This window comes from Lygodium microphyllum, chromosome 9, assembly GCF_053477565.2.
Source record: "Lygodium microphyllum isolate KBCC chromosome 9, Lygodium_microphyllum_v1.1.10, whole genome shotgun sequence".
NCBI lineage: Eukaryota > Viridiplantae > Streptophyta > Polypodiopsida > Schizaeales > Lygodiaceae > Lygodium > Lygodium microphyllum.
In genome coordinates this window covers 54,550,261-54,622,349 of record NC_141143.1, presented here as the reverse complement: position 1 = coordinate 54,622,349, position 72,089 = coordinate 54,550,261, and positions in this window count along the sequence as shown.

Below are 72,089 nucleotides of genomic sequence, written 5' to 3'. Positions count from 1 at the left end.
GAGGTGAGTAAGACACACATAAAATCTTCTTCTCTTTCTCACATCCAACAATGAAAAACACAGTCAATTGAGCATAAACTAAGCTCAAATCAGTTCAAAACATTCTATGGTAGTGTAATATTTCTGCACAAAATATAAATGATCTTGGACCCAAAATCCCACGCAAGAGCAACTTAAAGTAATCTCCCGCAACCATAAAATTATGGGTTAAGTGCTCCCTCTGCATCCATCATCAAATTCCAACCTGCATTGTGCATAAAAGTTAGTGGCTCAAAAGCCATAGTTCCACGTGGGAACACCCTTCACGGGAAAAGCAAATGGATAATGGATAAATTTTTGGCAAATTTTTTTATAATAACCCCCTCCCCTTCAGTCGTTGCATGGCGGGAGAGAGGGAATGTGAGAGGAGTGGGTGTGGAGTAGGAGAGCACGGGGGGGAGGAGGAGGCATGCAACTAGCCACATGTGTGGCTATTCCCTCCCCCCTCTACCTATATGAACCCCCCCTCTCCCAAGCTTGGGGGAGGGACTTTTCTATGAGGCAGGTACTAGTGCACAGATCGAATGCTGTATGCTCGCGTAGTGAACGCCGGAAGGTCCCCAAGAACAAAAGAACTCTACCTTTTGCACAAAACTCAAGGTAGAAAGCATGCAGAACATGAACAAGAGACCAATTGGGTGCAATCTCCCCCCGTGCCTTGTGTGAGCGCTCCACAAAGCATGCATTTTATGTATTAATCATCTTCAAGCTCAAATAATAGCCCAAATTACAAAATAGCATGCTTTTGTCTTTTGAGTTTGCTTTAGCACAAAATAGAAATAAAGCTAATGGACGGGCGCCCAAAGAGTTAGGCATACCCAATACAATGTCCAAATACAAATAACATAATCGTGCGCCCATATTGGAGACACTACTTGCTGGGTAACAAATTTACCTTGGTGATGGACCACAAGAGTCTTAAATGGATTTTCAACCAGAATGAGCTCAATATGAGGCAACGTTGATGGATTGAAGTGCTGGAGGAATATGACTTTGAAATCAAATACCAATCTGGAAAGGAGAATGTAGTTGCTGATGCACTCAGTCTCGCAAGGCATTTCTGAATTCTCTAATTTTGCAAGATCCATCAACAACAAGATCTCTAGCCACAAAGGTATCCATGCCAAACAACCCAATTCTTGAGCTAGCTAAAGAAGAGGCATGCCATGACCCAACCTATCAGAAATTGCTAAGGGAGATCCCCATCAAGGATCAAACCCCGAAGCTACAAACAAAGTATCAAGAATTATCTATCAATAGTGGACTTGTCTACTATAGGACGAGATTATGTATACTGGCAAGTCAATCACTCAAGAAGAAGATACTTTGGGAAGCCCATGACTCCCCTTTTTCAGGACATTCTGGCTATGCCAAGACCCTCAATGCGATCAGAAAGAGCTATTATTGGGAGAGGCTTAAAGGTGACGTTCTCAAATATGTCACGGAATGTTTGTCTTGTCAACGCATTAAGGCCGAACGTGTCAAAATTCCAAGGAAATTGCAACCACTCGACATTCCCCAAATGAAATGGGAATTCATTAGTATGGATTTTGTTGTTGGCCTGCCCCAAGTTCACGGAGGATACAACTCCATTATGATTATGGTGGATATGCTCACCAAGGTTGCACATCTTATTCCTGTTAAGGCAAACTATAAAGCCTCAGACATCGCAAGGTTATTCATCAAGGAGATATTCAAACTACATGGATTACCCAGAAGAATCATTAGTGATCGTGACTCTCTCTTCACATCACATTTCTGGAGGGCTATCTTCGAGGCCATTGGGACTCAACTCTGTTTCAAAATAGCTTATCATTCCCAAACTAATGGTCAAACAGAACAAGTCAACCAAGTCATTGAGGATATACTTAGGGCACACTGCTGTCGTGAACCCAAAAAGTGGATTCAATATTTGCCACTGGTTGAGTTTGCCTACAATGCCTCCTACCAACAAAGCATTCAGATGAACCCTTTTCAAGCATTGTATGGGCACGACTGTCGTAGTCCTTTAAACTTTTTGGATCCAACCTTGAGGGTTAAAGCTTCAAGGAAGATGCTGGAAGACATGGATGACCAAATTAAGTCAATAAGATAGGACATCCAAGCCGCCAAGGACAGGCAAAAGGCTTACGTGGACCTAAAACGTCAAGACAGATCCTTCGTTGAAGGTGATATGGTCTTCATTCGCGTACATCCAAAGAAGAGTTCCCTATCCTTGGGGGAATGTAAAAAGCTAAGTCCAAGGTATTATAGACCCTACAAGATTCTCAAGTGCCTAGGGCCTAATGCTTACAGATTACAACTCCCTGAAAACCTAAAAGTCCATAATGTATTCCATATCAGCTGACTGAAAAAGTATGTACCTAACCCTAGTCACATGCTTGATGATCAACAAGTTGTAATGCCTAGCCAAGGAGTCCTTGAGCTACGGCATGACAGAATCTTAGATGTTAGGGAGAGGCATTTGAGATCCAGGACCTTGAGACAATACCTCATATAGTGGAAAGATTACCCCGAAGAGGATGCCACCTGGATGGATGAAAGTACTCTCAACTAACAATACCCCCAGTTCTTCTCGAGATGAGGACATCTTGATTCCTCTAAGGGGGAGAGAATGTAATATTTTTGCACAAAATATAAATGATCATGGACCCAAAATCCCATGCAAGAGCAACTTAAAGTAATCTCCCGCAACCATAAAATTATGGGCTAAGTGCTCCCTCCGTGTGCATCATCAAATTCCAGCCCGCATTGTGCATAAAAGTTAGTGGCTCAAAAGCTGTAGTTTCACGTGGGAACACCATTCACGGGAAAAGAAAATGGATAATTGATAAATTTTTGGCAATTTTTTTAATAATAACCCCCTCCCCTTCAGCCGTTGCATGGTAGAAGAGAGTGAATGTGAGAGGAGTGGGTGTGGACTAGGAGAGCACAGGGGGAGGAGGAGGCATGCAACTAGCCACATTTATGGCTATTCCCTCCCCCCTCTACCTATATGAGCCCCCCCTCTCCCAAGCTTGGTAGGAGGGAGGAAGGATCGTGCAGGCCGCTACCGCCATTATCGCCAGGACCGCCACGTCACGGGCTGCTGCCCTGCTGGGCTGCTGTGCCCCCTGCCATCGTCATCATCATCATTACCACCATCAATCATCATCTTCGTCCTCATCATCATTATCTCCCAATCATCTCCCCTCCTCCACGTCATTCAACCTATTAAGAGAAGCTTAGAAGCTTCTTTGGAAACTTCCACTAAAAAGGCTTCCATAAGCCTTGTTTACACGTGCCTTCCCTAGATTCTAAAACCGGTCTCGTAAGCCCCTGCCATTGTCAGAGGGGAAAGAAATATCAGCCTGATAGGTAGTTTTGGAGATCGAGAAAAAGGGCAAGGAGAATTCACAGAGTCCAAGTCCACTACGACATTGATGGCCCCAAAGCAAAAGTCATGAGGCGCACACGTGGGAGCTTCCACCCCGAGTACATGAGTGGACAGCGCCACGAATCTTAATGCCCAGGTTTCGATTATATTCTCGCATGAAAGGGATGCGCTAAGCATGTTGGTTTTTAGGGAAAATTAAATGCATTTACTCAGTCGATTTACAAAGCTTAGTGGCATGTCGAGCACTTGTATTTGCATGCACCTCCGTGGTCAATAGTAGTTGCAAATTTCAACGCATGATGTATAAGTTATAAGAAGAAATTGTGTGAAGGCGTCCTTGTGGCATCTTGAAGGATAGGGAATATAACACATAACGCATTTAGGCAAAAAATTCTTAGTTGTATCTCATGATTAAGGTAATCCTAGACGGACATTAAGTGATGTCCGAATAGTTGCAATGCACGGAAAGGATTTATGTACCTTGCAAATTTCATGCGATGGTAGTTCATTTTGAGTCGGGTTAAGTGCTAAATGAAGGATTAATTTAATGATGAACTCATGATATTCGCCCATGCATGGAGTTCTTTTTATCAAAGTTTGAATGCATCTTCATTAAGAATATTAAAGCTTTGATTTCATTGCATCAACATAGTATAGGGCAAGGAAAAGAATGATCTCTAAGTTGCATAAAAGCCGAAGGTCTATGGGTTGAAGTTGCATACTCGCATGGAATGATGCATCTCACCTAGTTTATCTACATACTTTAGGGGAAAGTACTTGCAAGTTTGGAATGAAGTATTTGCATCTTTAAAAGTAAAAATCATCTTAAATCGTGGTGGGTTGGATCTACTAAGTAATTCACGTATAGTTGAATAGCTTACATGAGAATCATAAAGGTATGATTAGTTAGTGTATGATGATCACCTCTAAGTGCTAGGTAGGGTTAAGTTACGCTAAAATTCTACCTAGTATCGCACTTGGTTTGCCGACCTAATATTTCCGATTCCAAAGACCCTACCCACATTCATGGAATGTTAGGGTTAGCTAAACGCTCGTGCAAAATTGATCTAGGGTTCTTACCCTAATGATCGGATGACCAAATGCTAGATTTCTGCAAGGAAATTAGGAACCCTAGAGCCAAAGCATTTTCGACCTAGTAAGGTTAGGGTTGGATTGGATCAAGAGGACTTCCAAACCATATATCTTGGTCAAAGGTATTCTTGGCCAAGGAATACCGTGTGATGGGAGAATTAATCCCACAAGTTAGATGCGGCACCTATCTCCTGCAACAAGTTGCAACGTCGCATGATTTGCATCTAAATCACAAAGTAGTATTGCCAATCCTCAGAACAAGGTTGGCAAGTTCTAGTACAAGTCTAAATTTCTAGAGGATGAGTAGTCATCTTGCTACATCACCCTTCCTTGGGGCTAATTTGCCAAGTTAGGGAAATTACAAATTTCCTAGCAAGCAATTGATCAATCAAGTGAGGACAACGGGGTTGTCCAGGATGTGTTGACCTTAATATAAGGAAACCTAAGGTCTTGACAATTTGGGTTAACAGGGTATAAACCCTAACCCAAGGATAAATGGTAAACAAGCAACTTAGCTTACGAGACCCTTGGGATCTTGCCAAGTTGCAATTCATCCCGGATCGAATGCTGTATGTATTCGAAGAGAAGGATTCACACCTTAGCAGTTAGCCGTATAAAGGACCACTGGAGTGCTTGTGTTTGTACACTTAGGAGCACTGTTTGTTCTTCTTTGCTCAAGGAACTAATGTTGGAAAATAACTAATGCTTCAGGTTGAAGGCTTGGAGGGAGAGGCAGCATCAGTTACCCCCAACTGTTTGCCTGACCCTATCCAAGGGGGTTGTTAGCCGCGCCGGGTACGTGGACCGAACCCGCCGCGAGAGGTCTCTCCGTGGGTGCTACTTGGAGTAGGAGGACGCTTGGGTGCCAGGGGGCTCTAGCCGTAAATCCCTTGCCTTCGGGTCCTGCACAAGTGGCCACACAAGAGGCCGATGTGACTCGAGATGGGATCTCGAGGCTCGCATACTAGTCTACGGGCAGAAACTTGGAATAGTGATCCCTGAGGATTGTTCGAATTGCCTTCGGGCGGATTATGGAATTGCCTTCGGGCGGATTATGGAATAGCCTTCAGGCTGGATTATATGATGTATTCTAAAGACTGATAAATAGGATCAATTATTGAAAAGAAACTTTCTTGACATTATTTTTCTATATTAGTGCTTAAGTTACGTGAAGGAACCGATGATTAATTGGCTAATTAAGGAAGCTATTTTTGCTTGTCAAACTAAATGTGGCAGGTAATTAGATAACTAAAGCAACCCGAGGAAAGTGCGGTGGATGTGACCATGGGTCCGTCCTACGAAAGGGTGATCCCAGTTGGGTGGGAACTTTTCTCAACGGAATTGACAGCAAGTTAACGATGACCTAGAATCTAGGAAGTTAGAGTCCTGATTTATGATGTTTTAGGGAAACGGAATGGGACTATGCCTTACGGGCATAGAGATGGAGCTTCACAACCCTCTCGTTTTCCATTCTCCTTGAACTAAGTGCAGTATAAATCCGCTTTGACCCTGACTTTTCTGCGTAAAATAGTTTGCCTGGGGCTCGACGCTAGCTACCATTCTAGTAATTTGACCACTAGGAAGACCCTGATTCAAGTCCGTCCTAAGTGGGAACGGCCGGAATGCTTCTGCTTCGTGGCAGACTCGAAAAGACCTAGATCACAAACCCGGTGACATTCCGTGGGAGTGCCGGGTGGCACTTTCTGGACTCTCTTCCTGATGGGCTGCTAAGACGCGTCCTACAAGTGGACAGGTGGACACGTTACATGTAGTGGCAAAACATCCCAGCAACAAAATATGTCCATGCAAGTGTTTGTAATGTATGCAAGTAGCAATACCAAATACAGCCAACCCACTACTATAACCAGTAGTGTTTTCTCTGTTAAAACAAGAAAATTCAGACCTCAAAACAATCCCAAAACATCTCATTCAGTTGCCACTCTCTATGTAGGAGTTGATACATGTCTAGCCGATTAGAATATATTTCATGTATGTCAAGTGAAGATGATAGGTATCCTTCTTGCAGACAATAACCAGACAATACCCTAGTATAACCAACAACAAATCAGTCCAAACTTTGGACTTTTAGCACTCACAATATCCCAAAAAGAATTTACCACTCAAGTGGTATGATCCAAGCATTTGTTAGTAGCAAATAAGCATCATAGATACTTCAACCCTATAGATATATTGTTTCCAAATTCAGGACAATAACCAACTCACTATTTCCAGCCTGTAAATAAGCTCTAAAACTGAGCATTTAACACTCCAATATCATGCACAAATGCATGATACTAAGGGCATACACATTTTTAGGATGAAAGCCACCAGTGCCTTGGAATCACCTACTATTTACTGTAGTAAACAGCCATCTCGCACAGGTCTGTGTTGAATATCTCAAAATTTGTGAGGAATTTGAAAAAAATTATTCTGCAAAGTTGTAGACCACGTTGAAATGGTCAGCCTAAAGAGGGTTGTTTCTCCAAAAACCATTTTTTTAGCAAGACATAGCTTTTGCAAAAAAAGGGCTGCAAGCACAGTCTCCTTTGATGACATTTTCTTCAGGTCTGATGTCTTGATGTCATGGCCACTACCAAGCCTTTAGGCTTTAGGCATTCAAGCTCTAATACCATGTTGGAAGAGAGGGAGAGAGACAGAGTGCAACAGAAGATGAGCCTTAGCTCATTGTTCTTCTTCTTTTATTATTCTTCCATCATACTAACTAAAAGAGACTTACATACATAGGTATGACTAACCAAGACTAACTATGGTTAAGTCACTAGCTACACTGACTTATTGAATTTCACACATGTGTATAGCTATATCCAGCTAATGTTAGTCACACACATAAAGATAGACTGACTGAAAAGTAAGGGGAGCTTGATATTCTAACACTATGGTCCCATGCCAATCCCTGACATAACTCTGCATACACTAGAAGGTCGATAGACAGGTCACCACAAAAGGATGAATCGACCTCATTCTCAAAGAATTCCTAGACTCATGTATTTCCATTGTTATTACCTAATTCTAGCTCATCTACATGCTCCAAGCTTTCAGTAGCCGCCACCCCTTACAATATCGACCCCTCTATTTACATATTGTCCTCATCTACGCTTGGAACATTGCTTTGATCATATACTCTTGCACTTCAAGGAGCTGAAGGTACAACATACCACCATTGAGGTTGTTGGGGATTTGGATAGAAAATTACATGTTCAAAATCACGTACAAGAGAGATTTAACTTTTTTGACATGTACCATGTCATAATAAAATTTAAAAAAACATGAGTTCATGCACCTATTCACAATGGGCTGGTAATACAAATGTGTCACACAAATCCGTCCATCTTTTTTAGAAATCTATTTTGAGAAATCTAGATGGACCTCGTCGAACTCTTACCCTGAGGGGAGGAGGGCGATGGCTCGTATGAGAGTGTTGTGCCAACAAGTTTTTCAGCACAATGTCTTGTATCATTGGAAAAACATACCAGAGGGGAGCAAGGACTACATAGTAGCATCCTTGCATGAGGAGTTTCCGGTACCCGTCGCATTAGATAGGTTTTCCACAAAATGGATGATGGAGTGTATGCGCACGTATATGTCACACAGACGATTAGATGCACACAAGGCACTTAAGAGTGGGGCCTCCAAGCCGGAGTGGCTAGACGCAGATGACTGGCACTGACTCAAGGAGGAGGCTACAAATTCTCCAAGATGTTGGAGACATTAGCACGAGGCAGCGAGGGCACGACTTGAGGCAAGAGTGGTCCATCATCTTGGAAGTGGCAGCCACAGGACTTATCTAGAGGACTTTGTAAGTTTTTATTTTGTTCTGCTTCCTTATTTTTTTGCAATATCCCTTGTACTGAGAATTGTGTTTCTAACAGTTATATTTTGTTTTCTTTGCACCACTCCATTACAAACCACGGTCCCACTGGCCTAGAGACTCGATATGCAGAGAGACACGGTCTCACTGCATTGATCGACCAATTGTATGGACGCGGAGGCCCAGTAAGTCACTCATCTTTCTTGTTCGTAGTTACTAATTTTAATTAAAATGCAGCTCACCCTTGGAACTGTGGAGCACATATCATCTTCTATTTTGGTCATGTGATTTATGTAGTAATTTTTTATGCACTATCTTATTATCATCCTTTGTATCTTGCCATGATTGTACCATCACTTTCATTACACGATCTTGTATTTCATTTATGTATCAGTCTTATGGATTCAAGTACACTTTTCCTTCATGGATACGAGCATTGTACACTTTACTATAACTCTTTTGTATGGCCCAAATAAAGCACATATTGCTATTTCTCCCCTGCCACAAATTTTTTTCCCCCTGTAACCGTCACTATTAGCATCGCAAATTTACTACATGCATCACTATTAGTGTCATAGTTAGTGTCGCAAATCATCGCTATATGCATCGCTATTTGCATCTCTATCAGCGTCGCATATGCGATGCTAATAGCGACACACATAGTGAAGCTAATAGCGACTGTTCTATGGCATTGGTAATACCAATGTGATTTGCGACGATGGGGGCAAATCCTTTTATGAACATTTTTGTCGGTTTGAACATTGGTATGAGGCCTGTATCTTGTAGTGTCATATTGTTCCAGTGTGTGAGGAAACTTATTGAAGGCAGTGATAGTTAGTGGTCTTTAAAGCTAGGAGGTGCCAATGGCATATTAAGGAGGCAACATGTGTAGAAGCAGTAAAGACTATCTAGCATGGCACATGGGTGGAGATAATGTCTATAGGCAACGAGATATATAAATGAAGAGAGCGAATCATTATTTTTGTTGTTGTTTGAGCATACATATAGCTCTCCCTAGAGGTCAATTATCAAATGGTTGTCTTGCTTTATGCCATAACCTTTTCAAGTCTTTCTTGATTGGCATCCTAAGTACTCTCTGATAGTAGTAGAGATTATATTGTACTATCCACATCTAGTGCATTCGAGAGTAGTACTGCCTTGTTCTTATATCCTTGTATTGGTTTAGTACCTTTTGTTGATCTATGTTGTGATTGTTCCATTCCCTAACTGTTATAGTGATTCTTACTTTAGCAATATATTTTGGATTGAGTCTTGGGTACATTTGGTAATTTATCTTTCTGCTGTGAATATGTATCACTCAATAACCAAAGCACTATAGGTCGAAAGTGATGTCAGTATCCATCTATGTTGGTTCTATTGAGTATACCCATTGCTAGTCCTATGGAAGTTGTGCTTGCACATCAATTATACATGGTGACCACAATTACCATTCCTCTGTGCACTAAACTAAATGCATACATGTTCACACAATCTGCCTAAGGCAGTTTCAACTTTAGGCCACACACAATGGTCCTTCTGTTCCTCATGGTTCAACAATCTTAGGCATGTCTCAGAAGGCAAAATGCAGCCTGAACCAAAGATAGTGTAAGATTTGTAATATGTCTAAGCACAACATTGAGTACTATCCATACAATGGTAGGTACTAGATGGCTTGTCTAGAGAATGGCAAGGTACTAAAGAAAACACTTCTAGCCAATGGACCAACCTTTTGGCTGATCTAGTTTCTATCTTGGTTGCAACTTACACCAATCAACAGGACTATCAACAACCTTGCAATGTCTATTGTAGGTGTAGTAGAGGTTAAGGGAATTTTTGGCCCTTTTCTCATCATTGCTTCTTTGTATGTAGGAAGGACACTAGTGGTCCAATTGTCTAGATGCCCAATCCTATGATGCATAGAAAAGACAAGGACAAGGCCCGATTGGTGCATATGCCTAGTGCCAATACATTGGAGATCAAGGAACTTCCGAAACTGAAGGTGCATATGATTACCTAGTCTAGCAAAGTCTACAAGGATGCCATCTTAGAACCTAGAGGCACTTCATAGAACGAGCAAGAGAAAGTCTACTACTACTAAGTGGTAGGAGATCCTAGGCCATGCCGACAATGATGAAACATTTGGCCTTGAGCTTTAATCTAGAGGTTTAACCGAAAAATTGGCCCAGTAACTCAAAGCAACCATAAACACAATATTAGTGAATTTGGGAATCTCCCAATTCCCATTTTCTTAATACCAAAAAGGTGGCACCCGGATAACATGCCCATAAATTCCTCAAAACCATATGATATGACCTATCATTAGAAAGTGCTTGAAAAATGGAATCTATTGAGCTATAGAACGCTTGATTTGGAGTTATAGTGTTCAAGTTATGACAAATCCAAAGATTTGACCACGTGTCCCAAACTTATGGGAAATTCCCATATTCCCCAATATGGTGTTCATAGTCTACTACCTAACATATCCCACCCACCTAGGAAATGCAGTAGTCTATGGAGACTCATTTCCATCTAGCATGGAAAAACACAAATCCCAACTTGATTATAAGTCAGGAGCCTGTAAAGTTTAAACCATGGACTTAGCACAATGAACAACACACTTGGCACAAGGGAAAAACAAACAAGTTGGCGAGATGATCCCCAACTAAGTGGAGAGAAGAGTCTGGGCAATGGCCCTAGAATTCAGAAAGGGAAGCAACCAAAAGCTCATATTAGCAAGCAAAAAAGTCAAGTTTCAAAGGCCTACTCTAGAAAAGATTACAAGAAGAATCTAGAATATCATCCCTAGATAGAGGCAAAGAAAAAACCTCATATTCTAAACCCCGGTAGTGAAATCAGCAAAAGGAGATTACACCCACAGTAGTGGAAGGGAACACACCAAGCACTTTGGCTGTTCTGGATTCATTTGAAGTATCAACCAAATGGGGACCTATCAATATGATAGATGATTTTTGATGTTAAGAAGTGCTTAAAAATAGCCAAAAATTTGAAATTTCAGGGGAAAAATAGACTTCATCGAAGGCGGCGATGGCAATCAGTACGATTTTAAGCGGAAATGCCCGAAAAAGGCTTAAAAGACCCACTTGACGACAGTTGATGAATTTTCATAATTATTTGGCATGTCAGATGGGACCCTGGGAGATGCCTAGTAGTGGAGGACTTCAAGACGGATGCCCAAGATTTTTTGGACTTCAATTCGGGTATCGAATGTGGAAATGGGAGTGCTAGGGAGGCCAAAGACCAAAGACAAGTGTGAATGGGACTTAATATGTCCAAAGGGCATGCCTCTTGGGGGCTCCCTTTAGGGAGCCCAATCAAAAAAACAATTTTGAGGGGGGGAGAGGGGGGGAGGGCCGTTTTTTTCGCACCGTGCAAGTGAAGGCACCATCTTCTTGATGATTGAGGGAGGTTATGGTGGTTGTAAACAACCCCCTAGACTGATTGCATACATGATCTACACTTAATCTTCACTTGTAATCATCGATCTCTACTCCTCCATTGGCTGCCTAGTTGTGAAGATCAGATTTCAATCTTTCTCTCTCCTCCAAGGGGAAGTTCTTGCATGTGAAGAAGAATGAAGCCCGGTTGATGAATGCCCGAATTGCTTCTAAACCAAAGTTGGGCTAAAGATGGCCATGTGGAGGCGGGCTGAGCATCAAACGGGGCCTGGTTTGTAGACCCATAACAAGTTTCAAAACCCGAAATAATTAAAAAATACACGATAATGGCATTTTTACAAAGAAAATGGCTCTTTTTCCACATTTGATGGGGTTAACAATGTTCTTATGGGCTGAAAATTGATGGAGATGTTGTTTGCTATTGGTTTTAGTCTTTCATAATAAAAAATTCAGAAAACATACACTTAAAGTGTGGAAAATAAATGGAAAAAACCCGAAAAGCATGGTTTTTAGAGGAAAAATGGGGTTTTTGTGCTTAAAATGGGAAAAGCATGAAACAAAATACCAATAAAATCTACATGTTTGCTGTTCAAGGAATCAAGAGCCACATCTCTAAAATAATGATAATTTTCTTCCATTTTTATTGATAATAAATAAGAAAAAATAAGAAAAATGGAGAAAAAAAAATTAAAGGAGAAAAAATAGGGAATGGACGAGAAAAATTATGGAAAATTATGGATGTGTCTGTGAGTGTGTAATGAGGATAAAGCATGAGGGTTTGCCTTAGGTTTTTCCCATTTATATATTTTTGTGAGTATGTACTGCTTATTTCGTGCGAAATAAGCATGAGATCACCCATTTACCTATGCAACAAGGCAAAACCTTAAATGGTAGGGGAGGAGGGAAGTTTGAGTGCTGAAATATAATATAAAATCTGATGTATTTGCTGCATTATTCATATAGGATGACGTTAAGTTAAATAAAGGGAAGTATGGCACAAGTGTAAGGCTTGGTGTCTTCTCTCATTATAGTAATTACGCGTTAGTGTATGGAAACATGAAAAGAATGGATTTGCACAATGCACGAGGCTATTTTTTCAAGTGTTTGAGCACTTAATCATATACACATTTGCATCAAGCATCGTTAAATAGTATCAATTACAAGCTCCTACATGCATAGCACTTGGTTTCTTTAGGACTTGACCCATGTAGAGAGAGTGAGAAACCCGGTTGTAGGTCTAGATGGTGGGTCCAAGGGGACGGATAAGTGAGGACTAGTGCATTCCTGGAATGATAAATATATTGGCACTAAGAGGGGAGTTTGTTTTGAATGTGTCTATATGTGGAAGCAGCGCATCGAGGGGCTAATGCCCAAGATGTAGGAGAGGTGCAGTAGGGCCACGGCAATCAACCGATGGGATGCCTTGTGTCTGTGATATGTGGCATTTATTGCTTATATATGTATAATCTCCCTCGGAGGAGACGGGAAAAGGGAACATTCGTTGGATTACAGACTATAAACGCGCAGTGATTAGTATTTAGAATAGTGTATCCCTTGACCGACGCTCCTTGCCTGCGAGGCCATGTGGTGGGGTTGTCTGCTGAGGGCATGAGGTCCGGCTAGTGTCTTAGCCAGTGTCGAACCATTTTAGGTCCCATCAGTGGTGGGTCTGTCGTCGGGAGCCATCAACAAGTGGTGGTTCTCGAATCTAGGGTTTCTAAGGACCAAATAGTTCCCTTATGTCCTCTGATAAGGACCGTTAAGCCAAAATACAAAAAGCAAAACGTGCTGAGAGGGCTAGAGGGTGTCAAGATTGTGGGAGAGAAGGAAGGAGTCTCACTTGTGGCTTTCTTGCTTGCACAATGGGGGAATACACACAGAGGTGGAGGTTGAAAACAGTTTCTCCTCTTCTTAGTTGTGTAAGCCAAAAAGAACTCTTATACAAAGAAATAGAAGAACCCTATATATGGGTCTCAAACCAAACTCAACTAACTAAGGTGGCATACTAACTGAGCCACGAACTAGAGTAGATAAGGATAGATGTCATCTAGCTATTATTCATGGGCGGTGTACCAACCGCATCTACAACTAACAAGTCGGTGACATAAATGCACAACGGCCACCCTGGCATATCACGAGTGGAGCTCGATATCTCAACACTCCCCCTCAAGCTCAATCCCAATTCCTGCACACCAAGCAGGTCTCTGAACTTGTGCAGCTTCTCTGCACCCAATGCCTTCGTAAATATGTCAGCTACCTGATCCTCTGTGTGCTGACATTAACTAGATCAATAAGACCTAGTAAAACCGGCTCCCACACATAGTGATAATGCACCTCAATGTGCTTTGTTCTAGCATGATAGACTGGGTTATTTGCCAAGTGTATACTACTCATATTGTCACAATAAATGACAACTGGCCCATCTGTAGGCTGATGCATATCATAAAGTAGCTTATGCAACCAAGCTACCTCACATGCAGCCATTGCTGCACCCCTGTACTCAGCCTCTGTGCTCGACAAGGCAACTGTAGGCTGTTTCTTGTTGCTCCAAGTGACTGCAGCACTCCCAAAAGAGAACACATATCCACTAGTAGATCGTCTATCAGAAATACTACCAGCCCAATCAGCATCAGTGTATCCATGCAACTGTATTTGAACCCCTGTCTCATAAAATAGTCCATACTGCAATGTGGACTTCACATATCTGAGTATGCGTCTAGTCGCATCCAAATGTGGTTTCCTTGGAGCCTGCATAAACTGACTTACCAATCCAATAGCATAGCTCAAATCTGGCCTGGTAATAGTCATATAAATCAAACTTCCTACTATGCGTCTGTACATAGTAGGGTCTTCCAGAAACTCACCTGCATCTGCGCTCAGCTTCACATTCTGCTCCAAAGGAATTGAAATAGTCTTACAGCCTGTCATCCCATATTTGGACAGCATGTCCAATTCATACTGCCTCTGCAAGAGCTGTATCCCACTTGGTGATCTAATCACCTCAATGCCCAAGAAATAACGCATCTCTCCCAAATCCTTCATCTCAAACTTCTGCTTCAATAGCATTTTCACATGAAGGATATCTTCATCACTGTCACCTGTCATAATCAAATCATCAACATAAATGACAAGTAGCATAATACCTTTCTCTAATTTTCTCACATAAAGTGAGAAATCTGCCTTGGAAATCTGAAAGCCAATAGTGACAAGATACTGTCCTATCTTATCAGACCATGCTCTAGGTACTTGCTTCAAGCCATACAAGGCTTTCTTCAACATGCAAACAAACTCAGGATGAACAGCATGCACATAACCTGGTGGCTGCTCCATATAGACCTCTTCTTGCAAATCACCATGCAAGAAGGCATTCTTTACATCCATATGATGTAAAGACCATCCCTTTGATGCAGCCATAGCAATGACTACTCTTATGGTTGCCATCCTTGCAACGGGACTGAATGTTTCTTCATAATCAATGCCATATTTTTGTGCATACCCCTTGACTACTAATCTTGCCTTGTATCTGTTCACAGAACCATCTGCATTGTGCTTCACCTTATAAACCCACTTACAGCCAATTGCATTCTTACCTTTAGGCAAAGGTACCAATTCCCATGTAGCATTTGCTTCCAAGGCATCCATTTCTTCATCCATGGCTTTCTCCCATTTTTCTTTTCCCATGGCTTACTCAAAAGAAGTGGGTTCTGATTCCTATATCACTTTGACCATATAGGCATAGTGAATGGTTGTAAATCCATCATATTTCAGCCTATCCACAGGATACCTAGCTCTGGTAGACCTGTGCAAAGTAGGTTCACTCCCAGGTGCTCTCAAAACATCCCTGGTCTTCCTTACTCTAGGTGTAACAATAGAAGGAATACCCAACTCATCATCAATGCTCTGTTCTGAGCCACTGGATTCACCATCCACATAAGAGTGACCTACATTCACATCAAACATGGGCTGATCTACCTTCTCTTTTCCTTTTCGTGATACCTGCATACCATTATCTACATTGCTTTGAGAAGATTCTCCTGATCTCAATCCGCCTGTCCATGGCAAAGAATGTGAACCACTGCTAGAGGACGCTCCAGGTCCACTAATATTTTGTGACTGCTGCTGTGAATTCTATGCAGCATTACCATTTTGTGCATCTACATCATCAATCACATTTACTGGTTTATACCAGCTACTCATCTCATCAAAAACAATATCTCAGCTCACTGTAAACTTATGAGTAGAAGGGTTATAGCACCTATACCCTTTCTGCTCTGCAGAGAGTAGCCAATAAAGATGTACTTCTCAGCTTTTGGATCCAACTTGGATCTCAACTCATCTGGCACATGAACATAGGCAATGCAACCAAAAATTTTCAAATGAGAAATATCTGGTTTCCTACCAGTATACCTCTCCTCTAGAGTCATCCCATGTATTGCAGCAGTGGGAGTCTTGTTCATTATGTAGACTGCTGTAGCAACTGCTTCAACCCAGTAAAATAGTCTTTTTCGTTGAGCATAGCACGAGATACCTCTCGAATATGCCTATTTTTCCTTTCTGCAATTTCATTTTGTTGTGGGGTATGACTGCATGAATATTGCTGCTTTATACCATGCTCGTGCAGGAACCTTGCAAACTCATTTGAGAGGTACTCTCCCCCTCCATCTGACCTTAGGCATTTTATTTGCAGGCTTGTTTCTTTTTCAACCATACCTTTAAGAGTTTTGAAATGCCCAAAAACTTCACTTTTCTTTTTCATATAATACACCCAAACTTTTCTGCTATAGTCATCAATAAAAGTGACAAAATAATGACAGCTTTCAAGAGATGCACCTTTAGTAGTCCACACATCAGAGTGGATTAATTCCAATGGCTTCTTACTCTCTTGAACATGTCTAGGAAATGGTTTCCTTGCCTGTTTTCCAAATTGGCAGGCTTCACATACCTTATGCATTTCTGTAACCTTGAATTTAGGCAATCCTGCAACAATATTTTTGGCCTGCATTGATTTAAGTCGCTGTACATTAACATGACCAATGCGTTTATGCCAGATATCAATATCTGCAACAACACCGGTCCCATGTGCAAACATTGATGCACTCAATTCAGGCATGTCTGCATCCAACATAAACATTCTGCCCTTCTTCTTTCCTTTTTCTATCAAGCGACCTTTATTTTTCATATTCTCAACAAAGCATCCATGAGGATTAAATCTGACCTGCAAGCCCTGCTCAACCATTTGACCAACAGAAACCAGATTCTTGGTGATATTCGGGACATGAAATACATCGGACAGGTATTTCTTTTTCCCATCCTGTAGACAAAGGAATTTTTCCAATCTGCACAATAGGATGTGCAGTATCATCACCAGTCTCCACAAATCCTGGTTTTTCCATTTTCCCTGCATCCTCCATCCATTCTGCATGACCTGTCATGTGGTTTGATGCACCTGAGTCAACATACCATACTTCATTGCTTTCTTTTGCACTTGTCACAGAATTTTTCATGTGTTGCACCATAAACAAATGCTCATTTCTGTCATCACCCTGTCTACTAGAAGATGCATAATTTTCTTGTTGCAGTTTTCCATTCATGATGTCATTTTGCTTTTTATAGCAGTCTTTAGCCATATGACCCATTTTACCACAGTAGTAGCATTCAATATTACTGTTTGCATTTTGACCTCTTTGCCATCCACCACGACCTCTTTGGCTCCCCCTGCCTTTAGAGTTACCACGTCCTCCTCCATAGGACTGGTTTTCTTGAGTTTGCTGCATATTCTGATTTCTACCACGGCCTCCAAATCGGCCTCCTCTATGTCTACCTCTACCCCTTCCACCATTTGAGTAGAAGATAGCTTCTTTTGAAGTTCCTCCTGAAGAAGATGCACCACCATTTCTCTGCTCCTCAGAAATTAGAAGAGCAATCAACTCCTCAAAATCAGGAAATCTTTCACGGATGGAAATGGATGTTCGGAACTGTGCATAATCCTTTCCTAGACCATTCAAGGTCACTAAGACTAAATCATCATCTTCCACTGGCGACCCAATGGAAGCAAGTGCATCTACAATCTTCTTCACCTTCATGCGGTAGTTATTGATGCTCATACTTTCTCTTTGCACATTGTGCAACTCTTGCTTGAGCTGCATTTTCCTGGCTTGCATATTTGTGCTATACATTTTTGACAAAGTATCCCATGCCTCATTTGGCGTACTTGCATCCTGAATATGCACAATCATAGAGTCTGAAATGCTGATAGACAGCCAATACATTACTTTCCTGGATCTCTCATGCCATGCTTTAAATGCGTGCATTTGCTGTTGATTGGGAACATCAAGAAGAACTGGTTCTTCTTCATTTCCTGCAACAAATTCCCAATATCCTTTTTCCATAAGAAAATTCGTCATTCTAAACTTCCATGCTTGGAAGTTGTTCTTGTCAAGCTTTTCAGTGACAATCTGTGAAAGAGAATTAGACGTCATTACAGAACACTGCAAAAAATTCTGTCACTGCAAAAAACACAGCTTCACCCTCACAAGGGCAAATCTGCAAAACTGGCGAAAGTGATATTTGACCACACAGTCACTTCCTAGTGACGATTTTTCATAAACAAGAACCAAGGATGATTTTGTAACTCCCAATGTCTATGCTTACAAGCATATGATGCAATTTCTGTGGTAACTTTTCACCGACCTGTAGAACAGTGGTCGCACAGCATAAAACAGGGCCTTTTCCTGAGTGCGTGCAGAAAACTTCCGCCTCCAAAACAGGCCCCGAAATGGCCTCAAATCAAAAAAGCAAGGTCACCAAGGGCTAAAGCCCTGTCCCGCAGCATACATTACCCTCTTGCTTCACTGCGAAGGGTGTCTCAACCTGAGACAATGCACTCCTGCACTTTCCGGCTGTGCTACCTGCAGAGACTTGCTCCCACACCAGAAAAATGAAAGCAACACTGATCTTCTTACCAGAACACCGCGAACTTGGCTTGCTTTCTTGAGCTCCTTACCACGAACAAGGCTTTGATACCATGTCAAGATTGTGGGAGAGAAGGAAGGAGTCTCACTTGTAGCTTTCTTGCTTGCACAATGGGGGAATACACACAGAGGTGGAGGCTGAAAACAGTTTTTCCTCTTCTTAGTTTTGTAAGCCAAAAAGAACTCTTATACAAATAAATAGAAGAACCCTATATACGGGTCTCAAACCAAACTCAACTAACTAAGGTGGCATACTAACTGAGCCACGAACTAGAGTAGATAAGGATAGCTGTCATCTAGCTATTTTTCATGGGCGGTGTACCAACCGCATCTGCAACTAACAAGTCGGTGACATAAATGCACAACGGTCACCCTGGCATATCACGAGTGGAGCTCGATATCTCAACAGAGGGTGGTTGGAGATCGTAAGTCATTATTCTCCTCAAAGGAATAGCCCATTGTGCATAAGTGGCAGTGGTTCTAGTAACCTAAGTGTTACGAGTAGCTCTTCGAGTGCAAGTGGAAGTCTTAGTACTTCCCTACTTCCTGTTAATCAACCCACAACAAGTGGGGGTGTAGTTTTACCTCCACAAACTTCTGCTGCCAATCTGGTTGTAGCCCTGGCATAACCTATCACAATTCGAGCAGGGACATTGGATTTTGCGTGCATTAGGAGCATCGTTTCCTATTTTCCATGGGTTAGCAGAAGAAGATGGATAACTCCACATTAAGGAGTTTCAAACACTCATGTTCAATTATCGAATCCAAGACGAAGGACACATAATGATGTTCTTCAACATGACATTAAAAGGAAGAGCAGTAGTATGGTACCACGGTCTCAAAGCCGGAACCATAACTAGCAGTGCCATATTCTTTACGCATTTCTGTAGAGAGTTTGCCCTTGAGAAGGGTGGACAATATTGGTTGTGTGTCTTGAATGTAACACGCCAAGAGCTAAATGAGAATGTCTAGGCCTATGCCAAGAAATTAAAGTAAGTTCTTCGTAAACTAAATACTTATATCCCCATTCTACCAGTTACAATATTTCTTACATGGATTGGATTTTAATATCCAAGTGCAACTGAGTAGTGTTGCTTTGGCTGACATTGACACTACTATTACCCAAGCCAAAGAAGTAGAGTCGCGCTTGAAATCCTTGCGGCTTATGTAGCAAGGATAAATTGGAATGGTAATAACTTGGCCTTGACCAATGGGAGTCAAGGGGATCCCATGTCAAACACGAATGGGAGAGGAGGGATCATGCTGAATTTGCCTATGTTACCAGCTCCTCCTAGCATGACTATGCCCATGGCTAGTCAGGCAGCCTCACTAAATAGTGGGGGCCAAACAATGAATCCTAATGTTGTCCCAGTAGGTCAACGGCCAATCCCTAATCAAGTGGTTAGGCCCATGGGACGACAAACTGACGATTGCGGCTATGAGTCGAATGCCTCTAGTATCCTTGGTGAAGTCAAGGACATGATGAATCACTACACCTTTATGATCTCTGAACAGTATCGACAAATAGCTGTGGATGTCAATTTCCTCAAGAAGCAACATAATTTTATAGGGAGTCGATGCCCTGAAGAGGGTGGCCCCTCAAGATTCAGCTGTAAGTGATGCGATGGCCAACATTTCCCTAGGAATTGCTCGAATGTCAAATGTGATATTTGTGGAAAGTCTGGCCACTTCGCTGCTACCTGTTGGAGTAAGATCACTTCTCTCCAACAAGGAAGTAAACAACCTGGTCTAGTTAATCATCGCACACAAGGGAATAATCTCCAGCAAGATGAGGGACCAAGACAAATACTGCAATGAGGAAAGGCTGTTGTAGAGGAGTTGCCTCACGGTAGTGGAGTCAGCCTTATTGATGCTGTACGTGTCAATGATGCTAAAACTTCTAATCTATGAGCCATAACAAGAGGGAAAAAGATTAAAGAGGGGGATAAAGGAACTGTAAAACATGTTGAGGGAAACCCTAAGCAGGATGTTAGGAAAAAGCAAGTCCTAAATCCGGATATGGAAGGTGGACCTCTGAGACCTGTTGACGGTAAAGTGGATCCTGAGAAGGATAGAGAGGTGCCAAGAAAGAAGACAAAAGTCCAAAAAGAGGCACTAAAGCCGACGGTCCAACGACCAAAGGAAAGAATGGTTTGGCGTGAGAAGAGAAGAACTTTGGCTAACTACCATGACTTTGAGCTAGCAAGTTCTCTTTGCAAAGTCAAACCAGATGTGAATCTCCTATAATTGATTAAACTTTCTCCAGGAGTACTCAAGGAATTCAAGAAAATCCTATGTATTGGGTATATAGTAGAACCTTTGAGCATAGCTAGAGTGGGAGAAGATTGGTTTGATCATGCTGAAAAGCATTGTCCTAGGGTCCCAACATATGTGGATGGAATATTAGTGGAGCACGCTATCATGGACACGGGATCCTCCGTTAATATCATAAGTTCAGACTTGATGGAGCGACTAGGTCTCGAAATTGAAAAAGACAGCTCCACAATTCTTAGGATGGCGGATGATAGTCTAAGACAACTGAAAGGTTGCATCACTAAAGTCCACGTTACTATTGCAAGCGTGGAATGCTATCTGGACTTTAGGGTGATAAGGTTTGCAGGACGTCCTAGCTATCGAGTTTTGCTAGGAAGGCCCTGGATTTTACAAACAGACTGTCAAGTCGATATACCCCCACTGGTCGAGTGATTTTAGGTCGAGGTGCCCATCGTGTAATAGTGGATGCTTACCCTGAGTCTCCTCAGAGTGAGAGAGCTCCTTTAACCCCCACTGAACTAGAAACAGTAGATGATCCATCTAATAGTGAGACGTCATTGAGTGATGGATCTAAGGAAGGGTCCACTACAGAGGATATTTATCAGATAACCTTGAATGAGCCGATAGAGCCTCATGATCAAATAAGAGATGCGGATGTTATTGAGCTAGACCTTGGTATGCCTAATTATTCGTGGCCAATCAAATTGGGTTCTATGCTCAGTTCGGAAGAGAGAGAGAGGACTATGTGTCCCTTATTCAAGAGTTCCGTGACATCTTTGCTTGGAGCTATGGCAAACTTCGAGGTGCTCCTCCCAGTCTAGCTGTGCATACTATTCCTCTAAAGGAAGGTACCCACCCTGTATGTCAGAAAGTAAGGCGTACACCTTTTGAATTAAGGGAGGGGTTATTCAAGGAAGTACAGAAGTTGCGAAAAGCGGGTTTGATCTCCCCTATTCAGCATACTGAATGGTGCTCACCAATTGTGATCAAGAATAATAATAATAATCAGATCCGGCTTTGCGTAGATTTTAGAGAGTTGAATAAGCAAGATGTTAAAGATTACTACCCATTGCCGTTTATTGACCAAATTTTGGATCAACTAGCAATTAGGGAAATCTATTCATTTATGGAATGCTTTGTAGGGTATAACCAAATGGCGATTGCTAAGCAAGACAAGCTAAAGACGACGTTTATTACTGTCTTCGGTACCTTTGCGTACCATGTGATGGCATTTGGGTTATGTAATGCACCAGGTTCGTGGTAGAGAACAGCAGACAAGATCTTTGGTGACATTTCCCTCGAGGAATTGAAGGTATTCATTGACGATCTGGGGGCAACCACAGTAAGGGATGTCAAGATTGTGGGAGAGAAGGAAGGAGTCTCACTTGTAGCTTTCTTGCTTGCATAATGGGGGAATACACACACAGGTGGAGGCTGAAAATAGTTTTCCTCTTCTTAGTTGTGTAAGCCAAAAGAACTCTAGTACATAGAAATAGAAGAACCCTATAAATGGGTCTCAAACCAAACTCAACTTACTAAGGTGGCATACTAACTGAGCCACGAACTAGAGTAGATAATGATAGGTGTCATCTAGCTATTATTCATGGGCGGTGTACCAACCGCATCTGCAACTAACAAGTCAGTTACATAAATGCACAACGGTCACCCTTGCATATCACGAGTGGAGCTCGATATCTTAACACTCCCCCTCAAGCTCAATCCCAATTCTTGCACACAAGTAGGTCTCTGAACTTGCGCAGCTTCTCTACGCCCAATGCCTTCGTAAATATGTCAGCTACCTGATCCTCTGTGCCGACATAAACTAGATCAATAAGACCTAGTAAAACTCTCTCTCGCACATAGTGATAATGCACCTCAATGTGCTTTGTTCTAGCATGATAGACTGGGTTATTTGCCAAGTGTATGCTACTCATGTTGTCACAATAAATGAGAACTGGCCCATCTGTAGACTGATGCATATCATAAAGTAGCTTATGCAACCAAGTTACCTCACATGCAGCCATTGCTGCACCCCTGTACTCAGCCTCTATGCTCGACAAGGCAACTGTAGGTTGTTTCTTGCTGCTCCAAGTGACTGCAGCACTCCCAAAAGAGAACACATATCCACTGGTAGATCGTTTATTAGAAATACTACCAGCCCAATCAGCATCAGTGTATCCATGCAACTGTATCTGAACCCCAGTCTCATAAAATAGTCCATACTGCAATGTGGACTTCACATACCTGAGTATGCATCTAGCCGCATCCAAATGTGGTTTCCTTGGAGCCTGCATAAACTGACTTACCAATCCAACAGCATAGCTCAAATCTGGCCTGGTAATAGTCATATAAATCAAACTTCCTACTATGCGCCTATACATAGTAGGGTCTTCCAGAAGCTCACCTGCATCTGCGCTCAGCTTCACATTCTACTCCAAAGGAACTGAAATAGGCTTACAGCCTGTCATCCCATATTTGGACAGCATGTCCAATCCGTACTGCCTCTGCATGAGCCATATCCCACTTGGTGATCTTATCACCTCAATGCCCAAGAAATAACGTAGCTCTCCCAAATCCTTCATCTCAAACTTCTGCTTCAATAGCATTTTCACATGAAGGATATCTTCATCACTATCACATGTGATAATCAAATCATCAACATAAATGACAAGTAGCATAATACCTTTCTCTGTTTTTCTCACATAAAGTGAGAAATCTGCCTTGGAAATCTGAAAGCCAATAGTGACAAGATACTATCCTATCTTGTTAGACCATGCTCTAGTTGCTTGCTTTAAGCTATACAAGGCTTTCTTCAACTTGGAAACAAACTTAGGATGAACAGCATGCACATAACCTGGTGGCTACTCCATATAGACCTCTTCTTGCAAATCACCATGCAAGAAGGCATTCTTTACATCCATCTGATGTAAAGACCATCTCTTTGATGCAGCCACAGCAATGACTGCTCTTACGGTTGCCATCCTTGCAACCAGACTGAATGTCTCTTCATAATCAATGCCATATGTTTGTGCATACCCCTTGACTACTAATCTTGCCTTGTATCTGTTCACAGAACCATCTGCATTGTGCTTCACCTTATAAACCCACTGACAACCAATTGCATTCTTATCTTTAGGCAAAGGTACCAATTCCCATGTAGCATTTTCTTCCAAAGCATTCATTTCTTCATCCATGGCTTTCTCCCATTTTTCTTTTCCCATGGCTTGCTCAAAAGAAGTGGGTTCTGGTTCCTATATCACTTTGACTATATAGCATAGTGAATGGCTGTAAATCCATCATATTTCAGCCTATCCACAGGAGACCTAGCTCTGGTAGACCTACGCAAAGTAGACTCACTTCCAGGTTCTCTCAAAACATCCCTGGTCTTCCTTACTCCAGGTGTAACAATAGAAGAAATACCCAACTCATCAACAATGCTTTGTTCTAAGCCACTGGATTCACCATCCACATAAGAGTGACCTGCATTCACATCAAACATGGGCTGATCTACCTTCTCTTTTTCTTTTCGAGAAACCTGCATACCACTATCTGCATTGTTTTGAAAAGATTCTCCTAATCTCAATCTGCTTGTCCATGGTGAAGAATGTGAACCACTGCTAGAGGACACTCCAAGTCCACTAATATTTTGTGACTGCTGCTAAGAAATCTGTGCAGCATTACCATTTTGTGCATCTACATCATCAATCACATTTATTGGTTTATACCAGCTACTCATCTCATAAAAAACAATATCTCAGCTCACTGTAAACTTACGAATAGAAGGGTTATAGCACCTATACCCTTTCTGTTCTGCAGAGAGTAGCCAATAAAGATTTACTTCTCAGCTTTTGGATCCAACTTGGATCTCAACTCATCTGGCACATGAACATAGGCAATGCAACCAAAAATTTTCAAATGAGAAATATCTGGTTTCCTACCAGTATACCTCTCCTCTGGAGTCATCCCATGTATTGCAGCAGTGGGAGTCTTGTTCATTATGTAGACTGCTGTAGCAACTGCTTCAACCCAGTAAAAATCTGGCAAGTCTTTTTCGTTGAGCATGGCACGAGATACCTCTCCAATATGCCTATCTTTCCTTTCTGCAATTCCATTTTGTTGTGGGGTATGACTGCATGAATATTGCTGCTTTATGCCATGCTCGTGCAGGAACCTTGCAAACTCATTTGAGAGGTACTCTCCCCCTCCATTTGACCTTAGGCATTTTATTTGCAGGCCTGTTTCTTTTTCAACCATAGCTTTAAGAATTTTAAAATGCCCAAACACTTCACTTTTCTTTTTCATAAAATACACCCAAACTTTTCTGCTATAGTCATCAATTAAAGTGACAAAATAATGACAGCCTCTAATAGATGCAGCTTTAGTAGTCCACACATCAGAGTGGATTAATTCCAATGGCTTCTTACTCTCTTGAACATGTCTAGGAAATGGTTTCTATGCCTGTTTTCCAAATTGACAGGCTTCACATACCTTATGCATTTCCGCAACCTTGAATTTAGGCAATCCTGCAATAATATTTTGGGCCTGCATTGATTTAAGTCGTTGTACATTAACATGACCAATGCGTTTATGCCAGATATCAATATCTGCAACAACACCGGTCCCATGTGCAAACATTGATGCACTCAATTCAGGCATGTCTGCATCCAACATAAACATTCTGCCCTTCTTCTTTCCTTTTTCTATCAAGCGACCTTTATTTTTCATATTCTCAACAAAGCATCCATGAGGATTAAATCTGACCTGCAAGCCCTGCTCAACCATTTGACCAACAGAAACCAGATTCTTGGTGATATTCGGGACATGAAATACATCGGACAGGTATTTCTTTTTCCCATCCTGCATAGACAAAGGAATTTTTCCAATCTGCACAATAGGATGTGCAGTATCATCACCAGTCTCCACAAATCCTGGTTTTTCCATTTTCCCTGCATCCTCCATCCATTCTGCATGACCTGTCATGTGGTTTGATGCACCTGAGTCAACATACCATACTTCATTGCTTTCTTTTGCACTTGTCACAGAATTTTTCATGTGTTGCACCATAAACAAATGCTCATTTCTGTCATCACCCTGTCTACTAGAAGATGCATAATTTTCTTGTTGCAGTTTTCCATTCATGATGTCATTCTGCTTTTTATAGCAGTCTTTAGCCATATGACCCATTTTACCACAGTAGTAGCATTCAATATTACTGTTTGCATTTTGACCTCTTTGCCATCCACCACGACCTCTTTGGCTCCCCCTGCCTTTAGAGTTACCACGTCCTCCTCCATAGGACTGGTTTTCTTGAGTTTGCTGCATATTCTGATTTCTACCACGGCCTCCAGATCGGCCTCCTCTACCTCCGCCTCTACCTCTTCCAGCATTTGAGTAGAAGACAGCTTCTTTTGAAGTTCCTCCTGAAGAAGATGCACCACCATTTCTCTGCTTCTCAGAAATTAGAAGAGCAATCAACTCCTCAAAATCAGGAAATCTTTCACGGACGGAAATGGATGTTCGGAACTGTGCATAATCCTTTCCTAGACCATTCAAGGTCACTAAGACCAAATCATCATCTTCCACTGGCGACCCAATGGAAGCAAGTGCATCTACAATCTTCTTCACCTTCATGCGGTAGTGATTGATGCTCATACTTTCTCTTTGCACATTGTGCAACTCTTGCTTGAGCTGCATTTTCCTGGCTTGCATATTTGTGCTATACATTTTTGACAAAGTATCCCATGCCTCATTTGGCGTACTTGCATCTTGAATATGCACAATCATAGAGTCTGAAATACTGATAGACAGCCAGTACATAACTTTTCTGGATCTCTCATGCCATCCTTTAAATGCCTGCATTTGCTGTTGGTTGGGAACACCAGGAAGAACTGGTTCTTCTTCATTTTGTGCAACAAATTCCCAATATCCTTTTCCCATAAGGAAATTCGTCATTCTAAACTTCCATGCTTGGAAGCTGTTCTTGTCAAGCTTTTCAGTGACAATCTGTGAAAGAGAATCAGATGCCATTACAGAACACTGCAAAAAATTATGTCACTATAAAAAACACAGCTTCAGCCTCAGAAGGGCAAATCTGCAAAACTGACGAAAGTGGTATTTGACCACACAGTCACTTCCTAGTGACGACTTTGCATCAAAAAGCAACAAGGATGATTCTGTAACTCCCAATGTCTCTGCGCACAGGCATACGATGCAATTTCTACGGTAACTTTTCACTGACCTGTAGAGCAGTGGTCGCATAGCATAAAACAAGGCCTTTTCCTGAGTGCGTGCAGAAAACTTCTACCTCCAAAACAAGCCCCGAAATGGCCTCAAATCAAAAAAACAGAGTAACCCTCTTGCTACTGCGAAGGGCGTCTCAATCTGAGACAATGCACTCTTGCACTTTCCGGCTGTGCTATCTCTGCAGAGACTTGCTCCCAAAACAGAAAAATGAAAGCAAAACTTGTCCTCTTACCAGAACACCGCGAACTTGGTTTGCTTTCTTGAGCTCCTTACCACGAACAAGGCTCTGATACCATGTCAATATTATGGGAGAGAAGGAAGGAGTCTCACTTGTAGCTTTCTCACTTACACAATGGGGGAATACACACAAAGGTGGAGGCTGAAAACAGTGTTTCTCTTCTTAGTTGTGTAAGCCAAAAGAACTCTCATACAAAGAAATAGAAGAACCCTATATATGGGTCTCAAACCAAACTCAACTAACTAAGGTGGCATACTAACTGAACCACGAACTAGAGTAGATAATGATAGCTATCATCTAGCTATTATTCATGGGCGGTGTACCAACTGCATCTGCAACTAACAAGTCGGTGACATAAATGCACAACGATCACCCTTGCATATCACGAGTGGAGCTCGATATCTCAACAAGAATTTCAAGCACTACATTCTTTATGAGAGGGTGGTTTTTTATACGAAGATAGAAGGGCTTAGATTGTTGTTGAATAAGTTACAGCCGCCCGATTGTTTAGCAAAGTGGTTAATCACTTTGCAGGAGTTTGATTACGAGATTAAGAGCAAGCTGCCAAAGTTTCAGGGCATTATCGAGTGTCTTATGGATTTTGGAGAGCCAAAAGAGGTCGTGGCTAAAGGAAGTAACATGGAAACATTGTTCAAGATTGATACGACGTTTATTCCATCCTGGTATGTTGCTATAATGCACTATCTTTCTACGGGAGAGACTGGAGCTACTCTATCAAAACCCGAGAAGAGGAAGATTAAACAACAGCCATTGAAATTTTCCTTGATCACAGGGACATTATATTGGCAAGGTGTTGATGATATCTATCGCCCATGTGTGATGCCTGATGAGGTTCCCTTTATTTTGGAAGAGTTTCGTGACTCCGCTTGTGGAGGGCACTTTGTTGGGCGATTGAAGGCACAGAAGGCTTTATGAGCTTGTTATTGGTGGCCGTCCATCTTCCAAGATTCATTTGACTATGTTAAGAGATGTGATACATGTCAAAGACATGACAGTCGAGAGAATAGGAAGCGTCCACTTATGCCTATTATGGCTATCCTTCCATTTGAGAAGTGGGGCATCGATTTTGTGGGACCTATTACCTCGTCGTCTACTACTCAGAAAAGATACATTATAGTAGCAAGTGATTACTTTACAAAGTGGTCAGAAGCATGGGCAACGAGGCAGGACAATGCAAAAGAGACTCCTAGCTTCCTAATTGAGCAGATCATCTGCCGTTTTGGTCTCCCAAAGGAAGTAATATCGAACCGTGGAACTCACTTTTTGAATAAGGTAATTAGAAGCCTGACTGAAGCATGGACCATTAAGCATAACAAGACGACCCCCTATAATCCGCAAAAGCCAATGCAGTTTGAAAGTACCAATAAGCAGCTTGTGGGTATCCTATCCAAGATAGTCTAAATGGGATTGGGATACAAAAGTATATGTGGCGGCTTGGGCATATAATATGACGTTTAAACGAGCCATTTGACACACCCCATTCAAATTATTTTACAAAGAGGAGTGTGTCTTTCCCTTAGAAATCGAGTTGCCGACCATATGATTTGCAATCGATCATTCTTTGGGTGATAAAGTTGCCTTATTTGAGCAGTTTACGACTATAGCCCACTTGGACAAGCTCAAATTGCAGAGTTTGTTGCACCAAGAGGTAGCTAAACGTCCGATGAAGCGGTTGCATGATCTAAAGGTGAAGAATTATACCTTAAGAAAAGGGCAATTAGTTCTATATTACGATGTGTGTAGAGAGCGATTTCTAGGAAAGCTAGAACCTAGATAGGATGGCCCTTACAAGATAGTTCAGATAGGTAAAAATAAGTCCACGGTTTTATTAGCTGATCTACAAGGAGTGGAATTTAAGAATAAGGTTAATCTTAATAAGATTAAACCTTATTATTTCTAAATATGCTAACGCGCTAAATGCATTGCAGGTCCATGCTAGGGCTGATTTGAGACCTGCAGGAGCGTTTAAACTGGTCGATGGGGTGGTTAATCCCTTATTTGGAGCACCCATATCTAGAGCAAAGATATCATCAGGAGAGGCTTATCCGGTGGAGCAAGGGATACAAAGTGGTTGAGCAAAAATACGGTACCTTTGTGTGGGAGATTAAAGTTTTCTGCCATCATTGTTTACAAATCTTGACAAGCATCCCTATTGAGTTTAATGAAGAAGGTGGGATGGAGCCGTCAGTTCATCCTCTAAATATGTTGAATTTTGATTATTATAAGTATGAATAGGGGAGTTCCTAATGGCTGGCTGTGTAAACCCATTGTGGACGTACACATTATACTTTGATGGAGCGTCCAAGGGGCCTCATAGAAAAGGGAGTGTTGGAGTAGTTATCCGATATCGCTGACATAGAGGTACAATTAAATTAGCTCCTTATCTCATGGTGGGATTCACTAACAACATGGCAGAGTATAAAGCCATGATTATGGGATTGAATATTGCCAAGAAAGGTGGCATTAGGTGGTTGTTAGTAAAAGGGGATTCCTAGCTGATCTTAAATAAACTTAATGGGACATATATAGTTCGAAATCCTATCCTTCATATGTATCATCGAACTGCTATAACCCTACTTGATGAATTTGAGAGCATATCTCTTCTGCTCATTCCACGTTATTGGAATCATTTTGCGGATTCATTAGCCAATTTTTCTTATAAGGAGGACCTCTTTTTCAACTGTGGTCCTAGTCTAGATGTTCTTATTGATAATGAGACAGGACCTGGTTCCTTGTGGGGAATATTATCAGACCATGCGTTATATGGCACGTGATGGTTGATATGGGTAATGAGAAGAGTAGTTGAGACCCATCTACCACTATTATCTTGGACTCATAGGTTGATTCGATGACATGTTATGTGTATGCCTCTTGCGGTATATGCAGGAGGTATGGGTCATAACTTGATGCATTTAGTTTAGGGCTGAGCGCCCTGTCTTCCCCCTTGGAGTGGAGCATGTGTTTGTATATCTGCCTTCTTCCAAGGAGGGATCTATATGAGCAGGTTTGCTTGATTTCTTTAGGCCAAGAGGGCCGGTTGTTTTCAGGGTTTAATGATCTATTTCCTTAGGTTAGGAGGGATAGATGCTTTAAAGTTGGTAATGTCTGCTTTTCTTAGGCCAAGAGGGCCAGCTAGTTTGCAGTGCAATGTGCTATTTCTTTAGGCCAGGAGGGCCATTTGTATGTTTGGTGCATGTACAGTTAATGGTTTTTTATTGTAGTGATTGCATCATATAGGTTAACGAAGTCGCTGGAGGGAGCCTTTGCTGCGAAGGAGGTTCTTGTGGCCATTCCAGGTGGTTTCGTTCCCTTTTCGAGTCTTTTTCCTTAAGCAATTAATGATATATGTGTGTGTAAGGGTTACTTTCTTTTGTTTGGTAGGGACCGGCACTCGAGGCATGAAGTCCCAGGATTAGGCTTTGTATGTCTTGGGGAGGTCTGAGTAGTCATTGCCTCCTGCAAGGCATTTTCAAGCATTGTAAGACCTATTTTAGATGGGAATTCTAGTAACCCTATTCTACTGACCTGCTAGGCGACCATTCTAGGCATTCTTGTTTGTTGTGAGGCAGTTAGAGAAGCCTACTAAAATAATAATGGAAAGAGACAAAACCCTAAATATTTGAAAGACAATATATGAATATATGGAGGTGTATAAAAAGGGGTTCTAACCCCTATAAAAATAGAAATGGAAAGAAAGAAAAATCCTTGAGCTATTGTTTATCGCCTTATGAAGGCCTGGTAGGTTCCTGGGGATGAGTCAGACCTAGGGTCAATGCCTTGTCTTCCTAGGGGTGGCTTCTAGCTGGAAAAATAAGAATAAAAGAAGGTTGTAGCGAAAATAAAAGTGAGTGTTAGAAAAGGATTAAGTGTCACCCTGCGTGGGCTTGGTAGGTTCTTGGGTACCGAGACAAGACCTAAGGCCAATGCCTTGCTCTCCTTGGGTCACTACGCTCAGCTCCCTCCTTTTTACATGCCCAAGTATGGAAAATAAGAGGCTAAAGCCTCAATGTGCTAAAAGATAATATTTGTTAATCAGGCTATAAGAGTCCTCGCCTAGTAGGAGCTCCTAGTTGCATTGTCCTTAGTTAGGTAGGTAGTTTAGATCACTACTAAGGATGACCTCTTTGATAGATCTTTTTAGTGTGGTTGTGTTGGAGCAGTTGGTTAATGACTAGCTTTCGACTTTCTGTCAGATTATGCTAGACCTACTCCTCGTGGATTTCATGCCTTGGTTTTGACAAGGGGGTCGGGTGAGAGCTATGATGTGTTTTGTTGTGTATCTATTCTATATCAGCGTGATGCTCTTTATGATTGTGTTTACGTGCAGAATTGTTCATGGGATTCGATGGGTTGAGTCGCCCTATCTCATGGTCACCAATGAAAGATGATTTTTGCCGAGAAGTGCTTAAAAATAGCAAAAAAATTCAAATTTCAGGGGAAAAATAGACTTTGTCTAAGGCGGCAGTGGCAATCAGTATGATTTTAAGCGCCAATGCCCGGAAAAGGCTTAAAAGATCCATTTGACAACAATTGATAAATTTGCATAATTCTTTGGCGTGTCAAACGGGACCCTAGGAGATGTCTTGCAATGGAGGACTTCAAGACGAACGCCTAGGATTTTTTGGACTTCAATTCGGGTACCGGACGCGGAAATGGGAGTGCTAGGGAGGCCAAAGACCAAAGGCAAGTGTGAATGGGACTTAATAAGTCCAAAGGGCATGCCTCTTGGGGGCTCCCTTTAGGGATCCCAATCAAAAAAGGATTTTGGGGGGGGGGGGGCTTTTTTTTTCGTGCCGTGCAGATGAAGGCTCCATCTTCTTGATGATTGAGAGAGGCTATGGTGGCTGTAAGCAACCCCCCAGACCGATTGCATACATGATCTACACTTAATCTTTGCTTCTAATTGTCGGTCTCCACTCCTCCATTGGTTGCCTGGGTGAAGAGATCATATTTCAGTCTTTCACTCTCCTCCCTCTCTCTCCTACAAGGGGCAGTTCCTGCGTGTGAAGAAGAATGAAGCCTAGTTGGTGAATGCTCGTCCGGCGCAGTACTGGATTGCTTCTAAAACAAAGGTGGGCTGAAGATGGCAGTGTGGAGGTAGTCTAAGCATCAAATCGGGCCTAGTTTGTAGACCTGCAACAAGTTTCAAAACCCAAAATAATAAAAAAATACACGATAATGGCATTTTTACAAAGAAAATGGCTATTTTTTCACATTTGATGGGGTTAACAATGTTCTTATGGACTGAAAATTGATGGACATGTTTTTTTCTACTGGCTTTAGTTTTTCATAATAAAAAACTCAGAAAACATACACTTAAAGTGTGGAAAATAATGGACGTTTCCCACAATTCATGAGGATGCATCATATTTCTTCCAAGTTTCTACCCTTGCACTAGTAAAGAGCCTCGAGAATCCATCTCGAGTCACAATGATCATTTGAGTAGGATCGGGAGCAGGGAATTTATAGCCGAAGTCCCCTTTGGCATCCAAGCATCCTCCTACGTACAAACTAATCCACAGAGAGACCTCCTCTTGTGGTGGGTTCGGTCCACGTCCCCATCACGATAATTTGGAACTCCATTGGCTAGGGTTGGCGGCCAATTGGGAGTAGCTTGGCACGCCCTCCATGAATTTAACCAAATTCATTAAATTTCTTTTGTGAGCTTGGGTCATACATTCCTTTCACAAACAATGATTCTAGATTTACAAGCATAAACAACAATGAAGGCGAGTGCTTAAGACATCTGCTAAGGTGGAGTTCCTATCTTTGAATGCTTAGTGTTGCCCTTCTTAGGTCTTCCTTGCCTTGGCATCAATTCCCATTATCTTCTGAGGGATAGAGATTACCCTCTTCCCGGCCTCACTCCTATGTACTAAGAGTGAGCAATTACACTATTGGATTTATATCCGATAGTTTTCGGATGGTAGCTTCCCTAAGTTGCTAACCTTTGGTTCTTATTTTAAGGTTGTGCTCTTAGATGATTCAAACTAGGATTTCAATTGGTCAGTTGGTAACCATTTTTCCACCTTAGAATTTTATCGGGGTTCTAAGTTTACCTTAAGGTTTCCTTCCCTCAAGATAGAAGGAAATTTTGTTCATTACTCTCACCAATCAAGCATAACTAAGCCCATTTACAATCCATAAATAGTTGCAAGCATCGAATGTAACATGGTGAATGGTTGTTCTTCTTTTGGATACTACTTTCGAGTTTTCTTGTGTTAGCTTTGAGATGTATCATCTTTTGAAAAGGATATCTCCAAGAGTGTTTTTGACTCATCCCGGTTGGTTATTGGGATAGAGACCAAAGAGCATATTTACTTGACTCTGAGTCAAAATATAGTTGTAATAACAATTTGACCTATTTATGATTAAATCCTAGCCGAGTCGAATTAAATCCTAGCCTCACTTATCATGTAGGGTTTCATTTACCAAATTGGCCCTTGCAATTAATCTTAACAATTCACATGTGCATCTTAAGTCTACCTTTTAAGATGCATCCCTGTTATGTGGTGCAACTAAGGCTGTCCATGATGCCATGAAAATCTAGATGCAAGTCTTATCTTGAGTTGATGATATGATGGGGCACTCCCATTCATGAAAATTATGTAACGCGTCCACTTGTACCTTCAGGACACGTCTTAGCAGTCCATCGGAAAGGCTGTCTAGAAAGCTCCGCCCGGCACTCCCATGGAATGTTACGGGTTTTGCGATCTAGGGCTTTCCGCGTTTGCCATGTAGAGGAAGTATTCCGACCGTTCCCACTTAGGATCAACCTGAATTAGGGTTTTTCTTATTGGTCATTTCCTAACGGCAACTAGCATCCGACCCAAGCGAACTACTTTACGCAGAAACGCCAGGTCCGAAGCGGATTCATGCTTGCACTTGGTTCAAGGAGAATGGGAAATGAGAGGGATGCAAAACTCAACCTCTTTGCCATAAGGCATAGTCCCATTCTGTTCCCCTAAAACAACGTAAATCCGGTTCAATCATAACTCTAGGTCAACGCTTTTGATGTTTGTATTCTTTGACGTCTTCCTACTGTCCCTCGTGATTTGAGAAAAGTTCCCAGCCAACTAGGACCACCCATCCGTAGGACGGACCTATTGGCCCATCCTCCGCACTTTCCTCGGATTGTTTTAGTTATTTAATTACCTAACACATTAGTTGGACATGTAACAATCAGCTTCTTTAATTAACCCGTTAGGCACTGATTCTTTCACGTAATCATATCACTTGACATAGAAAAACAATATCAGACAAGTTCCTTATTAACAGGTTACCATATTTATCTTTGAAATACAAAAAGTCCAGCCCGTAGGCTTATCCACAATCCGCCCGAAGGCTATCCAGCAATCCACAGGGATCACTAATCCAAGTTTCCACCCGTAGACTAGTATGCGGGCCTCGAGATCCAATCCCAAGTCACGTTAGCCTCTTGTGCAGGGCCCGGAAGGCGAGGGATTTACGGCCAGAGACCCCTTTGACACCCAAGCGTCCTCTTGTTCCAAGTAGCCCTCAACGAAGAGACCTCTCGCGGCGGGTTCAGTCCACTTTCCCGGCGCGGTCAACAACCCCCTTGGTTAGGGTCAGGCAAGCACTCAGGGGTAACTGAAGCTGCCTCTCCCTTCAGGCCTCAACCTGAAGTATAGATATCCCTTTATCTTTTAATTCATTGATCAAACAAAGCCAAACAGTGCTTTAAAATCTGTAGCAAGCACAAACATTTCCATTGATCATTTTTGTTGGTAAATTGCTAAGGAATGAATCCTTCCTTTCGAATGCGTCCAACACTCAATCCGGGATGACTTGCAACCTGGCAAGATCCCCTATATCCTGGGTTAGGGCATACCCTATTAATCCGACTTGGTTTTAAGTTCATCGGTTATTTCAATTTATTGGCTGGTCTATTGCTTCCAAGCAATCTTCTTTACTCAAGAAATATACTAAATTAGGATGATTTTTCATCCTCTTGCAAGATAACTTGCGTAAGGACTTGCCAACCTCGTTGCGAGAATTTGGCCATTCCCCTATGATCCAATCACAAGATCATATGACTCCATACTTGCAGCGCAAGTGTCGCATCGAGCTATGAGACTTATTCTACTCATTAAACGGAATCACGAAATAACCTATTCCTGATTACGTTAGGCTGACGTCATCAGTCCTAGAGTTCCAAGTTCCATCTCATAAGATTATTAGGGACAAACCCTAGTTCACTTTCCAATTACATTTCACTGTTCCTACATTTTCGTAAAAGTGGGCAAGTATTTAGGATATAGGAGTTTCAGTTTTAGCAATACGTAACGATTAGGTTACGTATTAATTCCTACTGAATTTACTTGGAATTTAACTCATTCTAAATGAGTACTTCGGGTTTTAGGTTTTAGGTTTGTGTCAATTTGTTTATCTCTTGGAGATAGTTACGTTAACATTTCATAAACACATGACTCGTTGTCTACGCGTAAATTGATTTTTCAACCTTAACTTATCGATTAAGGTTAGGCATAGGTTAGGTTAATTCCAACTAATCTTCCTATAACTTTGCGAAAAAAATTCATGCTAAACAAGCAACCTTTTTCTTGATCATTTATGCAGTTGACAAACGATAATTTCCTAGGGTTATGCATCGTAAGAATCCTTTCATGCCTTGCACTTTCCACGATGATTCATTGTGAAGAGGATATGGGTTAATAGTGCGATATGCAGTTTATACTTCCAGGCTTAAACGAAGTATACTATTTTAATGGATAATAATCTAATTTTTAATTCATTTCAATGCATAAAGCTATTTGCTAGAAATGCATTTATGCTTTCTTTATTTTGCATGTTTTATTGAAAGTATTAATGTCTAAGTTCCTCCGTCATGAGCATTTAGGACAAAAATATATCCTATTTCCAACAATTAACCTTGCATGACTGAATTACAACAATACCAAATAAAAATTAGGAAGGAAAACCTGGGCTTGGGGTGAGATGTCCACGTGGATGCCAGGAGACGACCCTCTTCCGACTACGCCTTGGGCTTTCTTAGGAGGCATTGCGAGTGTAGCCTTTCCGGTCGTCGTCGATGCTGCTTTGCGAATTTCCTTCTTAAGTTCCACCGTCCTTTACAAGTTTCTTTTACTTCCCTTCGTGGAGACTCTTTGAAGGGATGTGTGTGTGGAGGAGGGAAGAACCACGGAAAGGGGTCTAAAATCCGGGAAGGGGGTATTGTGAAAATCCTCTGCGCGAGTAGGGCTAGTTTTTACACGGAAAAAAGGCTAAGGGGGGGCCCTTAGGAGGGATTTACAGAAAAAAAAACTATAAGATAAAAGCTTTTGAGGGGGTGGGAAAAGGGCCTAAGGGGGGTTCAAGGGGGAAATTCGAGGAGGGGAAAGAAAAAGGCTAAGGGGGGGGCCCTTAGGAGGAATTCCAGGGGGTGGACTTAAGGCTATAAGAAAAGAGCCTAAGGGGGGGAATTTAAAACACGGGAGGGGAATTAGGACCTTTAAGGTCAACTTTTATTAGGGGAGAAAGGGGGGCTTGTGAAGCCTAGGGTGAAATTTTAGGGGGGTACTTTCAAGATGCCACAAAGGAAGGGGGCTAAAGGAAATTTAAAACACGGGGGGGTAAAATAAGACTTTTATGGTCAGATTCCTTTTGGGGGGGCAAGGGGGCTTATAGAGCCCCCTCCCTTAGAAGCTTTAGAAGCTTCTGAAGACATGTGGGGCAGGGGGGGCCTTAGCTACGAAACGGCGGCAATGACATGACAATGGCAATGCTGAGTGGCGGCAGATGGCATCTGATTGATATGGCGTCTCCTCCTTCAGCATCTCCACGGCGGTCCTCCCCTCTCTCAAGGCCTTCTCTCTCTCACTTACAGCCTCAGGATGGCGTCATGGCGGCCCTCTCTCCCTTCTCTTCTGCAAGGCGGTAGCAGCCCCCATGGTTTAAATAGGGGAGGGGAGGGGGATCCTCCCTCTCCTACGTGGCAGCACGCATGGCCTCGGCTCCTTCATGAGCTCCAGCATGCCGCATTCCTTGTGGCTTCCCTCTGTCCCCTCCAGTGCGACGTCGGCTGGGGAAGAAGGAGGGGATAAAAACAAATTCACATTTATTTAATTGAAAGGAATTATCCCTATGACTTATCCTACCCTTAAGAGGGGTTTCATATGCGAATTGCATATTTATCCTTTTGGAGTTGTTACATTCTCTCCCCCTTGGAGGAATCGAGATGTCCTCATCTCGAGATAAACTGGGGATATTGATAGGTGAGAGTGCCTTGATCTATCCAAGTGGCATCCTCTTCGGGATAATCTTTCCACTGGATGAGGCATTCTCTCAAGGTTCTGGATCTCAATTGTCTCTCCTTAACATCTAAGATCCTATCAGGCCTTAGTTCAAGGACTCCTTGACTAGGCATTACAATTTGTTGGTCATCAAGTACGTGGTTAGGATTAGGTACATACCACTTCAAAAGGCTAATATGGAATACATTGTGAACCTTTAGGTTCTCAGGGAGTTGCAGTTTATAAGCATTAGGTCCTAGGAATTTGAGGATCTTGTACGGTCCACAATACCTTGGACTTAGCTTCTTGCAATCTCCTAAGGATAGGGAACTCTTCTTAGGGTGTACGTGAATGAAGACCATGTCTCCTTCTTCGAAGACTCTATCTTGATGTTTCAAATCCGTGTATGCCTTTTGTCTATCCTTGGTAGCTTGGATGTCCTATCTTATTGACTTTATTTGGTCATCCATCTCTTCCAACATCTGCCTTGAAGCTTCAACCCTCAAGGTTGGATCTGAGAAGTTTAGGGGACTTCTGCAATCATGACCATACAATGCTTGGAAAGGGGTCGTCTGAATGCTTTGTTGGTAAGAAGCATTGTAGGCAAATTCAACCAAAGGCAAGTATTGAATCCTCCTCTTCGGCTCATGATAGCAGTATGCCCTAAGCATTGCTCATGTTGAGCTCGTTCTGGGTAAATATCCACTTGAGACTCTTATGGTCAGTTACTAGAGTAAACTTGTTACCCAACAGGTAGTGTCTCCAAAGCTTTAGAGAGTGGATAACAGCTAGCAATTCCAGATCATGTGTAGCATAATTCTTCTCATGACTCTTCAATTTCCTTGAAGAGTATGCTACAAGATGACCTTCCTGCATGAGTACACACCCCAAGGCAAGTATGCTAGCATCAGTTACTACCTCAAACTCTTTATTGAGGTCTGGAAGTTTTAGAATAGGTGTTGATACCAAACTTTTCTTCAATCTGTTGAAGCTATTTTGTTCGGGAGTTGACCATGCAATGGTTGTTTGCTTCTTCAGTAAGTCTGTCAGAGGTGCTGCAATCAAAGCATAGTTTTTGATGAAGACCCTATACCATCCTGTCAATCCAAGAAAGCTGTGTATTTCTTTGATAGATGTTGGTATTGGCCATTCTAGCACATCTCTAACCTTGTTTGGGTCCATTGAGATTCCATCTGTTGATACTATGAATCCCAGATATTCAATCTGACGCTTGAAGAATGCACACTTCATCTTAGCATACAGCTTATGCGCCCTCATTGTCTCAAGGACAATCCGAAGTTGGGATTCATGATCTTCTTCCTGTTTGGAATAGACTAAAGTGTCGTCGAAGAAGAAAAGCATGAAATCATCAAGATATGGCCTAAAGATATCCTGCATTAACCTGTTGAAGGTGGCAGGTGCATTCGTAAGTCCGAATGACATAACTAAGAACTCAAAGTGCCCATATCTTGTATTGAAGGCCGTCTTGGGGATATCTTCTTCCTTGATCCTTATCTGATAGTAACCCGACCTGAGATCAATCTTGAAAAAGATCTTTGCACCCTGAAGATGATCAAGAAGCTCATCTATTCTAGAAATAGGATACTTGTTCTTGACCGTTGTCGTACTGCTGCGTATCCGAGGTGTGAAATCTACCCAAAACTTGTGTGTGTGGGATTTGTTACTTTGTAAATACTTAGTCATTATGTTTGCTCTTTTATTCTACGTGGGTAATATAGTGAAGAGGGGTTTGGTGCAAGAGGAACTTATCCGTAATGCTCTGGTTGACATGTACGCTAAATGTGACATGCTTGTAGAAGAACAGGGAGTTTTTGATAGATTGGTAATTCGAGATGCAGTCTCATGGGCTACACTTATTTCAGGATATGCCGATTATGGGCTTTTTGAGGAAGTACTAAACTATTTTAAAGAGATGCAGATTGAAGTACACTAGTGGATATGTATGCCAAATGTAGGAGCTTGCTTGATGTTAAGCACACGTTTGACTGCCTGTCACAATGTAATGAATATTCTTGGAGTTCCCTTTATCCTTGGCTATGTTGACATGGGGAATATGATAGTATTTTGGGCTAGCAGATATGGATGCAGTCAATTATTTGATGCTTGCCAATGACATGATTCATGCCCTTTATCCTAATGCTATAATAGTTGGAGAAGATGTGAGTGGAATGTCCGTTTATAGATTCATATCCCTATTTGGCTCTGGCTTGCTACTTTCTTCACAGGTAGGACATTTTAATGCATTGGTGCAGCTCAGATGGATTGGAGTTGTGTATAGAATGGCTCCTTTCAAGGAAGGGACAGTTTTGTGCATATTTCACAAGCTGGTGGATAATTTGAATCCATTGGGGAGCGCTGGGCTTCCTGGAGTAAATCACCAAGATGACGTATGCATGCAGTATTTACATGCAATGTATGTGAAGTTCGGACAACTTGTGTAAGGAATCCTTATGCTTTTCTGAAGGAAATTGTATTTCTAGAGGAAGAATGCAAAAGCATTGGGGAATGTTGGAAAAAGTAAGGAGGCACGGAGGGCTATTTTTGAAAAGAGGCTTTTGTGGGGAAAGAGAGAAAAAAGCTTGCGTGGGAAAGAGGGAGCGGCTCAGGGACCCAGAGAGAGGGAGAGAAGGAAAGGGTTACAGAACAGGGGAGTCTTCACAGCGAAGGTTTCGGTGTGGGTAAGAAAGGAGGAAGGAGATCATCATGCTGGTAGATGTGATGAAGAGGAGCCGAGAAGAAGATGAAGAAGACTACAGAAACGAAAGAGCTGGGAGAGGGAAAAAGCTCCAAAGCCATATGGTATGAAAGAGGAATGACTCAGAGGTCTCCAGGCAGGTTTTGTAGATGGTCCAGTTCATCCAACAGGAAATTAAATGATGACAAAGGAGCTCTGTGACATGAAGATATCAAAGATTAGCAGTCGAAGAGCTCTGTGACATGAAGACGATCGAAGTTTAGCAGTCAAGAAGTTCAAGGCGACGAAGCGGAAGAAAAGGCCGGAGATGAAGAGTGATCATTGGCAAAGTTTGCATTGAAACATCGACGCGACAAAGGAGGAAGTATCGAAGAAGTTCTATGAAGACAAAAGGACAACACTACTACGACAAAAGGTGATCAGAAAACTGCACCAAAGAAGGTGCTAAATACAATGGCATTAGTGGCGAAGAAGAAAGGACGAGATCGTGGCCACGAAAAAGAATGTCGAAGTAGCTCTGTGACTTGCTAAAAGGAAAGTAAGACGAAGCTGAAAGGAGACGACGGCATAAATCTTGCAAGGATATCCATTCTGTGAAAATATGGCGCTTCGACTGGAAGAACCGAATACCTTCTGCGAGGACCTTCATTCAAATCTATCAACTGTTCACAAGGCCACAAGTCAATCTACATTATCATCAACTAAGAAACTGCTTTGTAAAGTGACAAACTCTTGAGGTTGAATTGCAGTACCAAGTCTATTGTGATTTTGGTTCTGTCCGCCATCTTCTATCAGTTCCATAGCACCGACTTCCACCAATTCCACACCACTGTCTTTTACTAATTTTGCAGCATAGCCAACTACTATGATTGGATTATGTTTTCAAAGTTGTCCTCATTGGCGATTCTGCATCTGGTGGAAATTTGGATTAAGTCTTCAAAACCAGGATCGCAAGTGGCAATAGTCTGAGTTAAGGGATCAAGTCAACTTATTTGAAGCTGAACATGCAGTTTCTTGGCCCTCTATCAGTCAAGAAATTGTGGAAGATTAATAAGAATGGATTATTGCATTCTTTGTGCTGAGAATACTCCTAAAACAGAGGTGTCTTAAGGAAGGTTGACATGAGAACTGCTCTTTTATAGGCTTGGATTGTATCTTCTGTATTGTTTCATTGTTTTATGGACGAGAACGATCTACAGCCAGATGTTTTTGCAGAGATTTTTTTTTGAATTCAGTAGCCACAATGCAGTCTGAACTTGCTTGATTGATCTTCTATCTTGAAATTAGTCAAGGTCCTCTGTGGTCGCGACTTTGCTTTCGAAAATCCTTCGACATCTTTGGTGAACCCGACGTGAAAGTGTCGCATAAATTTCAGGATGGGAGATACTTCAGCATCCATTTTAGCCTCTTCTATGATTCCTGCTTTGTCCTCTACTTCAACTCCATCATTGACTGCTGCTTCAAGTACCTCAATAGATGATTTAAAGTAGATTTTACAGAATATGTCTATGTATATGCAGCTTCAAAATCAGCAGACACAATTGTATATGCAGCAGCAGCAGCAATTGCATCAACAACAGTTGTCTCAGCAAAGGCAACTATATTCGGAGCAGGAGAATGCAATCAGCGTGACTAAGGCAATTGAAGCAGTTGAGAATGAGAAGAAGCTATTTGATGGCCGTAATGTTTCAGCTTACTTGAAGACGTATGAGATCAAGATGGGATTTTTTGGAGTACCAGCTGGACTTATGAGTAAGTATTTCCTTCGTCTTGTCACACCCGCCTTGAGGGCAAAAGTGACTGATCTTTTTATTCAAAATTCGCATTGGCAAGATTTTAAGAAGGCCCTGAAAGAAGAGTATTTCCTTGAGGACTTTGGGATGGCTACACGGCGGTCATTCCGAGAGTAGGTCTATGCCAAACAAAGGTCTAGCTGCTTCAGAGTTGATACGAGAATTTGAAGAGAGGTATAGTCAGCTTGATGCCATTGAACAAAGAGCATTGGATGTTGAGAAAGTTGAGTTTTCTTGCAAGCTGCAGATCCTGCTCTTCAGGAAGAATTAGGAGAGCTTCTTGAGGATCGCATGAAGCCTATGGGTCTTAAAACGGATTGGAAGATGCCCAGGATGCAGTCTCGACTTTGACCAAGAGGAGGATATGGAAGACCCGCCTATAGAATGGATCTATGACACTGACGCCGTCTTCTGATCCTATGCCTACTTCTATCCCTGTTATTTCTTCTCTTCCTCAACCAGTTTCTTGGCCTATGCCAGTGCCTACTATTTCTACTCCTCCTATTCCTCCTGCTCCAAGACCGATGCCAGCTCCTTCTGCTCCAAAACCATCCACTCCATCGGTGCCTTCCTCTCTTGATGATATAATCAAAGGCATAACGGATTTGACACTGGAGTCAGTTAAAGCAGAATTGGTGGGAAAATTGAAAGAGCAGTTTGCTTCGACTGCGCCTACTATTTCTTCTAGTGCTCCTACTGCACCTAGGAGTGCTTCTAATGCACCTAGGAGAGATCGAAGATGTATTTGGTGTGATAGTACGGACCATCAGCATGCAGGGATTGTGAACCTTTTCAGGATGCAAAGAGGAAGAATTTGGTATTTTGGGGACAAGATGGTAAGATTTGGTTGACTGAAACAGGAGCTCCGCTTGCTACGAACTTTGGGAAAGGCGGAATGAAGAAGTTAGTGGATGACATGGCTGCGCGTACTTCTTGTGTGGCAGCTAGAGAAGATGCTTCTGCATATGGAGTCTAGATTGAGAAAGGATCAGAGAATCAGTCAGCATTATGGACTTATGCTATGGAGATGGCAAACAAGGGAAAAATTCAGCAAACTGTTTTGACTAGTGCAGGCTCTAGCATCAGATCTGAGACAGGTTGGGATTCGCCTGTTGACAGGTACACTATTTATGCCTACTTGGCTAAGTCTCAGGGAGCAGATGTACTTGTTGAGGAGAAGCGTAAGAGGGATGAAGAAAATCCAAGTGCAGGTAAAAAGACTAGAGGGGGTGATTTTGTTACTCCACCTACTGCAGGACCGTCTTTGAGACCAGGGCCAGAACGACAGATGGAAGATGCTCAAAAGAAAGAAAAGATGCAAGAGTCTAGAGAGAGAAAGCAGCCAGGGCTTAGATTGATGTCTGATATTGAGACATCTACGGATATGAAGAAAATCTTTAATGACAAGATACTTGGCAGTGAGGTGACTTTTACTATTTCTGAGGTTTTGGGCATCTCGAAAAGAGAGTTTCAAGATCAGTTCCAAGAGGTCTTGAAGAGGAAAAGATATGCATTGCCTACTACTGATACATAGGGAGTTTTGATTGGGGAGTTGGATGAGGATGAGGATGAGGTTATGGTTGAGAATGCTTTTGTTTTTCCACAGATAGAGAAGAGGGTTCAGCCTATGCATTATGCTGAAATTGATGAGCCTGTCTTGATACCGCGTAGTCACTTTTCACGGAGTCATTGGGCTAGGGCAACTACAGAAATGATGGTAAAAATTGGAGAGAAACAGGTGCCTTATGTTGCTTTGGTGGATCATGGTTCAGAGATTAATCTCATAGTTCGTGGAGTTTATGAAAGTAACAGATGGCCTATGGATGTAGAGCATGGGTGGTGTATGAGAGATGCCAACAACACTGCAGGTGATTTGTATGCTGCATGTCCCAGTGTCAGGGTTTCTATTGGAGATGTAGAGGAGGATTTCCATTTCTTTGTGCAGGATTCATGCTCTTATCCCATAATTCTTGGACAGCCATTCATCACAGAGATGCGCATGGAAACAAAGGTAATGGATGATGGATCTGCTTATGCACGGATTCGCAGTAAAGATGGCATGAGAGCAGTTCAGTTTATGACTGTGTGTGTGAACCATGTAAGAAACAGGGATACTCTTAGAGATGCACCTTTGCCCACTGTGAGGGATTCGGGTTTTCATTAGGTACCGCTGTTTCGCGAGACAACGGTGGTACAGAGCAAAGGAGATTGGAGTTCTCGCCTCCTGGGCAGCAGTGTTTTCTCCTCCAGTTTTGTTGGAATTTCAGCAAACAGTTCGATGAGTTATCATAAGACTTCTAAGTTGCCTAGAGCTGCCAGGCAGTACATATGCAGGAAGGAGAAAATTTTAAAAAATGCAGGAATTTTAGAGGATGATGAGCACATAGATGGGATGTATGATAGTATGATTTGTGCAGATACGATGATAGAGATGGAAAATATGCTGAAAACTGATATGCAGAGTTGTCACAGTAATGTATTAGTGCAATCCCTGGACATGTTTCATGAAATTGCAGATTTTGTGTCACAGATAGAGTCAGAGGCTGAGGTGACTCAGCAAAAAGTATTGAGTGCTGAAGAAATTCAGCAAACAGAGTTTCCATCTAATTATGATCAGCTTACAGAGACATAGAGGGCAGAAAACTTTCAGCCAATAGAGTTTACTGCTGAAATATTTCAGCATCCAGAGTTTAGGGCTGTTCCTATACAGTCCATAGAGCAGAGGGCTGAGGATATTCAGCCGCTAGAGTGCAGAATTGCTGATTTACAACAAGATTTGAGTAATGCAGAGGATCATAATGAAGCCAGGGTTGACATGAAATACAAAACTATGGATAAGAAGGTGAAGCCGATAGCTGTACTGCTTCCACCTGACAGTGATCAGCAAATAGAGAGGGCTATCAAGCAGCCAATTTTGAGGAATCCGGAGCATATAGGCCATAAATTTTCAGCAGAGACTCTTGCTGAATTGAAAATTGAAAATGGTGATTTCATGCTACCCACAGAGAAGCAATGCTTTCAGGAGATGCTTGGGCGACATGGAAGGGGGTTTTCTTTTTTCCCGCATGAGATTGGATGTGTGAATCCGGATATTGTTGCTCCTATGGTGATCTTTACTATTCCTCATATTCCATGGAACCTCCGACCTATTCCAGTGCCTAAGGCACACTTGCCAAAGCTGATTGATTTGTTGAATGAGAAAATCAGGATGGGAATCCTAGAGCCTTCATCTGCACCATACTCAAATAGGTGGTTTACGGTTCCAAAGAAGAATGGTACTCTCCGATTTATATAGGATATGCAGCCAGTAAACAGAGTTACTATCAGGAATGTTGGTATAGGTCCAGTTGTGGATGAGTTTGCAAAAGCATTTGCTGGGCGTGCCATCTATTCTTTAGGTGATTTGTATTTGGGATATGATCAGTTTCAGCTGGCTTTGGAAAGCAAGGACATAACCACTATGAGAACTCCTATTGGGCTTGTTAGGATGTGTACCTTGCCTCAAGGTGCCACTAATTCTCTTGCGCATATGATGAATGCCATGCATAAGGTCCTTCGTGATTACATACCTCAGCTTACCATGCCTTTCTTGGATGATGTGCCCATTAAGGGGTGTGCAGAAGAAGAGAAGAATGAGAGTCTAAATGAGCAGGGATGCAGATACTTTGTGGCTGATCATATTTCAGCTTGTGAGAAGATTTTGACCAGGCTAGAAGAAGTGAACTTGACACTATCAGGGCAAAAATCTGTTTTTGGAGTAAATGAGGTTGTCATTGTTGGACATATGTGTGGATATTATGGTAGGAAATCCTCACCTGAGAAGGTGGATGCTATAGACAAGATTACGGAGTATTGTTCTACCACTTCAGAGGTACGGAGATTCATTGGTGCTTGTGTGTTTTATATGATTTGGATACCCCATTTTGCACACATAGCAGATTGTTTATATCAGTTGCTTCGAAAGGGGCGGAAATTCTATTGGGATGAGAGCCACACTAGAGCCATGCGGAAATTGAAGAAGTTATTGCAGATTGCTCCTACTCTCAGGAAAGCAGATTATAATTGTGGAAGGCCTATTGTATTGACAGTTGACACTAGTCCAATTGGCATAGGTTGGGCTATGGGTCAAGATGATGCAGATGGAAATAGGTATGCTATTTGGTTTGGGGCGAAAGTCCTAAACGAGAGACAAAGGAGATATCCGCAAATCAAGAGGGAGTTACTGGGGATTGTTACGGATCTCAAATGTGACAAGGAGTACTTTATTGGAGCTTCAGTTGTGGTAGAGACAGATTGCTTGCCATTGATAGGTATGATTATGAGTTGCTCTACTCTGGATATAGCTATGCTGAGATGGATTGCATACATCAAGTCATTAAATCCAAAATTTAAACACATAGCAGGAAAGGATAATCCAGTGGGACAGATATGCTGTCTAGAGCCAGATATGATGATGAGGAGACATTACTTGCAGAAGAGGATGATGCACAAATTTCAGCCCCACTATGGTTGATCATGTTTGCCATGTCTATGATATTGTGGCTTTCATAGAAGAACTCTATGTTGGAGATTGGTTGCAGATTGGCAAGTACCTTAGTACACTAAGCAAAAGAGATGAATGGACAGATAAAGAGTTCAAGAAGATCAGAAGAAAAGCCTATGGTTATTTTCTCAAGGACGGATTTCTTTGGAAGCATCCGAAGAAAAGAGGTGGATTACCCTTGCGGGTTGTCTGCGATAGAGAGACACAGTTACAGGTGATGAGGGAGTTTCATGAGAGTCCTTGGGCTGGTCATAGAGGAGTGTGGGCTACTTATGAGAAAATCAAGGAGAAATATTGGTGGAAAGGCATGTATAGAGATGTTTCTCACTTTGTAGAGACTTGTAGAGACTGCCAGATGTATTCGGTAGTGCATCATCGAGATGAGCTTCATCCGACCTATCTGCTATGCATTCATTATAAGTGGGTAGTTGACTTGGTTACTATGCCTACGGGTCTATGGCAGATGAGGTATATTGTTTTGGCTAGAGAGGATCTTACCAATCATGTTGAGGGCAGATCTTTGAGAACGAAGACCACTAGTGCAGTGTGTAAGTTCTTATTGGAAGAAATTTTCTGCAGGTATGGCTGTGTGGGTAAGATCACTGCGGATTGCGGTGAATTGAATGGAGATGAAGCTAGGGAGTTTTTCTCTCAACTAGGAATCAAGTTGGCTCTAACCACGGCATACAATCCAGAGGGAAATGGGAAGAGTGAAAGAGGGCATCCGCCGATAGTGAAAACATTAGCCAAAGCATGTAGAGGATGGATTGGAGAATGGCCAAGACTTCTACCATTTGCTTTGTGGGCTGATCGTACGACTCACAGTGTTACCACAGGATATATGCCCGCAGAGTTGATGTATGGTCAGAAACCGGTTATGCCGACTGAGACTTGTGCTTTGACTTGGTCAGTTTTACCTTGGCAGGAGGATTTGACGAGAGAGGAGCTCTTAGCTCTTCGGATTCGAGCAGTTGGAGAGAAGACCAGAGGATATTCAGCTAGCAGGTTGAAGGTTGCAAGACTAAGAAATAAGGACACATTTGACAGCAGGCATCTCTTGCGGCCTAGAGCAATAAAAGAGGGAGACTGGGTATTAGTTTTTGATAGCAGCCTTGAAAATCAGCATACTGCACTTCGGAAGATGGTGAAAAGATGGTTTGGGCCATACATAGTCAGACATGTCTTTGACAATGCAACATATGAGCTGACAAAATTGGATGGGACAGTGCTTAGAGTGCCTATTGCAGGAAAAAGAATCAAGATTTTCAAGAAAAGAGATGATGAGGATTATGCATTGCAAGAATTTGTAAGAGAAGAGCAACGAGAAGAAACTCCAATAGAAGAGACAGATGATATGACAGCTAATCTTGCTGAAATACCGAAAATAGTTAATGAAGAGTTTGATCTATTCGTAAATCTTGATGATAATGATCATGGGTAGTTGGCCCATCCGGAGGATGCGTAGGATTAGAGGGGGTGGACGTCGTACTGCTGTGCATCCGAGGTGTGAAATCCACCCAAAAGTTGTGTGTGTGGGATTTGTTACTTTGTACATACTTAGTCATTATGTTTGCTCTTTTATTCTATGTGGGTAATATAGTGAAGAGGGGTTTGGTGCAAGAGGAACTTATCCGTAATGCTCTGGTTGACATGTACGCTAAATGTGACATGCTTGTAGAAGAATAAGGAGTTTTTGATAGATTGGTAATTCGAGATGCAGTCTCATGGGCTACACTTATTTCAGGATATGCCGATCATGGGCTTTTTGAGGAAGTACTAAACTGTTTTAAAGAGATGCAGATTGAAGTACACTAGTGGATATGTATGCCAAATGTAGGAGCTTGCTTGATGTTCAGCACACGTTTGACTGCCTGTCACAACATAATGAATATTCTTGGAGTTCCCTTTATCCTTGGCTATGTTGACATGGGGAATATGACAGTATTTTGGGCTAGCAGCTAATATGGATGAAGTCAATTATTTGATGCTTGCCAATGACATGATTCATGCCCTTTATCCTAATGCTATAATAGTTGGAGAAGATGTGAGTGGAATGTCCGTTTACAGATTCATATCCCTATTTGGCTTTGGCTTGCTACTTTCTTCACAGACAGGACATTTTAATGCATTGGTGCAGCTCAGATGGATTGGAGTTGTGTATAGAATGGCTCCTTTCAAGGAAGGGACAGTTTTGTGCATATTTCACAAGCTGGTGGATAATTTGAATCCATTGGGGAGCGCTGGGCTTCCTGGAGTGAATCACCAAGATGACGTATGAGTGAAGTATTTACATGCAATGTATGTGAAGTTCGGATAACTTGTGTAAGGAATCCTTATGCTTTTCTGAAGGAAATTGTATTTCTAGAGAAAGAACTCAAAAGCATTGGGGAATGTTGGAAAAAGTAAGGAGGCACGGAGGGCTATTTTTGAAAAGAGGCTTTTGCGGGGAAAGAGAGAAAAAAGCTTGCGTGGGAAAGAGGGAGCGGCTCAGGGACCCAGAGAGAGGGAGAGAAGGAAAGGGTTACAGAACAGGGGAGTCTTCAACGAAGGTTTCGGTGTGGGTAAGAAAGGAGGAAGGAGATCATCATGCTGGTAGATGTGACAAAGAGGAGCTGAGAAGAAGATGAAGACGACTATAGAAACGAAAGAGCTGGGAGAGTGAAAAAGCTCCAAAGCCATATGGTATGAAAGAGGAATGACTCAGAGGTCTCCAGGCAGGTTTTGTAGATGGTCCAGTTCATCCAATAGGAAATTAAATGACGACGAAGGAGCTCTGTGACATGAAGATGATCGAAGATTAGCAGTCGAAGAGCTCTGTGACATGCAGACGATCGAAGTTTAGCAATCAAGAAGTTCAAGGTGACGAAGCAGAAGAAAAGGTCGGAGACGAAGAGTGATCATTGGCAAAGTCTGCATTGAAACATCGACGACAAAGGAGGAAGTATCGAAGAAGTTCTATGAAGACAAAAGGACAACACTACTACCACAAAAGGTGATCAGAAAACTGCACCAAAGAAGGTGCTAAATACAACGGCATTAGTGGCAAAGAAGAAAGGACGAGATCGTGGCCACAAAAAAGAATGTCGAAGTAGCTCTGTGACTTGCTAAAAGGAAAGTAAGACGAAGCTAAAAGGAGACAACGACATAAATCTTGCAAGGATATCCATTCCGTGAAAATATGGCGCTTCGACTGGAAGAACCGAATACCTTCTGCGGGACCTTCATTCAAATCTATCAACTGTTCACAAGGCCACAAGTCAATCTACATTGTCATCAACTAAGAAACTGCTTTGTAAAGTGACAAACTCTCGAGGTTGAATTGCAGTACTAAGTCTATTGTGATTTTGGTTCTATCCGCCATCTTCTACCAGTTCCATAGCACAGACTTCCACTTCCACACCACTGTCTTCTACTAATTTTGCAGCATAGCCAACTACTATGACTGGATTATGTTTTCAAAGTCGTCCTCATTGGTGATTTTGCATCTGGTGGAAATTTGGATTAAGTCTTCGAAACCAGGATCACAGGTGGCAATAGTCTGAATTAAGGGATCAAGTCAACAGATTTGAAGCTGAACATGCAGTTTCTTGGCCCTCTATCAATCAAGAAATTGTGGAAGATTAATAAGAATGGATTATTGCATTCTTTGTGCTGAGAATACTCCTAAAATAGAGGTGTCTTAAGGAAGGTTGACATGAGAACTGCTCTTTCATAGGCTTGCATTGTATCTTCTGTATTGTTTCATTGTTTTATGGACGAGAATGATCTACAGCCAGATGTCTTTGCAGAGATTTTTTTTTGAATTCAGTAGCCACAATGCAGTCTGAACTTGCTTGATTGATCTTCTATCCTAAAATTAGTCAAGGTCCTCTGTGGTCACGACTTTGCTTTCGAAAATCCTTCGACACCGTTGATTGATTCAACCCTCGATAATCAATACATAGTCGAAGTGTTCCATCTTTCTTTTTCTGGAATATACTGGAGCTCCCCACGATGAACTGCTAGGACGGCTGATCTAGCAGTTGCTTGAGTTGTTTCTTCAGCTCAATTGCTTCTGGTATAGACATTCTATAAGGTTTCTTTGCAATTGGCATAACTCCTGGTACTAACCTAATCTCATGATCCACTTCTCTTTGAGGTGGGAGTTCTGGCAACTCTTCAGGGAATACGTTCGCGTATTCCTTTAGCCAAGAAGGTCCTTCATTAGACTCTTGCTTCTGATCTAACTTGTTGAGTTTGATCAAGTAGACAGGTAATCCTTTTCTGACTCCTTTTATGATCCGAGATACTTTGGCCAATTGGATTCTTGGCACTCCAGCCTCACCTTGAGTTGTGACTAATTCCCTTTCAGAGTTTCGAACGAAAACTTGACCCTTTCCACAGTGAATGTGGGCGTCATTAGGCTTAAGCCAATCCATTCCGAGTAGACACTCACGGATACCTAAATTCATGACTCTGAATTTGACTGAAGTCTTCTTTCCTCCCAGAAAGAATTCCACCTTAGCAGTTTGCCTGGTACAAGTAACCTCACGATCATTTGCCAATTCCACAAGCAAGGTAGGTGCTTCTACTATGGCTATTCCTAATCTTTTTGCACAAGCTGGTGAGATAAAGGAATGTGTACTACCACAATCAATCAAGGTCTTGAAACTTTTTCCTTGATAGTCCGACGGTGTCTGAATCACCGAGAACTAGCGATTCGGCCCTTTCTTGTGTAGAGCAGCATGGACTGTCGCCCTTTCAAACTCTGCTTCCATGGTCGAATCTTCTTCTTCTTCTTCTTCGCACATTTGCCTATTGGCAATGCAGGAAGTTCTTCCTCTGCCTCAGATAGCAGCTCCTTGACCACGGCCCATTCCTTGGAAAGGTGCTTGGCGATGTCCTCCTCCAAGTTTGGGACATTGCCTCTTGAAGTGACCGGGCTCGTTGCAGTGGAAACAACGGAGGTTTCGGCCATTGCTTTGAGAGGAACAAAGTTGTTGACGTTATTAGTCCTTGCTTTCTTTCTTTATCCCTGATTATGACCTTGAACTCTCTTCATTTGAGGTCTGAATGCTCCTCTGTTCGGGTCATTATAAGACCGAGCTTTGTTACCCCTTGGTCTAGACTGCACCTCCTGACTTATAGGCGCCGCTCAAATGAGTGCATCCTGAAGATCTGATGGATGTATAGATTCCAGACGAGTATTTACTAGTGGATTTAAACTGCCACAAAATTTGGACACCTACTGTGTCATGTCCATCTGTGGCACATACTTAAGAAGTGAGACAAATTTAGAGTAGTATGCATCAAGAGTGAGCCCTAGCTGTTTTAGCTCGTAGAACTCATTTATTTTCTGCGTGTGATATGTAGGTGGTAGGTATCTTCCTTGCACGGCTTTCTTCAGCTTCTCCCAGGTAACGGATCCCTCCGCGATCCCTTGATCCCTGCACCATTGCTTCCACCAAAGCCTAGCTTCGTCGGTGAGCTTTAGCTTGGCGAGCATAGCCTAATTGGCGGGTGCAGTACCGGCTGCTTTGAAGTAATCCTCCATGGATTCAATCCAAATTTCAGCATCAGCTTGAATGGACCTTCCTTTCCCGTCAAACTCCGGTGGCTTGATCTGCTTGAGAAGAAACTTCTTCTCCTGGATTACAACAGTACTTGATGTAGGAGGCGAACTAGGAACCTGTACCTGGGGTTGTGCCTGGATAAAGATTTCTTAACATTATTATGCGATAATCGTTATTGATTTATATTACATCTTCAATTCTGCTATCACCCAAGCAATCTAACCACTTAACTTTTTATCGATTCTCAAGCACAATCAGACATTGATAAAAAGAAGTCTTATTTGTATTTATATGGGCATAGCCCTTTCGGAATACAATATTTCTTGCGATGATACGCCAACTATTACATTTAATTTGGGGAGAACAACGTTGTATTACATTTATCTATAGGAACTGTATAATAGTATGGTTTTGAGTCATGGATCTTCAGGAATCGGTAAGTCATTGGAAGTTCAGGGTATCCTTTCCTTTGGAACCCATTCTTCTCATGGCACCCCAACACTTTAATCCTGTCGGCGGGGATTACACGGGTTACTTCCTCATATACATATGAGTTCATCTCAACCCTCGGACCTCGAATATGTAAAGTTGAGTTTACGTGAGCTTCCACAAAAATGAACAGCTTCACGACTTTCAGGTCTTCCAACCACTTGATCCTCTTTAGGTTGGTTTGTAGATAAGCAAACCGGTGGGCAGCTATATAGTAGATTCCTGATCCACCCATCCATCTTCGTTCCATGTACAAAGGTGATGGATTATAGATTTTCTCCAAGATGTTCATCATCTCAACCCTTTGCCGATAATGCAGAGAATGCATTGTAGTCATAAACATGACTCGAAATACTAAGAACTTGTTCCATGCTTCATAATTCTGTAAGACAGCGTTGAAGGTAAGGAAATGTTTGGAACATCAACATTTGCTTTACTTCTTCTTATTAAGATTTCATAAAAACAATTTCGTTGTTGGTTGGCTCTGATACCAATTGTAACGTGTCCACTTGTATCTTTAGGACACGTCTTAGCAGTCCATCGGAAAGGCTGTCTAGAAAGCTCCGCCCAGCACTCCCATGGAATGTTACGGGTTTTGCGATCTAGGGCTTTCCGCGTCTGCCACGTAGTGGAAGAATTCCGGCCGTTCCCACTTAGGATCAACCTGAATTAAGGTTTTTCTTATTGGTCATTTCCTAACGGTAACTAGCATCCGACCCAAGCGAACTACTTTACGCAGAAACGCCATGTCCGAAGCGGATTCATGCTTGCACTTGGTTCAAGGAGAATGGGAAACGAGAGGGATGCAAAACTCAACCTCCCTGCCATAAGGCATAGTCCCATTCCGTTCCCCTAAAATAGCGTAAATCGGATTCAATCATAACTCTAGGTCAATGCTTTTGATGTTCGTATTCTTTGACGCCTTCTTGCTGTCCCTCATGATTTGAGAAAAGTTCCCGACCAACCGGGACCACCCGTCCGTAGGACGGACCTATGGCCCATCCTCCGCACTTTTCTCGGGTTGTTTTAGTTATTTAATTACCTAACACATTAGTTGGACATGTAACAATCAGCTTCTTTAATTAACCCGTTAGGCATTGATTCTTTCACGTAATTATATCATTTGACATAGAAAAACAATATCAGACAAGTTCCTTATTAACAGGTTACCATATTTATCTTTGAAATACAAAAAGTCCAGCCCGTAGGCTTATCCACAATCCGCCCGAAGGCTATCCAGCAATCCATAGGGATCACTAATCCAAGTTTCCACCCGTAGACTAGTATGCGAGCCTCGAGATCCAATCCTGAGTCATGTTAGCCTCTTGTGCAGGGACCGGAAGGCGAGGGATTTATGGCCAGAGCCCCCTTTGGCACCCAAGCGTCCTCCTATTACAAGTAGTGCTCAACAGAGAGACCTCTCGCGGTGGGTTTGGTCCACTTTCCCGACGCGGTCAACTACCCCCTTGGTTAGGGTCAGGCAAGCAATCAAGGGTAACTGAAGCTACCTCTCCCTTCAGGCCTCAACCTGAAGTATAGATATCCGTTTATCTTTTAATTCATTGATCAAACAAAGCCAAACAGTGCTCTAAAATCTGTAGCAAGCACAAACATTTCCATTGATCATTTTTGTTGGCAAACTGCTAAGGAATGAATCCTTCCTTTCGAATGCATCCAGCACTCTATCCGGGATGACTTGCAACTTGGCAAGATCCCCTATATCCTGGGTTAGGGTGTACCCTATTAACCCGATTTGGTTTTAAGTTCATCGGTTATTTTAGTTTATCGGCTGGTCTATTGATTCCAAGCAATCTTCTTTACTCAAGAAAGATACTAAATTAGGATGATTATTCATCCTCTTGCAAGATAACTTGCGTAAGGACTTGCCAACCTCGTTGTGAGAATTTGGCCATTCCCCTGTGATCCAATCACAAGATTATATGACTCCACACTTGCAGCGCAAGTGTCGCATCGAGCTATGAGACTTATTCTACTCATTGAACAGAGTCACGAAATAATCTGTTCCTGATTACGTTAGGCTGACGTCATGAGTCCTAGAGTTCCAAGTTCCATCTCGTAAGATTGTTAGGGATAAACCCTAGTTCACTTTCCAATTACATTTCACTGTCCCTACATTTCGGTGAAAGTGGGCAAGTATTTAAGGTATAGGAGTTTCAGTTTTAGCAATACGTAACGATTAGGTTACGTATTATTTCCTACTGAATTTCCTTGGAATTTAACTCATTCTAAATGAGTACTCTGTGGTTTAGGTGTTTAGGTTTGTGCCAATTTGTTTATCTCTTGGAGATAGTTACGTTAACATTTCATAAACACATGACTCGTTGTCTACGTGTAAATTGATTTCTCAACCTTAACTTATCGATTAAGGTCTTAGGTTAATTCCAACTAATCTTCCTATAACTTTGCAAAAAAAATTCATGCTAAACAAGCAACCTTTTTCCTGATCATTTATGTAGTTGACAAACGATAATTTCCTAGGGTTATGCATCGTAAGAATCATTTCATGCCTTGCACTTTCCACGATGATTCATTGCGAAGAGGATATGGGTTAATAGTGCAATATGTAGTTTATACTTCCAGGCTTAAACGAAGTATACTATTTTAATGGATAATAATCTAATTTTTAATTCATTTCAATGCATAAAGCTATTTGCTAGAAATGCATTTATGCTTTCTTTATTTTGCATGTTTTATTGAAAGTATTAATGACTAAGTTCCTCTGTCGTGAGCATTTAGAACAAAAATATATTCTATTTCCAACAATTAACCTTGCATGATTGAATTACAACAATACCAAATAAAAATTAGGAAGGAAAACCTGGGCTTCGGGTGGGATGTCCACGTGGATGCACGACCCTCCTGCAGCTATGCCTTGGGCTTTCTTATGAGGCATTGTGAGTGTAGCCTTTCCGTCGTCGATGCTGCTTTGCGAATTTCCTTCTTAAGTTCCACCGTCCTTTAAGAGTTTCTTTTGCTTCCCTTCATGGAGACTCTTTGAAGGGATGTGTGTGTGGAGGAGGGAAGAACCACGGAAAGGGGTCTAAAATCCAGGAAGGGGGTATTGTGAAAATCCTCCACGAGTAGGGCACATTTTTACACGGGAAAAAGGCTAAGGGGGGGCCCTTAGGAGGAATTTACAGAAAAAAAAAACTATAAGATAAGAGCTTTTGAGGGGGTGGGAAAAGGGCGTAAGGGGGGTTCAAGGGGGAAATTCGAGGAGGGGAAAGAAAAAGGCTAAGGGGGGGGCCTTAGGAGGAATTCCAAGGGGTGGACTTAAGGCTATAAGAAAAGAACCTAAGGGGGGGAATTTAAAACACGGGAGGGGAATTAGGACCTTTAAGGTCAACTTTTATTGGGGGAGAAGGGGGGGCTTGTGAAGCCTAGGGGGAAATTTTAGGGGGGTACTTTCAAGTTGCCACAAAGGAAGGGGGCTAAAGGAAATTTAAAACACGGGGGGGTAAAATAAGACCTTTATGGTCAGATTCCTTTTGGGGGGGGAAAGGGGGCTTATAGAGCCACCTCCCTTAGAAGCTTTAGAAGCTTCTGAAGACACGTGGGGCGGGGGGGCCTTAGCTACGAAACGACAGCAATGACGTGATGATGGCAGCGCTGAGTGGCGACATACGACAACTGATTGATATGGCGTCTCCTCCTCCAGTAGCTTCACGGTGGTCCTCCGCTCTCTCAAGGCCTTCTCTCTCTCACTTACAGTCTCAGGACGGCGTCATGGCGGCCCTCTCTCCCTTCTCTTTTGCAAGGTGACAGCAGCCCCCATGGTTTAAATAGGGGAGGGGAGGGGGATCCTCCCTCTCCTATGTTGAGAATATGCCAATCACACCCTATGTATGCCCCTTCATATGGAACAGCTAGGCTAAGGAGATGCAGTTCATTCTAGGAAGAGAGACAAATCCCATAGGCACAGTGGATGTAGTGTGCTACCTGGCAATCCTATATAATGATGTACTTGACTATCAGTTTCAGATGATGAGAATGCAATAGTACTTGTCTCTTTCTGTTAAGTGTCTGTGTCATTGTTAGTCCTACACAAGATTGTGTTTATGAGTTCAAGTCTCAATCTTGAAACCTAATTCACTTGTGTAATAGTTGTCTACATTGTCAATGTCAACATGAGTAGTATCTTCAGCTTCCATCCTCCATAGCTTTCGCCTCTGCCATGCTCTAGATCCCGCATCTTTCACATGGTATCAGAGTGCAGCTAAGCATGGCTTAGCTCTTCTCTGCTCTCTCTCAGTTCCTCTTCAACTCTGGTCACCACAGTTCCAGCCCATGACTTCATCTCTAAACTCTACCTTCACTTGAGCTTCCATGGCAGCCATAGCTAGCATCACCCTGTCAGCTTGAAGCTCTTATATCTCACTCCACATGTCAAACCTCCTAGAGCTTCCTTCTGGAAAAGTGTTCTCCTACTTCCAAAGCTTCTTTTTGACACATCAATCACTAACTTTGGGCAAGCATAGCTTCAGCATTGTGAAAATTCTCAATCTCTACCCTGTGTCTGCCATAGCCATACAGGACCTACCTCACTTGGAGCTTCCATAACTCCTCAACCAGGCCACTTCAGCTCCTACTTCCTTCTAGGGGATTGTTCTCCTGCTCAATGCGCTCCACCTTGGCACATCAATTGATCACATTGTTGCGCCCTGACATCCGCATTACAAAAATCATCGCCTCCTATCCTGATCTACGTCGTTTTTTATTAAGCTCTCTGCGCATGCCGTACTGCCCGCGATCTGGTCGATTGCTATGGGGTTTTGATAGCCCTTGAAGTAAGCTTCATTTTCATTAAAAAACTTTTAAAAATGATCAAGTATTGAGTTCACAGCAGGGCAGCAGCTGAAAAACCAGGCCCCTGTCTCTCAGAAACCCTAATTCCACCATAGCCAAAAATCTCCCAAGCTCATTTTTCTTTCATTTTCTCTCTCCTGACACTCAACCCAAGCCTCTGCCACTCTAATCCACTGTGTTACTGAATTTCATAGCCAGAAAGACATGGAGCTGTCTACATCAAAGTTCAATCAATGAATCCATCAGAAGATTTTGAAGACATTTCCACTGCTTCAAAGATGATATCTTTGCTTGAGGGGGACATAGACATAGACATAGACATGAAGACTGAAGCTGCATTCAAAGTCAAAGAAGAAGCAGACCAAAAAGACCATGAAGAAGAGAAGAAGGACAAGAAGAAGATCTGCCATGAAGACCAAAAGACCACATCATTCAAAGCTAAAGAACCAAAGATGAAAGACAATAAGATTTTCCATGCTAAGAAAGAGAAAGCATATGCTGAAAAAGACCACAAGGGCCTATCGGTCCTTGTCTCTCATTTTCTGTTTTAAAAGCATTATACCTGACTTAATGTTCCTTTCATAATCTTGTAAAAACTCCTCATGTAGCCTTGTACTACAGCCTTTGTACACTTTGTTAGGCCCCTGTTACAGCCTCTGGATGTCCACCATGTTTATGGTACCCACACTTAGCCTTTTCTGCGACGATAGCCTCTAGTGTTTTGCCATGTTTGTGGTATGCCCACACTTTGCAGGTGTTGCTCTCACTAAAGCCTCTACACACTTTGTACTTTCAGGTTGTGATTGAGGAGGGGTGTTGAGAATCTGCCAATCACACCCTATGTATGCCCCTTTGTATGGAACAGCTAGGCTAGGAAGATGCAGTTCATTCTAGGAAGAGAGACAGATCCCATAGGCACAGTGGATGTAGTGTGCTACCAAGCAATCCTATATAATGATGTACTTGACTATCACTTTCAGATGATGAGAATGCAATAGTACTTGTCTCTTTCTGTCAAGTGTCTATGTCATTGTCAGTCCTACACAAGATTGTGTTTATGAGTTCAAGTCTCAATCTTGAAACCTAATTCACTTGTGTAACATTTGTCTACATTGTCAATGTCAACATGAGTAGTATCTTCATCTTCCATCCTCCATAGCTTCCACCTCTGCCATGCTCTAGATCCCGCATCTTTCACTTCCTACGTGGCAGTACGCATGGCCTCGGCTCCTTCATGAGCTCCAGCATGCTGCATTCCTCGTGGCTTCCCTCCCTCCCCTCTAGCACGACGTCGACTGGGGGAGAAGGAGGGGATTAAAAAAAATTTCACCTTTATTTAATTGAAAGGAATTATCCCTATGACTTATCCTACCCTTAAGAGGGGTTTCATATGTGAATGCATATTTATCCTTTTGGAGTTGTTACAAATTCATTCTAGTGCATTTATGCAAATCATAAAGTGTGACCTAAGTATTTTAGTGTAAGTGTACATGAGTCAATTGTAAATGTGAGTTAATTCACTCTAATGGTCTATAGGATGCAATTGACATACATTGAATATTTAGGTACATTGGCAATCTATGATGCATTTGCAAAAATTTCAAACCTAATACGTGATACAACAGCTCAAGCAAGTCCCCCCACCACATAATTCTTAACATGGTATCAGAGCGGCACCACTGAGAGATGTTGGTTTTGAATTATGAAGTGAAGGAGAAGAAGGAAGGATTTAAGAAAGCAAGAAATGGGTAAGAAGCTCTCCCATTCTTCCACTCTCTCTCTTGGATAGTGCATGTGGAGGCACCAGAAGCAGGGCAAAGTGAAAATCTCGGATTATTGTGAGATTTGGTGTGCAAGCAACGCACTATATATTCTAAAAACCAACCCTTTAGGGATTTTATCTACTACTTTTTTGGGATTTTGAGACTATCTCAAGCCCTGTTTTAGAGCTGCAAGGCTGTAGCACCAATTTCAAGGTATATTGTGATTTCGACTGTATCAAACTGAAAGTGGATGCACAGTTGCAAATTTCAAATTTGTAATTTTTGAGATGTTTTTCAAGAAGCAATAGATTACATGAATTATTGAGCAATCAGTGAAAAAGGTTGCTTGGTATATTGTCGTGCACTTATTGGTTGTGAAAGGTTGCAGAATATTTGCTTGCCATTCTGTATCATTTTTATGATTATGGTAGAGAACAGATTGGAAATCCCATCATTGAGAAGTTGGGCAAGAACAACTACCCTTAATGGAAGCTCCGTGTGACAAACTTCCTCATTAGGAAGGGCCTTTATGAGTTCATTATTGCACATGAAGAAAAGGAGCTGGAGCTAAGTATCCTTGCGACTCTATATGAAATAAAGGCGTGGAAAGAATGAAGTGCAAAAGACAAAAAGGTAATGCATTGGCTATCTGGAGTCATTGATAATACTATTCTATGACATATTAGAAATGCAAAAACTTCACATGCAGCTTGGACAATTTTTGAGAATATGTTTTCAGTAAATACAAAGGCCCGAAAGATTCAACTCAAGCAATACGTTGAAGAAAGGGAAAATGTTTGTCAATGAGTATGTTTTGAAGATGAGGAGCATTGCAAATGCTTTAGCATAACGATTGATGTAATGCTTGATGATGATGATTTGGTTTCATCTACTTTGGGTGGCCTTAATAATGAGAAGGCTTGAAAATCATTTATCACTTTTGTATATGTACGAAAGTCATTTCTAGATTTTGATGAGTTGGTCTCTCTCATGATTACCAAAGAGATCAATATGTAGGGTGACTCATGTGAAAGAAATGGTAAACAAGTCCAAGCATTCTACTCAAGTTCAGAAGGGGACATGGTAGATCCTCTTCGAGAGGTCATGGTATGGGACATGCTAGTGATAACTAGAAAATTAGGTTAAATCAAGAAATGCAAGTCTCAAGAGGCTATGAAAACTTTAGAGGCAGGGGGAGCTCTAGAGGAAGGGGTGGATGGCAGAACAGAGGTTTTGAAAATTCTGCTATTGTTTGCCATTATTGTGGCAAAATAGGTCATATTGTAGCTAATTGTTATACTAAGAAGGATGATATCCGTAGTGGTAAATTGCAACAAGGAAACTATGCATCATCTTCACGATAGAATGAAGACAAAAATAAGCATCTTTTTGCTATGGAGCATATGATGAATGTTGTTACAAGAAGAAAGGGAACAAACTATTATGCATGGTATGTTGATTCAGGTGCATCTAATCATATGACTAGTCATGTTGAATGGTTTGTAGAGATGCAAGATTCACAAAATCCAGGTTATGTGCAGACATGTGATGATTCATCTCACCCAATTTTACACATTGGAAAGGTTCTCTTGTCCTTACATGAGGGCCAAATAAAGAGTCTAATCGATGTATTACATGTACCATCAATCAACAAAGAATTTAGTGTCTATTGGCCAAATGGTAGAGTAAGGATTACATGTTTGATTTAATGCAAAGGGCTGTTTTGTAGAAGACTTTAATGATAAGTGTAGGTTGGCCGCAAAAGGAAGCAGAGTTGGCTGCATATTCACTTTAGATGTTGGAATTTCTACAATGAATGTTGCTATGTATGCTAAAGGAAAAGGAGTGGTTGCAAACATTGAAATATGGAATAAACATATTGGACATGCAAATGTGCAAAGGCTGAACTTAATGTAGTCCAAAGGATTGGTTAGAGGGTTGCCTTCTTTTAGAGTTGCAAAATTTCATAAAGTGTGTGAAGCATGTTAGTTTGATAATCAAGTAAGACAACCCTTTTTGCATGAGAAAGATGTGAGCCGAAATATACTTAATGTTGTGCATACAGATTTTTGGGGGCCTACACAAAATGTATCTCTTGGTGGTAGCAAATACTTTGTCATGTTTATTGATGCTTGTTCAAGGAAGTTATGGATATATTTCATGAAGGAAAAGAGTGATGTATTTGAGCACTTTAAATCTTTCAAGAAGATAGTTGTTGAAATAGAAATAGACTTGAAAGTTAAGTGCTTAATATCAGATGGAGGGGGAGAGTATCTCTCTAATGAGTTTAGTGGCCTCTTGAGGTCTCATGGGATAAAAAGATAGTTTACTTGTAGGTACACTCAACATCAAAATGGGGTTGTAGAAAGAAAAAATAGGTATATTGCAAAAGTTGCACGAGCATTGATTTTTGGTTTGAAGTTGTTCATATTGTTGTCTATATTATGAACAGAACTCCCATAATTGCAGTTCATGGGATGACCCCTGAAGAATGCTTTAGAGGCAAGAAGCCCGATGTGTCACACTTAAAAGTATTTGTTGTATTGCGTATGTTCATGTACCACATGAATTGCAAAAGAATCTTGATCTAAAGGGTGAAAAATGTATTTTTATTGGATACTCTTTATAGCAGAAAGGGTATCACTATTATAACCATGTCACACAGGTGAGTTTAGAGTGAGTAGGGATGTTATTTTTTATGAGATGGTACGCATCTATTGGTGATGTATTAGATTATGATAATGATCATGATAGCTATGTTCAAAAAGAAATGCAAGAATCATGGAGCCTTAGTGGACTAGAAACATCATCTAGTACTACACTTACAATTAGCCCTTGGACTTGGAGACTAACGAGTAGGCCTACATCTTTAGGTGGATCTACAAGTGTTACAAGTAAAGACAAAGGAAAGAAGAAAGTGTTGAATGGTAATGATGTATCTACTTTTTCAATTTTCTCCCAAGACAACTAGTATGTAAAAACTTGAAATTATTACATACTTGAAATTATTTAAATAACTAGAATATAAAAAGTACAATTTACATCAGCTACATAAGAAGAAGATGGAAATAGATATACTCAACAACTTCTTATTACATGAGCTACATAAGAAGAAGATGGAAATAGATATATACTTAAGAACAAGAAGTTGATTAATCTCATTGAGCTATACAAGAAGAGAATGGAGAATAGATATGCTCAAGAGAAATATGATGATTTCACAAACACAAAGTGGATAAAAAAATCTTGTATTAGAGCATACCTTTTTAGTCTATGTCTACAAACTAATGCAAATAATTTGGAAATAACAACGACAACTACATAGTACTCACATGAGAAACTATTAACCATATTTCATAATCACTAGTACGGTCAAGTATGGTATACATCACCCATGCCAATCACACAAGTGTGGAATTTAAAATTTGTGGGGTTCCATTATTTATTGAGCTTACCTTCTTCCCCTAAAGCTCAATCCCATGTACTATACTCAACTAACCTCTTGAACTTCTAAAAGTTGTCTCACCAAAGATCTTTGTGGAAAATATTAGCTAACCTTGGATTTTCTCTCTCACAAAAAGGTAGCTCACCTTTAACTCCTTTGTACTTGTTTTAAAGATGGGTTTTTGGACCAAGTATATGATGCTTAAGAAATATGACAATTGTATTATTCTTAACATGTTCTTTGAGAATTGAAAGTGAGTAAGTCTCGGGGAGGTCAGTCATAAATATATGTATGTATCACAAGGGTTCAAGATAACGGATTGTTAAAATACTATTGTTACACATTTTTTGCATACAAAAGGGTCCCATATAAAGGGGTTATGACTGGTGGAATTTTTCCCAAGAAAAGTACTAAAATTTTTCCAAAAATTTTGAATTTCAAGGGAAATTTGAATCCCATCGAAGGTGGCAGAGACAGTTGAGTCAATTTTATGCAGTAAGCAACAGACGTGTTCCAAAAGTGCTTTAAAGACCCACCAAGCAATGGTTGGAAAATTTTCATAATTTTTCTAAGTGTCCAATGGGACTTTTGTAAGTAGCCAGTACTAGGGGCCTTTGATTCAATCAGACAAGAATTTTCGGATCATCAGTTGGAGGCCGGATGCAGAAATGGTAGTGCCCGAGGCGAAGGACCAAAGGAGGCAATGTAAATGGGCCTTAATGGTGAAGGGGGAGACCCTTGGGGCCTCCCACCCTTGGGGCCTTAATGATGAAGGGGGGGGATTTCTTTTAATGACGAAAAAAAGAAGAAGCCATGGAAGGTGCAGGTGACGATTTTCGGATGGAGAGGCTATGGAGGGGCTGAAAGTAACCCCCTGATCTAATTACGTTAATGATCCTGTGATTTTCTTTGCTTCCTATCACCTAGATTCAGGCGCGAGATGGCTACCCAGATGGTCCGATCAAAATTCAATCTTTCTCTCTCCTCGCTCTCTCTCTCTCTCTCTCTTCCAAATGGCAGTTCATGTGGGTGAAATCAAGAAGAAGAGGGGGTTAAAGGATGCTTGTTTGGCGGTGATCAGATCGCTTGAAGATCAAGAGACAAGGTTGTGAGAAGGTGTTCAACACTCAAGAATGATCGTTGATAGTCCATATTAATTATCAAAAAACCCGTAACATGCACACAAGTGGTATGCCTCATTTTTACAAAGGAAATTTGCTTCTTTTTTATGTTTGATGGTCTAAATGAAATTCATATGGAATGAAAAATTGTTTGGATCTTGTTTGCATCATGATTGAGGATTGCACATAAAAGAAATGCAAAACCATAATGATACATAGTGGTAATAATAAAATTACAATCCCGAAAGCGCCTTTTTAGAGTAAAAATGAAGATTTTATTGGTTTCAGGTGGGAAAAAGAGATTCACCTGGAATAAAATTTTGATTAGAAACTATTTTCACGTCTCATAATTATTAAATAATCATAGATCAGAAAATAGCCTATTTTTATGAATAAATAAATAGGAAAAAATAGGAAAATTGAGATAAAAATGGGTTTTCGTGCTTTAAAAATTAAGAAAAAAAATATGAATAATATTTGTGAGTGTTTAGTAAAGTTGAGGCATGAGATATAGCCTCAGCTCATCCTTGTCTATATGTTTTAGTGCTTTTTTATTTCTTTATATATTGAAAATGACAAAGAAACAAAACCCTACACCTATGCAACGATGCAACACATAAGCAGTAGGGGGAAAAGAAGGGTTGTGGAAGTGTTTAAGTGTGGAAAATGAAGTAAAGTTTGATATTTTGTTTGTGCATGTCATATAGGGTGAGAGCTAGATTTTGGAGCCCGAGAAGTGCTTAAAAGCCCGAAGTTTAAGAGGAAATTGGATCCCGCTAAAGGCGGCCTACAAGCAGGTCGATTTTAAGTGGCAAGTCAGAGACGAGTTCGAAAAGCGCTCATGAGATACCCCCTATCAGTCATGGATTTTTCATAACTTTTATATTGGTCAAAATGGACCTCGGTCAGATCCAGTTTGTGCCGAACATCGATGCGGATGTGTAGAATTTTTCAGAGCTCAGTTTGGACAACAGACGGGGAAGATGTGCCAAATTTTGGCCAGATCCAGGTTGTGCCGAACATCGATGCGAATGTCTAGAATTTAAAAGAGTTCAGTTTGGACAACGGACGGGGAAGATGTGCCAAATTTTGGCCAAGCCAATTGAGAAGCCAAGGGGTGCCAGCCCTTTGGGGGGGCTTGGGACCCCCAAAATTTGACGACGTGGGGGGGACTGTTTTTTTTTCGGCCGAGAAAAAGAAATAAAAGGGGGGGTACAGGAAACTGAAATGGGGGGGGGGGGGGGGGGGGGCTCTTAATCCATAGAGGTGGTTACAAACAACCCCCCTGTCTGATGTCATGGCTGAGATGAAGAATTTTCATGGATCCTATTGCATGTCTTCACCCATGGAATGGCTGCCTGAAGATGAAGAACAGAAACCATTCTTTCTCTCTCCTCTTTCTCTCTCCTAAAAAAGGCAATTCATATGGGAAGAATCAAGAAGAGAATCAGGTGGTGAACTCTTGTTCGGCATGGTACCGAATCACTCCCGAATAGATGGAGGGCTAGAATTGGCTATTTGGAGGTGGACTAAGCCTTGAATGAGGGCTAGTTTGCAGTCTCGAATCAGATTTTAAAACCTGCAAAGAAGGAAAAAAATGGTAATTCTATTTTACAAAGGAAATTTGCTTCTTTTTTATATTTGATTGAGCCAATGTTATTCTTATGGAGTGACAATTGGTAGACATGCTGTTCATTGTTTGTTCTATGCTCGCATAGTGGAAAAGGCATAAAATATAAAGTCAAAATTTCGGGAAAAAATTTTAGAAACTTGTAAAACACAGTTTTTATGAGAAAAATGGGGGTTTTTGGTGTTTTCGGATGGAATAATGTAATGAAGGAGACCTAGGAGAGAGAAGGAGAGAAGGAGAGACTGCAAAGAGGAGAGAGAAAGAGGAAGAAGATGAAAGAAGAAGAGAGAGAAAGACTAGCAAAAGAGAGAGAAAGACAGGAAAAGAGAGAGAAAGAGGAGGGAAGCCATGAAAGCTAGAAGGAAGGATGAAAGAGAGACTTCATTATTGATAACTCATGCCCTAATTGGGTCTCTCAACACCTTATATACCCTGTCAATATAATTGGGTATTCCCATGCTAACCCATGTCCTACCCATCTATCCCTACTCTTTTACATTCCAACCCGACCCCAAAGGTTTTTGCCCTCAAAAACAAAAAGAGAACTTATGGCTCACAATGAAAAAAGAAGGGGGGGTTGCAAAGTACTACTCTACTCAGCATCACAAAGGAGAATATAGGTATGGGGAAGTACAATCCCATGTGGAATTGGGGCATAGAATTGTGTATATGATGTATATGACATGTGCAAGTTGATAGCATATGAGTTTGGCCTCCAATTCTTGACAATTAGGGGCTGACAAACAGTGGATAGCATGCTGTCCAGAACAGGCTTGTTGGAGAAAACTAGTCATAACTTCCTATGGGCAGCTCCGATTGAGGCGTGTGATATGTCAAAATGAAGCTCATGAAGCATAATTTCAAGCCATATAGGTGACCTTGACTGTCATTAATGCAGGGTAAAAACTGTTCTGAAATAGTATGCTGTCTGTAGGTTGTCTACATTTCAGATTGGGGCAAATTTAGCTACTGCTCAATCAAAATTGTATCCTTGGAGTAGGGAAAGATCTTCACTGGTGAAATGATGATCAGCATAGGGCTTTTCCAATACCATTCCATTCCCCGGGATCAAATGGATAACCTCCACAATAAGCATCAAGAGCACAAGGGTCATCCAAACAAGCATGGGTTACCATACTACCATCGGGGTCAAAAGGATAATTGCGATACAATGCATCCACTGTATCATAGAAGTAATTCATGGTGTCATCGTGAAACACTGATGGTGGCACAAGATCCTTACCGACCCATATGGTAGCATGCATTGACTTGTCCATAAACTCATTGGGAACCACTAGGTCAAATCGGACTGGAGCAGATGAGGCTACAATCAATATAGCATTCAATGCATCAATCCTTAGGAATTTCATGTCCATGAGTTTCACATGCGTGGCTATTACTGGGCATTCAAAGGTAAGGGCCTTGGGCTGATGGGGCATCTGCTCATGAGCCTGTGGCAGTGAGATGCTCTCATCATGGCATCGTTCTTGTGAAGTATCATGTGGCTCATAAGGATGCGCATGTTGCTTATAGTAATAATCAAGTGGCTGATGATATCGAGCACTCCCTTGCTGATAATGATGTTGCTCCCCATGTACATACTCATATACATTTGCATGATGTTGTCCATGTACCTAATGCTGTCTAGATGGTTGTCCATGTATGTGACCAGAATGTAGTTCATAAGAACATATATAGTCATCAGATGCATGCTACTCAAAATATTCACACTCATCATATGCATGTTGACAATAAGTAGGTGCATGTACTTGCCTTTGCACATCGAACCCATGCCAATGGTCATGGTACTCATAATGTCCATGAGAATGCCCATACATGCCTTGCTAACCAAAATGTCCATGGGTGCCATGCTGTCCATGCATTATATGTGGACCAAACTGATTATTAGGGCCTTGCTGCCCAAAATTCCCATGCTGCCCATGTGCACCTGCATTGGGGCCTTGTTGCCCAAAATTTCCATGCTGCCCATGCAATACATGCAAACCAAACTGAACATTGGGTCCTTGCTGCCCATTGCCATATGCATGCTGCCCATTGCCATGTGCATGCTGCCCATCTACTCAGTGCATTCCATGTTGCCCAAGATTTGCATTTGAGCCATTCCCCTAAGTGTGCAAATAGCTTCCATTACGGGGGAGTTGGGGTGCCAAGGATAGGATTCATAATGGGGGAGGGAAGGAGGGGCTCATCATGTCGGGTGGAAGGCTCACCCATCTCATAAGTGCTATGGGGAATGCCATGGGTACCACCGAGACCTTGTGGGCTACACCCAGTCTCCAAGGGGGGAGGGCGTTAGCCTCACCGGGAGGGACATACTCCTTGGGTCGATCCGGGGGGGGCAATGGCGGGGATGAGGGCGCCCATGAGCTCTATGAGTAAGTCCATCTTGGCCATCATCTCGAAATGACGGTGATCCTGGTAGGTTTCCATCTCCCTGTGCCGTTGCTCCATCTCCCAGTGGTGTTGCTCCATCTCTCGATGTTGTTCAGCATGATGGGTCTCATGTTGGCATAAGGTATGGTTGAACATAGATAAGTGGTCTATCTCGGGGGCACCCTCTTCAAACATGTCTTCACGATCCTCCTAGGCTGAGCTAGGATCGTTCATTCATGCACGGGAGTCCCTTATTTCATGCTGGAAGTCCTCCTGGCCTTTGCTTTACCCTTGTGGCCTGCCATCCCCAGTGCAGTCCACTAGACCCCTTGTTACAGAAATGAAAATATCTTGAGCTAGAAAGCTCTGATCACCAAAATTTTTGATTCAAATGAAATCACTTGATCTATTCTACGAGGCTATGTAAAAATATCTCTGGCAATAAATGATCAGGGCTTTGCTGTAATCACTTTTTGTGGGCTGACTATGTAGGACTGCTACCTATCCCACAGTACCTCTGGGCACAAAACTGAGTGTATCTCCCAAACCGTAGGGTGGAATGGGGAGTTTTTTAGTTCAAATCGAAGGGGAGGATGCCCTCTTCAAATCAAGCTATAGAGCCCACACTCAGTCACAGAAGAAGGCTTTGCTGTAATCAACTTTTGCGGACTGACTGTGTAGGACTGATGCCTGTCCAACAGTACCTCTAAGCACAAAACTGTGCGTATCTCCCAAAGTGTAGGGCAGAATGGGAAGATTTTTAGTTCAGATCGAAGGGGAGGATGCCCCCTTCGAATCAAGATATAGTACTTGCACTCAATCACACAAAAAGGCTTTGTTGTAATCAACTTTTGCGGGCTAACTGTCTGCAATACCCTACAAAGACTCCCTCAAGGAGCATACCTTGTCCCAATTGGCGAGGAGCTTATTCCAGACATCCAAGGCCTCAACGGTGGTTCTCAATGCCACATATAGCCATACATCCTTTTCATCCGTAGTTCATTGCTGAGACCATTTCCATAACTGCATACCCTGCCCTTCTTGCATGCATCCACCATACATTTCCAAGTGATTCATGACATTACCAATGCATGTAGAGGGCTGTAGACTCAAATGATCACGGCTCTAGCTATTCTATCAAATGTACCTACACGTGCAATAATTATTTGGGCTCCGGATCACCGAGAGGTGGGCAAAGTTCCCCCTGGGCCAGGTTGTGCACCCCTTCAGGGTCTTTGATGGCAAGGGGGGTCACCCCTCTTTTGTCTTGCCACCTCGCCTGGCATTGGGCTTTTCCTCACCCGGAATATACATGACAGACATTTATTATTAAGCAACCAGCATTATATGCATTTACAAATTGAAGATTGGGCTTTTCATGATATGCATGATCAATAAGGAAATGGGATTGGGAAGGGGATTACCTCTACAATTTAGTGACTCACTGATTGCATGACTTACCCTTCTTAAAATTTTTATCAATAGGAATCAAACAAGAGCACGGTTAAGGATTAGAGTAAAATCTTGATCAATGGGAAAGAAATTGAAGATTGTCCAGCTATGCATGCATTCCTAGGGTGTAGACTAAGGATGGGAATCCCATTAGCACTCTCAACCCAAGAATTTCTTCCATCTCTCTCATCAAGTGGTTGAGCTCAACAATTGGATGTAATAGAGAGAGGAAGTACTGATTGACATACCTTGTTCAAGCTGGGGGAAGAGTTAATGGCTGCCCTCTCTAAGAAATTTGTGGTTGCCCTTCTTCTTGCAGCCCGTGGTCGTATGGAGCCTTCAATGTTCTGCGATGAAATGATGAAGAGTTACTGATGAAGGAAAAATTTTACTAGTAGCAGCAACAACCATCCAGAAGGGCTGGATACGGAGAGAGTGACCCAAATCCACACCGTAGTATCAAGAGTGGAGCATATGACATAGAACAATTAGCAGACAAGCTCCAGCTTGGGGCAAAGTTCTATGTTGTAGGCCAATCTATTGGAGGCTATGCTGCATGGGGATGTATCAAATACATTCCACACAGGCTATCTAGAGTGGGAATGATAGTCCCAATCACAAATTTTTGGTGGTCCGGTATGAGTCCTAAAGAGTTCAAGCAGGAAATGTCCACTGCTGCTGCAAGGGCCTAGAATAGAGAAGCCACTACACATTGGAATGTTTCACCACTGGGCATCCCGCAGTCCATCAGGATGGACAAGATGATGATTATGGCAGAGAAGGAACAGCTAGCAAGCAGAGTACAGGTTCAGGGTAAGGCATAAGGGCCTGCTCGAAAAGCACTCCTTTATACCTAGGACAGCAGGGTGGAAGAGCTCTAACAAAAAAGAGTATCTGAAAGGGATTACAGTGTACATTGAAATCATCAAATCCTTTCTATTGTCAGATGGAAATGGAGCTTGGAGCCATGGATCTAGAGCCGAGCTGGGATGTCAACCCCAATGATGAAGATGCCCTCATGTGTACTGTGTCACAATGCCCTGTCAGTGTTGGGATCAATGCTGGGACCTCTGACTTTCAGCTATATGTAGATCGTATATTTAGTTCATGCTCTAATAACCCCAATGACATTGATCATGCGGTCCTTGCTGTGGGTTATGGCATTGATTAGAATAGCAGGGACTATTGGATCATTAAGAACTCTTGAAATGAGGAGTGGGGTTTAATTCGATTTCATTCGAAGCCAGGAGGAACATGCTTGTGCGCAAGGTCATCGATATTGAAACTTGACTGTCATTAATAGGCAGGCAAGATATTGTTATATTGGCATCACTATCCTTATGCTTCTGCACAAAGTCCATGTAGTCCATCCGATATAGATGATCACCAGAAAGAATAAGAACATGTTCGATGTCTGCATTTTATTTGCATCCTCAAAGAGCCATGTGAACTGCCGCACAGCATTAGGAGTACCCCTAAAACCAATGAAACTGGAAGGGAGTTCTTCAGTGTTTAGAAAAGAATCTGCATCTCAACAAGTCTGGGGAGGGGCACACAATGCACGATGTAGACAGAAAGAAGCAGGTTGATGTCAAGGCTGTACAGCTTCCAAAACCAGTCACAACACCCCTAGTGAATTGGATGTTTCATGGGCCTCGGCACCTTAATGGCAAGAAGAGTCTAAGTTGAGCAGTAGTGGGGAGAAAGCCCCAGAATTTGCACCATCTACCACCCAGCTAGATTCCAAAGGTGTCTCCAATATGGATAAGAGCTTTTGGCTGTGGAGAACTTTTGAAGCGCCGCCTGTAGACTTTGGTTTTCAAGTCAGGAATTGCAAAGTCAATCCACCATGCTCATGTTCAATCTTGCAATTAAATCTGGAAATATTGCAATTGCTCTTGCTTGTGGGTGCTATTCTTGAGCGTGTGAAGAATTTGGAGGAGTCAGGTCACCTTCATCTTGGATATGCTACAGCTCTGATTCCTGGGCTCAGAGATATAATAGAGGTATTACAAATCGTCTAGCTGAAGAACGTGGTGATGGGTGCAAGCCACCATCACAACCACAGCCATCACTCACTGTGTCAAGCACATGCTATGCTTCATCCTCGTCGACATCCACACTTGCAGGTCATTCAGCCTGCCCATTGCCACTCACTCCCAACCCTTCGCCTTGTTCTTCACCCTCACTTTCCCTAATTCACAGCCCAATACCATAGCACTTTGGTCTTCTATGCCTTCTCATCAATGTTTCCTTGATCCCTTGTTGCAGTCGGTGCCCACCATAACCATCCCATCTTATGAAGAGGTGCCATGCATTGCTATGTCACCTCTTGCACAACGACAGATTCTCCATCACCGAGAACCATGGAAGATATTTTATCAGCACTTCAGTGTCTACAGATGAAATCCTTAAACAAATCTAGGGAGACATTAGCTTTCAACTAGGAGCTCAAGGGCCCTTGTGGGCAATAGGGCTTGTTGCAGAATAGCAACATATTCATAGTGCACCTGTGACACCCAAGTCTAGATATGCATCCCAGCAGGTGATAGGAGCGCAACAGGCTACTGTTGCAGAACCCTTGTCTGCGCCCC